A 72,089-nucleotide genomic window follows, 5' to 3' on the forward strand; every position below is an offset into this window, starting at 1 on the left:
TTGGTCTGATGAGTCAAAATTTTAGATTTTTTCGTTCCAACTGCCATCTCCTTGTGGGGATCAGAAAGTTGAACGGATGCTTTCTACATGTGTGATTCCTACCATGAAGCATGGAGGAGGAGTTGTGATGGTGTGGAGTTGCTTTGCAGGTGACACTCTTGGTGATCCAGAATTGAAGGCACACTTAACCAGCATGACCTACCACGGCATTCTGCAGTGACATGCCATCCTATCTGGTCTGCGCTTAGTGGGACCATCATTTGTGTTTCAACTGGACAATGACCCCAAACACACCTCCAGGCTATGTAAGGGTCATTTGGCCAAGATGGAACTTGAAAGAGTGCTGCATCAGATGGCATGGCCTCCACAATTACCTGACCTTGACCAAGTTGAGATGGTTTGGGATGAATTGGACCACATACTGCAGCCAACAAGTTCTCAGCACTAGAGTTGAGCGAACCCGAACTGTAAAGTTCGGGTTCGTACCGAACTTTTGGTTTTTCGGCACCCGGACCCGAACCAGAATATTTATATAAAAGTTCGGGTTCGGTGTTCGGCGATTTTTATGGCGCTTTTTGGAAGGCTGCAAAGCAGCCAATCAACAAGCATCATACTACTTGCCCCAAAAGGCCATCACAGCCTTGCCTACTATTGGCATGGCTGTGATTGGCCAACTGCAGCATGTGACCCAGCCTCTATTTAAGCTGGAGTCACGTAGCGCCGCCCGTCACTCTGCTCGGATAGGCTGCAGCTGCTGTAAAGGGAGAGATCAGGGAGGAATCTTATGAGGAACTGCTTCTTTACTCAGTGATCTACAGCAAATGTGTTTTGTGTGTGCAGTGCACAGTTGTTTTAAGGCTGCCCTGAGCCAACTACTACTGAAAATGAGCTTTTTTTCCTTCAGTTAGTCAATATCAATACATAATCGGCAGGATATCTGCATGTCTGCAAGTCCAGAAATACTGCTTTGAGACACTGGGGTTAAAAAAAAACCCTTTTTTCATATAGTGCACATCTAGGATTATCGCTGCATAAGTGACTGTGAAATTTAGGCCAGAAATACGGTTTTCTCATACTGGGGCATACTGGGGTGAAAAAAAACCCATCTGTTTCATATAGTGCACATCTAGGATTATAGGTGCATAAGTGAGTGTCACATTTAGGCCAGAAATACAGCTTGGGCATACTGGGGCATACTGGGTGAAACAAACCCCTCTGTTTCATATAGTGCACATCTAGGATTATAGGTGCATAAGGCACTGTTCATTTTAGACCACAAATACGGATTTTGCTTACTGGGGTTAAAAAACCCTCTGATATACTGCACATCTGGGATTAGACAGAGTTACTGTGAAATTTAGGCCACAAATACCGCTGTCATATAGAGTTAAAAAAAAAAAAACATTTAGTGCAATACCCTACATCAGGGTTTTTATTGGCGGTTAATTATTTTTAACAGACTTAACCACTTTTTACTTTGCTTGGTGAACGCTAACTATGAGGCAAACATCTAATAAGGGACGCAGTCATGGTCGTGGTGGTGGTGTTGGTGGAGCCTCTGATGCAGGGAGAGGACGTGGCCGTTCTGCCACAGCTACACGTCCTACTGAACCTACTACCTCAGGTCCCAGTAGCCGCCAGAATCTACAGTGATATTTGGTCGGGCCTAATGCCGTTCTAAGGAGGGTAAGGCCTGAGCAAGTACAGGCGCTAGTCGATTAGGTGGCTGACAGTGGATCCAGCAGGTTCACATTATCTCCCACCCAGTCTTCTGCAGAAAGCGCACAGGTGGCGCCTGAAACCCATGCCCATCAGTCTGTCACATCACCCCCGTACATATCGGGGAACCTGTCTGAGCCTCAAGTCATGCAGAAGTCTCTTTTGCTGTTTGAAGACTCTGCTGGCAGGGTTTCCCAAGGGCATCCACCTAGTCCTTCCCCAGGGGTGGAAGACATAGAATGCACTCACGCACAACCACTTATGTTTCCTGATGAGGACATGGGAATACCACCTCAGCACGTCTCTGATGATGACGAAACACAGGTGCCAACTGCTGCGTCTTTCTGCAGTGTGCAGACCGAAAAGGAGGTCAGGGAGGAAGACTGGGTGGAAGACGATGCAGGGGACGATGAAGTCCAAGACCCCACTGACTTTCAGAGTTTGGAGGAAGAGGCAGTGGTGAGACTGAGCCAATAGCGTAGCAAGCAGGGTGCAAAAGCATTGCAGCCGTCGCCAAAACAGTTCGCCTGCTACTGGCCACCGTCACCAGGGACTGAGCACCCCAAAGGCAGCTTCAAGGAGTTCCCTGGCATGGCACTTCTTCACACAATGTGCTGACGACAAGACCCGAGTGGTTTGCACGCTGTGCCATCAGAGCCTGAAGCGAGGCATTAACGTTCTGAACCTTAGCACAACCTGCATGACCAGGCATCTACATGCGAGACACGGGCTGCAGTGGAGTAAGCACCTTCAAAACCAAGAAAGGACTCAGGCCCCTCCTGCTCCCTCTTCTGCTGCTGCCTCGGCCTCTTCCTCCGCCTCTGGAGGAACGTTGGCACTTGCCGCCCAGCAAACAGAGGATGTGCCACCAACAACACCACGTCCGTCACTAAGCTTCTCCACCATGTCACACGGAAGCGTTCAGCTCTCCATCTCACAAACCTTTGAGAGAAAGCGTAAATTCTCACCTAGCCACCCTCGATCCCTGAGCCTGAATGCCAGCATTTCTAAACTACTGGCCTTTGAAATGCTGTCATTCAGGCTGGTGGAGACGGACAGCTTCAAACAGCTCATGTCGCTTGCTGTCCCACAGTACGTCGTTCCCAGCCGCCACTACTTCTCCAGGAGAGCCGTGCCCTCCCTTGCCTGGTGCATGTGCTGAATTTGGTGGTGCAGAAATTCATTCACAACTACCCCGACATGTCAAAGCTGCTGCATAAAGTGCGGGCCGTCTGTGCGCGCTTCCGGCGTTCTCATCCTGCCGCTGCTCTACAGCGTAACTTCAGCCTTCCTGCTTACTGCCTCATATGCGATGTGCCCACCAGGTGGAACTCCACCTTGCACATGCTGGAGAGACTGTGCGAGCAGCAGCAGCAGGCGATAGTGGAGTTTCGGCTGCAGCACGCACGGGTCAGTCGCACTGAGGAACAGCACCACTTCACCACCAATGACTGGGCCTCCTTGCGAGACCTGCGTGCCCTGTTGCGCTGTTTCGAGTACTCCACCAACATGGCCAGTGGCGATGACGCCGTTATCAGCGTTACAATACCACTTCTATGTCTCATTGAGAAAACACTTAGGGCGATGATGGAAGAGGATGTGGCCCAGGACGAGGAGGAGGAAGAGGGGTCATCGCTAACACTTTCAAGCCAGTCTTTTAGAAGTGGCTCAGAGGGAGGTTTTTTGCAACAGCATAGGCCAGGTACAAATTTGGCCAGCCAAAGCCCACTACTGGAGGATGAGGAGGAGGATGGGGATGAAGCATGTTCACAGCGGGGTGGCATCCAACGCAGCTCGGGCCCATCACTGGTGCGTGGCTGGGGGGATACGGAGGACGCAGACGATACGCCTCCCACAGAGGACAGCTTGTCCTTACCTCTGGGCAGCCTGGCACATATGAGCGACTACATGCTGCAGTGCCTGCGCAATGACAGCAGAGTTGCCCACATTTTACCGTGTGCTGACTACTGGGTGGCCACCCTGCTGGATCCCCGTTACAAAGACAATGTGCCGTCCTTAATTCCCTCACTGGAGCGTGATCAGAAGATGCACGACTACAGGCGCACGCTGGTAGATGCGCTCCTGAGAGCATTCCCGACTGACGCCGGGGGAGAAGTGGAAGCACAAGGCGAAGGCAGGGGAGGAGGAAGAGGTCGCCAACGCAGCTGTGTCAGCGCCAGCACATCAGAAGGCAGGGTTAGCATGGCCGACATGTGGAAAAGCTTTGTCACCTAGCCGCAACAACCGGCCCCAACTGCTGATATGGAGCGTGTTAGCAGGAGGCAGCATTTGAACAACATGGTGGAACAGTATCTGTGCACACGACTACACGTACTGACTGATGGTTCTGCCCCATTCAACTTCTGGGTCTCCAAATTGTCCACATGGCCAGAGCTTGCCCTGTATGCCTTGGAGGTGCTGGCCTGCCCTGCAGCCAGTGTACTCTCTGAACGTGTATTTAGCAAGGCAGGATGCGTCATTACAGACAGAGGCAGCCGCCTGTCCACAGCCAACGTGGACAAGCTCACGTGCATTAAAATGAACCAGGCTTGGATCCCACAAGACTTGTCTGTACCTTGTGCAGAATAGACAGTTCTAACAGCCTCAACCATCCATCCTTGTACTCAAGTGCACTTATTCCTTTTTATTTTTATTTTATATGTCCCAATATTTTGGGGGATACCCCTATGTAAAAATGCAAAATAACACACATCTGTGTTGGCTACCTATTCCTCCTTCGCCGCCGCTTCTACCAAGACCACCACGTGAGCCTACACGGCCACATCCACCCATTCACCGCCTCCTCAACCTCTTCCTCCTACTTCATTCCTATTTTTTTAAGGTCTTTTTTTTTTTAATTCATTTCCCTATCCACATTTGTTTGCAGAGCATTTGCCATGCTCTTAAGCACATTTTGCTGCCTTTTGCAGCCCTCTAGCTCTTTCCAGGACTATTTTAGAGCCATTTTAGTGGCCAAAAGTTCGGGTCCCCATTGACTTCAATGGGGTTCGGGTTCAAGTTCGGGTCAAGTTCGGGTCCCGAACCCGAACTTTTTTTTCAGGTTCGGCCGAACCTGCCGAACCCGAACATCCAGGTGTCCGCTCAACTCTACTCAGCACCTCTGTGAACTTCTACAAGACTGTTGGAAAACCATTTCAGAACACTACCTCATGGAGCTGATTGAGAGAATGCCAAAAGCAGGAAAAGGTGTCATCAAAGCAAAGAAGGCTACTTAGCAGAATCTAAAATATAAAACAAATTCTGGTTTAACACTTTTTTATTTACTACTGAATTCCATAGCTGTTCCTTCATCATTTTAAAGTCTTTAATATGAACCTACATTGTAGAAAATGGAGAAAAATAACAAGAAAAGTTGTGTCCAAAACGTTTGGCTGGTACTGTTTAGGCTACTTTCACACTAGCGTTCGGAGCGGATCCATCTGCATTAAAACTTAGAAAATTTTCTAAGTGTGAAAGTTGTCTGAGCGGATCCGTTCAGACTTTACATTGAAAGTCAATGGGGAACGGATCCGCTTGAAGATTGAGCCATATTGTGTCATCTTCAAGCGGATCCGTCCCCATTGACTTACATTGTAAGTCTGGACGGATCCGCTCGCCTCCGCACGGCCAGGTGGACACCTTAACGCTGCAAGCAGCGTTCAGGTGTCCGCTCACTGAGCGGAGCGGAGGCTGAACGCTGGCAGGCGGATGCATTCTCAGTGGATCCGCCTCCACTGAGAATGCATTGGGGCCAGACGGATGCGTTCGGGGCCGCTCGTGAGCCCCTTCAAACGGAGCTCACGAGCGGACACCTGAACGCTAGTGTGAAAGTAGCCTTATAAAAGTGTTTTTCTTTTGAGTACCAAATCTTTATCTCACATCTAGTGGACCTGTTTAATTTTTGGCACATATCCACAGTCATTGCATCATCTCCTTGCACTGAACCATTAGTTACAAAATAGGGATTTACGAGCAGGATTCTGCCAAAGATTCGGCCAGGGTGGAATAATTTAAGGGATGGAAAGCATTTATGGCTGGGTTAGAAATGAGGCAGCACTAGCTTTCAACTTTTTATTGTTTTAGTTTATGGGGAAGTTGTGAGCAAACATCAAGCTGTTAATGAAAGCTAATTTACTAGTGTGTTGATAGGTAGATACAATATCATATTGCCAGGAGCGTTAGATGAGGTCTTCTGATGACAAATAAAAAAATATCTTAAATTGTTCAAAGTGACAGCGGACATAAAAAGCCCAAACTCTGATATGATATAATAAAGTAATATATCAAAATGTCTGACAAAACATAGAGTTCTAGAGGTTCATACAGGTGAAAAATGCAAAAAGGGTCCACTAGTAAAGATATTGGACCACCAATATGCCTTTTTATGACAGACACTAAGGGGCATTAGGCTAGGCCGCTGCCTTTTTATGGAGGCCTAGTCTAAGTGTTATATGGGTCTAAAACACAGAGAAGAGCGGGGGCTCAGCTTTAATGGCCTGGACCAGCAAAAAAGATTAACCCCTTACATGCCCCTATCAATAGCGATCATGACATCTAAGTGAGTTAGAGGGAGGAGCTCCCTCTATCTCCCATCGTCACCCCACAAATTAGATCAAGGAGTGCCGATGTTTTTGCATGGCAGTCTGGAATAGTCACCAGCAGTAGTGTTGAGCGAACTTCTGTTTTAAGTTCGGCGTCTAAAGTTCGGCTTCCGGTTAGCGGAGAATCCCGATATGGATTCCGAATTCCGTTGTGGTCCGTGGTAGCGGAATCAATAATGGGCGATTTTTGATTCCGCTACCACGGACCACAACGGAATTCGGAATCCATATCGGGATTCTCCGCTAACCGGAAGCCGAACTTTAGACGCCGAACTTAAAACAGAAGTTCGCTCAACACTAACCAGCAGGCTCTCTGGAGTGTATTATAGAAGTGATCAAAATCACCTGTTAAAGTCCACTTGTGAAACTAGTACATGGTTAAAAAAAGTTGTAAAACGTAACTTTTAAAAAATCCAAGTAAAAAAAAAATTACACCTGAATTGCTGTTCTTTGCCTATTGACCATAAAAAAACAAATTAAAAAACGGCCCAAAAGTGGTTTGTACCCCAAAAATATAAGTCATCCTAAAAAATGAAGACCTTACACAGCTCCGTAGAAATAAAAAGAAAAAAAGTTATGGGTCTTGGGATGCACTAATGTAAAAACATGTTTTTGTTAAAAAAAAAGGGTCTTTATTGTGCAAAAGTAGGAAAATTAAAAAAAAAAAAAAACTATATATAGTTGGTATCACTGTAATCATACCGACCTAGAGGGTAAAGTATTACGGTATGTACTGTATTGAGAATAATGAACAACGTAAAATTTATTTAACGCTGACACTAATAAGGGCACCGTAACTGTCATGACCACAGCTGGGGTTGTGGCAGGAGCATAATTATAGGCCCTTCTGCCTATAAGTGATAGTTGCGACCCTGTTGCAGATTTTACAGCGCATTTGGGCCCAAGGGTTTGATTCTCGGGCCTTTAAGGGCCATTTGTGCAGGCTGATAATGATGAAGGTGCGCTCATTACTGAATTTATTATCTCATAAATTGCTTCTTCTGCATTATAACAATTGCATTTTGTGTAGAAAATTATTGTTCATTCATTACATTTTTTTTCTTATTACCGCTCATTCACACTCGAGAAGTTGGATGTATCTGGAAAAAATTGTCCAGGAACCCCTTTTCATATGCCCAGTCAAGGGGCAGGGATTAGAAAAACATGGAGCCAACCAGTACTCTTGTTCCACCGCCGAGCTCCCTTCTTCTCCTCCTCCTCCTCCTCCTCCTCTGGTCCCTTCTGGACTGGAATTGTGACAAGATGTCTACATGCAAATCACCACTGCTGGACAATCAATGGCCTCAGTGGTGGCAGTGAACCCATTCCTGCACACCTCACCACTGAGGCCATAGTTTAGCCAACACCAGTGTCTTGTGTGTAGACGACACATCACACTTCCAAAGCAGTGGGGACCAGAAGTGGAAAAGAAGGGAGCTTGATGCAGGAACCGGAGCACCAGTAAGAAGAGCCTTTTTTTTAGTTCCTGCACCCTACTTGCCCATATCAAAAAGAATTCCTGGTCTGAGAACCCCTTTAAGGGTCCATTCACACATCCGGGTGTGTTTTGCAGATCCGCGGATCCGCAAAACACGGACACCGGCAATGTGCATTCTGCATTTTGCGGACCGCACTAATAGAGTAGGCCTATTCTTGTCTGCAATTGCGGACAAGAATAGGCATGTTATATTTTTTTCGGGAACGGAAATACGGACCGGAAGTGCGGCCCCATAGAAATAAATGGGTCCGCAATTACGTTCCGCAAATTGCGGAACGGAATTGCGGATGTGTGAATGGAGCCTAATAGGGAAATTTTTGACGATATTCTGGGCATGTGCCCACTAAAATCATGTATTCCTTCAATCACCTGTTATATCCTTTCCACTGTTCCTTTCCGTATTCCTCCAGTCCTTGAGTATTACTTTTACAATTTTATGCACTCCTGTGTTTCCCGCACTCATCACAATCTTTTCATTTTCCGCACATGATTTTTATGAATTGAGCTTTTCCTCGTGTAACAGTTAAGTGAAATATTCAGGTCTTTAAAGATAACATTATTTTGTGATGCTTAGAGCATTACCGCAGATTAGATTCAACGTGGAAAGTTATTGCTTTCTGAAGCATAAAAATGTTTTACTTCTCAGCCCGTCTCCTGTCTGAAGTGGAAGAACCTTCTGCAAGCCAGGCTGTGAAATCTGCAAAGCTGCACATCTCTTTCTACTCTATACACTCTCTACAATGAATCCTGTGGTCACCCCCCCCCCCCCATGCCGCCTGTTGCATCCCCACACTTCTCTGAGTATGGCTCTGCAGATCTTCCTCTCCTATAAATATTAGGGGTAGTTCTCTTCCTTTCCTCCATGTCAGGGCATCGATAACATGCCCTTGGCAATTGTCACGGTGGGGACAAGTGAGACACTGATATACCCCAACCATTGTCCCTACCTATTTGCATAATCCATCCTAGTTGACGGCCCACATCTGGTCGACTGTCCCTCCTTAATTAAGTGATGAGGTCTATACGGTAAGGTACAATGGGGACAAAATAATAAACTAGTGACAGAATGGCCAAAACTCGCCGGTCCTAGAATATTAAAAAGGGTTGTCTGAAGGAGGCCATTTATTAAAGGCGGTGTGACTTTGATACAAATGTAACAGATTTTGCTAATATATCACTTTCTCCAAATACTGCCATTTGTAGTGCCCTGGAGCAGGGATACTTTGAAGTCTGGACATTTGTGGACATTTGGCTGTTTCCCTTATGCAAAGTCATCAACTCCTTATCTATTTCATTTTAAATGGTTAACTTGCATTGAGTTACACTGTTTAATACTGTGTAACTGCATTTCATATGTTTAAGATATACAGTATATCCTGTTCATTTTCACTGTATTTGCACGACACTGTGGAAAGGGCTCATGAATACTGAGAGACTTTTGGGACTTTTAAGCTAATACTGAGAAGCTGGTAATTTTCCACGGTTAGCATATGAGATAAAGAAGAGTATATTTTGGAGGGAAAAGGCTAGACTTGTCTATCATGTAAAGTGTAACATTGTATTTGTTTGTGCTGAGTTTCTCCACTCCACCCCTCCCACTAGAAGGTTCTAGTTCAGCTACAAACTATATAAGAAGAGCAGTCAGAGCCCCTAGTGTTCTGTATTTAGGGACCAGTGCTTAGAAGAGGAGACTCTGCCAGACTACTTGAGTGACTAGAAGAAGATGCTGAGATGGGAATACGCTGCCACAGACCCTGAATCACCAGCCTTGGATAAGGGTACCAGCCTTCTGAGAGAGAAAGGGACAGCTAGCTCAGGCCTTTCCTCAGCATCAAGCCCTTCTTCTGCCAAGGAGGAGACTGGAGAAGCCAGACCTATGCCTTGCCTGTATTGTTTTGGACTTGAATTCCTCCAGTAAAGAAGCAGACTAGTTTACTGCAGAATCTGACTCTCTTGACTTATTTCCCATTGATGTGCACCATACTTTACCATCCCTTCTGAAAGCAGGAAAATGTAATAAGACCTTGACGATATCCGGGGGATCCAGTGTAGCATTCGGGCCACTCCAAACCCAGACACTGCACATTTATTAAAGTTGCCTTATTCTAAAATTATTAGTCTACCATTGCACCCTGTAGAAAATCCGTTCTGATACTCAGTTGCTGTAGGTTACGTCCTGCAGTCTAGCCTTGTAATGTAGGTCGTAGAAAGCGTGATTGGTAAGAACAAGGGGTGTGGTTAGTGTCACATGATCTGATGATGTCAGGACACATGACAAACCAGGAAGTAGGATTCAAGCATGGGGATAAGAAAAAATTACAAATGAGGTAAACTTAAAGGATAACTGTCATATTTTTTTTTATTTGCCAGTTTATTACAGCTAGGCATGTATACCTGAGTTAGTCTGTCAATGACAAAAGATATGTAATTACCTTATAATAACAGCTTTCATTAATGTCCTCTGTCCCTTTCCACTGCTCCCTTAAAAGACCACTACTAGGGCTTGTCTGTCTCCAAACTTAATGTAAACGGAAGACAGAGGGGCGGTCCTTCACACTGTATGCTGCATTAGGCTTCAGAGTGAGGAGGCGTGTCTCTCAGTAATCCAAACTGATTGGCTGGCAGGAAGCTGCTGGCTACAGCAAGTGTGTATGCGACCTGAGGGAATGCAGTTTTGGCCTCAGAGAACTGGCAGAGGAGCCATCTTGAGAAGATCCTCATAATGTAGGATTTAAAACAGCCATAACTAAGGGGGAAACTCAAGGAAAACAGTGGTAAGTGAAGAAACTAAATATTGCTTTATGCATAATGCTGCTGCAACAGTAACATATGCTAAAATAGATTTTTTTAAATGAAAATATGACAGTTATTCTTTAAAAAATAAATAAAAAAACAAGTAGTAATGGGAGTTAGAACAACTGATGAAAATAAAATTTAGAGTGAAAAGTAGTTTATTACACAAACCCTTTAACTAGCAGATCTTACATGGAACCTGCTACACACAGTCCGCTCACATAAAGCAATAATATCCCCCAGGATTAAAAGGTAATTTCTAACATTGAATTATGTGAAATCCTTCAGGGAAGCCGGCACAATTATCTAGGACCCTTAATACCGCCACGTGTTATAGGATCCATTCATATCATTCTGTTTTTACAATTACCTACTTTTCTTTCCAGCATTTAGCTTTATTGAGAATGTATTTGATTGCACATTCTGACTCTATTAACCCCTTCCTGCACCGCACAATAAACAAACTGAACAGACAGCAGCAATTTAACATTTTAGCTGCGCCATTACCTGCAGTTGTGTCAGCTGTCAGTTACAAGTCATGCTGCGATGGCTGGAATTTTAGATAACTCTGACCCCCGTTATGTCTGTGTGCCTAAAGATAACTGATAAATTCAGATGTAGTAAAATTTAAAGCACCCCAGTGTACATCGGTAACTGGTAAACAATCTGCGCCATCCATAGGTTACCAACATGGGGGCTGCTGAATCCTCTACTGCACAGGTGTTGAAACTGTTCAGTGCAAGCATAGAGAAAGGATGTCCATAACTTTCCTAGAGGGTGACGGCACAATACTGTCAGCAGAATATCCTGTATCTTTACCTATGCAGAATACGGTCAAAGCCTGTGCAGTAGATTACATAGCTGCTATTTTGAGAACCTTTGAACGCTGTGCATTCAGTGATGTCCTCTTCAGGGAGCATATCCTTTCCACTGCAGCTCTCTCCCTATGACAGCTCAGGGTGCATGTCCCTTCTGCTGCAGTTCTCTGCCTAGCACAGTTTAGGGGGTGTGTACTACCTCTCAATACCACAGCTCAGAGGTTGTGTCCTTTCTCCTATAGCTCTCTCGTTATCACTTATCATGGGGGGGTGTCAGTTCTGCTGCAGGTCTCTCCCTATCACAGTTCAGGGAACGTTTCCTCTCTGCTGCAAGTCTCTCCCTATCACAGCTCAGAGGGCATGTCCTTTCTGCTGTAGCGCTCTCTGTATCACAGCTGAAGAGGAGTTTCCTTTCTCCTACAGCTCTCCTCCTGTAACTGTCACAGCTTCTAACAGTAATTTCAGCTGGTGTCAGGTCAAGGATAGAACTGAGCATGTGCGACCACCTCAGCCATGTTACTGAAGTGGACATAGAAATAAGGAAATGAATGAACAGCAGGTGGCGCTATGCAGATAGATTTTATTTAATAGCTCAATGGCTACACTAAATTTGAATTCATATGCCAATACGAAACTATTCAGATCTAGGCACTGGTTTAGAAAATATAGAATATTTTTGGCGGGACAAGCCCTCTAAGACAACGTTTGTAGGTGAATTGCTATTATTATTTATTTATTTATTTATTTATTTGAAAGCGCCATTAATTCCATGGCACTGTACATCAAGTGTGAGTTACACATATATAATATAAAAATACAAGAAACAAGAAACTATTAACAGACGGATACAAAGGGGGAGAGGACCCTGCCAGCGAGAGCAAACAATCTACATAACAATACAGCCCCCCCCCCCCCCAAAAAAAGTCCTCATTATGGTTAGATTGACAAAAACTGAAAAGATTTTGGGTAAAAAGGCAATTGTAAAAATAAAAACTCAAAAAATATGCATCCTGAAGGCTCGTAATAGGCTACGTCTTTGAGGGGGTTAAAGCCTAATATGCGCTAGTTCTTCGCTACTAAACTGAGAGGCTCCTGTCGACAGCACAGGGAGAGAATAATGATGCTAATGTTTGAGAATCATTTCAGTCATAACCATAGGCAAACTAGAGCTGTTCATCACTGCCTCAGATAGGTATGTACCTGGAGTGACATTTCCATAATGGAAAGTGCCTCATAAACTTACATAGAATGTCACGGCACGAGAAAATGTAATAGAAAAGGTGACTAGTGAAGAAAAATAAAAATACACTAATTTATCTAACATCCATCCTAAGTGAGAAACTGACAGATATTTGTTGGAATTTGGTTTACGTCTGGACTCACATGTCGTCTAGGATAATACAGCTCTGTGGCATGCCTACTAAAGAGACAGGTCAGATCACTGCTGTGGGCCCCGTGGTGGTAGCGGGCCCAGCAATGAACTGCTACTGTTGTGTGTCTTTATACTTAAAATTATGTTTACTTGTAGGGACCACTAGGGGGAGCTTACTGCATACAGATGTGTACAGCCTTATGCAAAGCTCTTGCACGGCCTGCCTCGTTCTACTGGAGCCAGGACTTGCCTAAAGAAACTGGACTTGGCCTGTATCTCCGGATGGTGCTGGTGGACAGGTATTTCTTTTTTTATGTGAGTGGTACTAATCAGGGGCATTATGTGGGACACTATAAAAATACAAAACATAGGGCAATATACAAGGGCACTATGTGGGAGCACTATATAGGGGCAATATACAAGGGCACTATGTGGGAGCACTATATAGGGGCAATATACAAGGGCACTATGTGGGAGCACTATATAGGGGCAATATATAAGGACACTATGTGGAGGCACTCTATAAGGGCAATACATAAGGACACTATGTGGAGGCACTATATAGGAGCAATATACAAGGGCACAATGTGGAGGCACTCTATAGGGGCAATATACAGTATAAGGGCACTATGTGGGGTAACTATATGGGGCAATATACAAGGGCACTTTGTGGGGGCACTATATAGGGGCAATATACATAGACACTATGTGGGGGCACTATATAAGATCAATATACAACAGTACTATGTGAGGACACTATATAAAGGCAATATACAAGGGCACGATGTGGGGGAACTATATAGGGGCAATATGCAAGGGCACTTTGTGGGGGCACTATATAGGGGCAATATACAAGGGCACTTTGTGGGGGCACTATATAGAGGTAATATACAAGGGCACTATGTGGGGGCATTATATAGAGGCAATAGACAAGGACACTATATAAAGGCAATACACTAGGGCAGTATGTGGGGGAACTATATAGGGGCAATATACAAGAGCACTATGTGGGGTCATTATAGGGGGCAATATACAAGGGCACTATGTGAGTGCACTACATAATGGGGATATACAAGGGCACTATGTCGGGGCACTATTGTCTTTCAATGGTTTTATGAACTCTGAGTCCTTTACCAAAACAGACAACCCCTTTAAAGGCAACGGACACCTTTGAGGGAAGTTTTTTTGAATTATTGCATTCTACTGATTTTGGGCTAAAAAAACATTGTTTTTTCAAATGATCTTAAATTTAAAAAATGACTATAGAAATAAATGGAAAAAAATTGGGGATATTGTAATCGTTTATTTTATCACTAACCTAGAGATACTGTATTCTTCATATTATAGACAATAAATATTCTGAGATCTTCAACAATTCTGTATAATTAACGGATTGAAGATGGAGGGAGAAGGTTTAGTACAATAGACAGCGTCAAACACCAGATAGAAAATAAAATACATGTGCCATAATAGTACTGACTGGCGCGGATAGCCTCCTCTAGGAAATCTGGAGTTCATTGGCTGGAGTAACAAACACTCCCTACCATTACAAGAGGTTCTACAGCATTTCAGGCTGCTTTAAAAAATAAATAAAAAAATAAATAAACAGTGACACACCTGTCCGCAGGCTGCAAATGGTATTGCAGCTCAGCCCCATTCACTTCAATAAATTTCCTTTTCAGTTCCAGAGGCAACACAGGGACAGATGTGGCATTTTTTTTTAAGAAGATAGCAGACATGTTTTCCTAATCCCATACACCCCTTTTAAGTCTCCTCTGAGCCCTGCTTCCAAAGGCATCCAGGGTGGCTCTCGAGTGGTACGTAGGCTTGCTTAATCACACTGTCAATTTAAAGCAAAGACTCAGCTACAAACCAGCAATTTCCCACTAAACACAATTTCGGCAGAATGTGTTGGTATGCAGTTTGAGTCTATTACAGTATTTTTTTTTCTCCATACACACTTGATGGGCTGCAATATTGATCTGTACCAGCTGTCTACAGTTAACTGAAGAAATAGATCTTCAAAGACAACGTTGCTACATCGAATGCATTCGGCGATCCCCTTGCTGTCTTCTGAAATGCCACGGACGTTTCTTTTTGAAACTAAGAAGCGTTTTTCAAAGTTTATTTTTCAAAGCATTTTTTTTTTTTTACTCCAGTAATTCTCTTAAGCCAAAAAAATTATACTATTATTATTATTATTATTATTATTATTATTATTAATTATATGATTAGTAGTATTTTATTGGTATCATCATTTTTATATTTTGCAACAATTTGTTTATAAATAAAGCAAAATTCTACATATACCTCATTGAAAATTTCCTACCATTTTGTGCCTCAGCAGAATTATGTGTCACTGTTGTTACAGAGTACATCCTCTTAGTCAGACCTCTTTATCTCTGTCCCCTTCTTCTTGCAAATGTACAGTGAATATGAGAATGTTTGCACGATCAGACTACAGAGTTTGTTTGTTGTTTGTAGCCATGGAAACACATTGGTCTGCGCAGGAGTTGTGGACACAAAAGTAGGATCATTTAAATTAAGATTATTTTCAAAGTTGCTCAATTTTTTTTCCAGAGTGAATGCACCAGTTAAAGGGTGTAGACATTGGGTGAAACAATAAAAAAAAACAAAAAACATTAAAAATGGTTAAATGTGTATATCGTACTTCAAAGTAAAATTATCATATAGACGCCTAGCATTTTGTTGCAAAATTTGGAGTACGCTCTGAGAACATGTGATAAATGCCCCCCCCCTTCATATACACCATATAGCAAGGTATGATCTGTGTCTTAAAGGGATTGTCTCATCTCAGACATGGATGATCTATCACTATGATATGCCATCAATGTCAGATAGGTGCAGGAAGGTCCCACCTCTGGGACATGCTCCTATCTCCACAACGAGGACCTCAAAGTGAAGGAGAGCGCACTGCAAATGAACGACCACCGTCCATTCACCACTGTGGGAGTTCCAAAAATTTCAAAGCAAGCTCCCACAGCAGAGAATGGAGAACGCAACACACAAATGCACCGGAATAAGACTGACAGAAATGGCTGAGGTCACTCGCTCAGTTATTTTCAGAACTCATAGCCCAATCGAGAGTGGCTGCGCATGCACGGCTGTTCTCTGATCACTTTGAGAGCCTCATTCTAGAGATAGGAGAGGGTCCCAGAGGTGGCATCCATACCTATCTGATATTGATGGAATATCAACCCTCTTTAGGCTGTTATACCCTACTGCTCTGCATCCTTGACCCTTGTCCCAGGTCCTACTTGCTTGCAAACATACAGTTCCTCTGGAGAGGGAAGTTCTGCCCAAGTTTTCCCAACCTAATAGTAAAAGAGATGGGAACACCCAGGGATGTTTCCCTCCCCTCAAAATAAACCACATGTCCCCTAGCACAGGAAATAATACATTCTTTACTATCATTATATGTCATCAATTATTTTATTCAGTATATATGAAACGAGTGTCCAGTAAAATTAAATACAGTTGCAAGAAAAAGTATGCGAACCCTTTGGAATGACATGGATTTCTGCACAAATTGGTCAAAAAATGTGATCTGATCTTCATTTAAGTCACAACAATAGACAATCACAGTCTGCTTAAACTAATAACACACAAAGAATTAAATGTTACCATGTTTTTATTGAACACACCATGTAAACATTCACAGTGCAGGTGGAAAAAGTATGTGAACCCCTAGACTAATGACATCTCCAAGAGCTAATTGGAGTGAGGTGTCAGCCAACTGGAGTCCAATCAATGAGTTGAGATTGGAGGTGTTGGTTACAGCTGCCCTGCCCTATAAAAAACACACCAGTTCTGGGTTTGCTTTTCACAAGAAGCATTGCCTGATGTGAATGATGCCTCGCACAAAAGAGCTCTCAGAAGACCTACGATTAAGAATTGTTGAATTGCATAAAGCTGGAAAGGGTTATAAAAGTAACTCCAAAAGCCATGCTGTTCATCAGTCCACGGTAAGACAAATTGTCTATAAATGGAGAAAGTTCAGCACTGCTGCTACTCTCCCTAGGAGTGGCCATCCTGTGAAGATAACTGCAAGAGCACAGCGCAGACTGCTCAATGAGGTGAGGAAGACTCCTAGAGTGTCAGCTAAAGACTTACAAAAATCTCTGGCATATGCTAACATCCCTGATACGTAAAACACTGAACAAGAATGGATTTCATGGGAGGATACAACAGAGGAAGCCACTGCTGTCCAAAAAAAACATTACTGCACATTTACAGTTTGTACAAGATCACCTGGATGTTCCACAACAGTACTGGCAAAATATTCTGTGGACAGATGAAACCAAAGTTGAGTTGTTTGGAAGAAACACACAACACTATGTGTGGAGAAAAAGAGGCACAGGACACCAACATCAAAACCTCATCCCAACTGTGAAGTATGGTGGTGGGGGCATCATGGTTTGGGGCTGCTTTGTTGCGTCAGGGCCTGGACGGATTGCTATCATCGAAGGAAAAATTAATTCCCAAGTTTATCAAGACATTTTGAAGGAGAACTTAAGGCCATCTGTCCACCAGCTGAAGCTCAACAGAAGATGGGTGTTGCAACAGGACAATGACCCAAAGCATAGAAGCAAATCAACAACAGAATGGCTTAAACAGAAGAAAATACGCCTTCTGGAGTGGCCCAGTCAGAGTCCTGACCTCAACCCGATTGAGATGCTGTGGAATGACCTCAAGAAAGCGATTCACACCAGACATCCCAAGAATATTGCTGAACTGAAACAGTTCTGTAAAGAGGAATGGTCAAGAATTACTCCTGACCGTTGTGCACGTCTGATCTGCAACTACAGGAAACGTTTGGTTGAAGTTATTGCTGCCAAAGGAGGTTCAACCAGTTATTAAATCCAAGGTTTCACATACTTTTTCCACCTGCACTGTGAATGTTTACATGGTGTGTTCAATAAAAACATGGTAACATTTAATTCTCTGTGTGTTATTAGTTTAAGCAGACTGTGATTGTCTATTGTTGTGACTTAGATGAAGATCAGATCACATTTTATGACCAATTTGTGCAGAAATCCATATCATTCCAAAGGGTTCACATACTTTTTCTTGCAATTGTATATGGATCCGTATGGGTTAACGGAACAAAAAAGCATTACTCACCTCACCGATCCTCTGCTGCTTCTGTTCCGATGCTTACCAGGTCCCTACTAGACTCCACTTCCTGGTCTGGCTCGATGCACAGAAAATTGAAGGAGATGAATGCTCAGCCAATCAATGGCTGCAGCAGTGACCCCTCTCAGCCAGTGATTTGCTGAGCAGGCATTTTCTGTATCTCAAACTGGAACCCAAAAGTGGAGAACAGCAGGGAAACTGTTAGCAGTGGGATGGCAGTGGCGGAGAATAAGTGAGGTGAGCAATGCTTCTTTTTTTAACCTGTTCTTCTCCATATATATATATAGAAAAATATTTTTTCTCTCCTTTGCAGATTTTGTTCCACGGCAAAGTCAGCACTGTTTCTTCCTTGATTGGCGGGTTTTGGATGTGATAACGAGACATTGTACCCCGCAATTAATGGACATATGATGTAGACACCTGAAAAAGCAATTCAGCCTCATTCACATTTTGATGGTGCCCTCACTGATGAGTGAGCTGAACGTGAAGTCTCTGGAGCACACTTAGCAATCTGTCTTGCTCTGCTCTCTCCTGGCTTAAATTTATTACAATGCATCACAAATGAGTTCATGAGATTTGATCTTTTCACATTGGACTTTTAAGATCAGAGGACGATGGTACAACGAAGTCAGTCCAAGAACGAAGTTTAAAGGCAACGTGTCATCAGAAAATGACCTATTACTTAAAGGGGGTTATGCCATCATTGATGTAAAAAAATAAAGACATCATATAGTACAAGACAATACCTTTCTAACAAAGCTAGAACCAGCCCTGTATCTCACATGGATCCAGAGATCTCCCCATTCAGTGCTCCAATGGCTCTGCTAGATTATCTTCAGTCTGGCAGGGGGTGTGTCCTTTCTGCTGCAGCTCTCTCTGTAACTGCCACAGCTTCTAACAGAACACATGGCTGGTGGCAGTTGAAGATTTAAACTGAGCACGTGCGACCAGCTCTGGGAGAGGAATAGTTCTGGCCCCATCCACTGTAGAAGTGACGCCCCATCCATATCCCAGGCCGGAAACCTGTCAAAAGACATGATGTTGGCGGAAGCTGGATTTTCAGAAGAGGAGCGTCATATCACCGGGTTCCCAGGATGCCCATCCATGCATCTTAGGAACGGTAAATATATTACAAAATGACTCTCCTACAGGCGAGTTAAGCATCATTTAGGTGGCTTTGTGGAAACCTACTGGGTCCCAGAAACCGCTTTAAACTAAGACAATTCCCAGAAGTTGAGAAGTAATAGGCCTTGGGTTAACTAGTAAAGTCATTTGAGGAGCAACAGTTACACATTAAAGGGATTATCTAGAATTAGTAAAATGAGTCTGCTTTCTTTTTCAGAAATAGCGCCACACTTGTCCACAGGTCATGTCTGGAATTGCAGCTCAATCCCATTCAAGTTAATATTGAAATATCAGACTAATCCCAAGGAAAAAAGTTGTGATGTTTCTGAAAATATATGTATGTCACATGAACAGGAAGCCGTCTTTCTAGTAATCATGTCTGCACCAAATCTTAAAGGGGTTCTCCCATGATTAATAGCTCCTTAAGGACCCTGCCATTTTTCACCTTAAGGACCAGAACATTTTAGCAAATCTGACATGTGTCATTTTATGTGGTAATAACTTTAAAACGCTTTTACTTATCCAGGCCATTCTGAGATTGTTTTCTCGTCACATATTGTACTTCATGACAGTGGTAAAATTGAGTAAAAAAATGTCATTAATATTTATAAAAAAATACCAAATTTACAAAAATTTGGGAAAAATTTGCTAATTTGCAAATTTCTATTTCTCTACTTTTATAATAGATAGTGATACCTCCAAAAATACTTCATGTTTGGATCATTTTGTGAATGCCATTTTATTTTTTGGGGACGTTAGAAGGCTTAGAAGTTTAAAAGCAAATCTTGAAATTTTTCTGAAAATTTCCAAAACCCAATTTTTAAGGACTAGTGTTGATCGAGCATCAAAGTGCTCGTGTGCTCAGGTGCTCTGGCCGAACGCATCGGGAGTATAATGGAAGTCAATGGGAGAACCCGAGCATTAAACCAGCTCTGAAGAGGGGAGGGTGTCTGGTTCATAGGAAAAGGTCAGAAATTGATGGAAACCCCATTCAAATGGTTTGAGAACAGAATGGGGAGGATGTCTGGATGCATCTTGGAATCCCAGGTGGCTGCTAGGATTGATGTTGTCCGAGTAGTAAGCCACTTTTACAGACTGACAATAATACGCACAAAACCGAAGATAAAAATCGATTTTAAAGGAAAAATTGTTAGGAAACATTCTTTCCTGTATATTTACTTGTATATAAAGTGCAAGTGCTGCCAAAAATTACAAGGCGAACTGAGGGTGGTCTGGCAATCACCCTGTGTAATGTCTTCCCCCATTTCCACCTCTTCCACATGCAAAGCATCGTCCTTAATTGTGAGCAGCGAGCGTTTGAGTAGACACAAAAGTGAGATGGTTACGCTGATAATAGCGTTATCGCCGCTCACCATCTTTGTTGATTCCTCAAAGTTTCTTAACACCTCACAGAGGTCAGACATTCATGCCCACTCCTCGCTTGTGAGTAGCGGAAGCTGACTGGAAAGGCGACGACCATGCTGCAGCTAGAATTCCACTACTGCCCTCTGCTGCTCACAAAGCCTGGCCAACATGTGTAACGTGGAGTTCCAGCGTGTGCTCACGTCGCACAACAGCCGGTGAGCTGGCAATTTCCAGCGCTGCTGCAGCATTGACAGACCGGCGGCAGCTGTAGGTGACTTGCGGAAATGGGCGCACCTTCACCAGTAGCTCAGAAAATTTGGGTAGGTTTTGAGAAACCGCTGAACCACTAAGTTTAAGACATGGGCTAGGTATGGGATGTGTCTGAGCTTGCCGAGTTCCAAAACCACCACGGCCATTATCAGACACAACTATGCCTGGTTCTAGGTTCAGTGGCAAGAGCCACAGCTCAGTCTGGTCTCTTATCCCCTGCCACAGCTCTGTGGCAGTGTGCTGTTTGTCCCCTAAGCATATCAACTTCAGCACGGACTGTTGCCGCTTCCCCACTGCAATGCTACACTGCTTCCAGCTACCGACGGATGGCTGACTGGTGCTGCACACGGATAATTCGGAGGTGGAAGTGGAGGAGTAGGCGGAGGAGGAAAAGTGGCGGTTGGAGCCACTAACGTAGGTGCTGGCGGAAACCCTGATCGATGTAGGGCCCGCAATCCTTGGCGTCGGTAGCACCTGTGCCAGGGTACGACTCGCTCCCGGCCTCCACAACGTTCACCCAGTGTGCCGTCAGGGAAATGTAGCGTCCCTGGCCGAATGCACTTGTCCATGTGTCTGTGGTTAAGTGGACCTTCCCAGTAACTGCGTTGGTCAGGGCACGTGTGATGTTACGGTACACATGTTGGTGTAAGGCGGGTACGGCACACCTTGAAAATAGTGGTGGCTGGGGACGCATAAAGCGGGACGGCCGCCGATATCAGGCTGCGGAAGGCCTCAGTGTCCACAAGAATAAATGGCAACATTTCCAGGGCCAGTAATTTGGAAAGTTGCGCATTTAGTGCTATGGCCTGTGGGTGGGTGGCTAGGCATTTGCGCTTGCGTTCAAATGCCTAGGGTAAGGACATTTGTACGCTGTGCTGGCACACGGAAGTGGATGTGGTCGCTGATGGTGCTTGCGAAGGTCCAGGTGCAGGGCGCGAGGCATCCGGGCCTGCGTCTTGGACAGGGGATTGGCCAGCATGTAACACAGGGGAAGAGGAGGCAGTGGTGTCACCCGCAGACAGAAATTGTGGACCCTGGTGTTCGGCCCACCTATTAGGGTGCTTTGATGCCATGTGGCGGATCATGCTGGTGTTGGTAAGGTTGCCAGTGTTCACGCCCCTGCTCATTTTTGTATGGCACAGGTTGCAAATTACAATTCTTTTGTCGTACGCACTTTCCTCAAAAAAGCACCAGACTGCGGAAGACCTCCCCCCTGGCAAGGGAGATTTCCGCAAGGGTGTGCTCCGGGGAACAGTTGCGGGCCTGTTTGGTGTGGCGCGCCTTCTCCCTTTTGCCACCCCACTGCCTCTTCCAGCCTGTTGCGGTGTAGCAGATCCCTCCCCCTCTGTACTGCTGTCCTCGCTCAGCTTTCCACCTTCCCAAGTTGGGTCAGTGACTTCATCGTCCACCACCTCCTCTTCCACTTCCTCACTCTGCTCATCCTCCTGACTTGTTGACCTATCCACTACCTCAGTGATTGACAACTGTGTTTCATCCTCTTCATTAACCTCTTGGGACAGCTATTGCCATTGAGTTATTGGCAACTGTGTATCATCATCATTCACCTCATTAAACATTAATTGCCGTTTCCCACCGTCATCTTCTTGTGATTGTGGATGCTCAAGAGTTTTGGAATCAGGGCACAAGATCTGTCCCTCTTCAAGCGTGCTTGGCGAGAGGGCCAAATCAAGCAATGGCGCTGAAAAGAGCTCCTCGGAATATCCGAGTGTGGGATCACTTGTTTGCCCAGACTCTCCATGGTGGGAGGAAGGAGGATCAGGGTGAGGATTGTGTTGACCAGACTCTTGGCCACTGCCCCGTCCCTTACTGCTCGCCTTCTTCATATTAAATTTGATATATAATTAAAAGTTTGTCACACGTACAGTAGTGTAGGATTTGGAAGTGTATGCGCAAACAAATTTAAAAAGGTATTTGGGATGTGGAAATACATATCTCACACATGAGATATAACGCAGATAATGCCAATGCTGTCACCAGTGGCTAAAGAAAAATTACAGTGATTGTCACAGGTATTTGGGATGAAGAAACGTTATACAGGAGAGGTACCACCGGTAATATCACTGTCCGCAGCGTCTACGCAAAAAAGTACACTGTATGTCACAGATAAATTTTTGAAGCGCACACAAGTTACACTTTAGATGTGCCCCTGGTAATGTCACTGTCGGAAGCGGACACCGTCTATTGAAAAAGTACAATGTATGTCACAGATAAATTTTGAAGCGCACACGTTACACTGCAGATGTGGCGCTGGTAATGTTACTGTCCGCAGTGGACACCGTCTACGGAAAAAGTACAATGTATGTCACAAATACATTTTTTCAGCGCACACGTTACACTGCAGATGTGGCACTGGTAAAGTCACTGTCCGCAGCAGACACCATCTACGGAAAAAGTACACTGGATGTCACAGATTTTTTTGGGATGCGCACACTTTACACAGGAGATGTGGCGCAGATAATGTAGCTGTCTGCAGCGTCCTAACTATTGTACGCTATTTAGCGCAGGATGCTCTAAAAATAGATATTGCTGCCACACACAGTAGTCCTGAGAAGAACTTTTGGGTCTGTAAAGTTTTAGCAATTTAGCGCAGGTTGCACTAAAAATATATATTGCTGCTGCCACACACAACAATAGTCCTTAAAATGATTTTTGGGTCTCTGAAAAGTTTTGGTGGCAATAATATTCTTAAATCACTCCCTACACTGTCTGTCCCTTCCTCAGCACAGCTCTCCCTGACTAAGAATGAGCCGAACATGCGTCATCGGGTGCTATATAGCACCCGATGACACGATCCGGCCAGCCAATCACTATAATGCCAGCAGCCAACATGGCTGCAGCATTACAGTGAGGTCAGTACTTACCTGCACGTTTATTGGCTGCGTAGCAGCCAGGAAACGTGCGGGGTGGAGACTCGAGCAGGTGTTCGGCCTAGCATGCTCGATCATCACTATTAGGGGCCAGTTTAGGTCTGAAGTCACTTTGTGAGGCTTACATAATAGAAACCACCCAAAAATGACCCCATTTTAGAAACTACACCCCTCGAGGTATTCAAAACTGATTTTACAAACTTTGTTAACCCTTTAGGTGTTCCACAAGAATTAATGGAAAATGGAGGTTAAATTTCAGAATTTCACTTTTTTGCTGATTTTCCATTTTAATAAAAAAAATTCCGCTAACAAAGCAAGGGTTCACAGCCAAACAAAACTCAATAATTATTGCCCTGATTCTGTAGTTTACAGAAACACCCCATATGTGGTCGTAAACTGTTGTATGGGCACACGGCAGGGCGCAGAAGGAAAGGAGCACCATATGGTTTTTGGAGGGCAGATTTCACTAGGATAATTTTAAGCTGCCATGTCACACTTGAAGACCTCCCTGATACACCCCTAAAGTATAAACTCCAAAAAAGTGACTCCATTTTGAAAACTACGGGACAAGGTGGCAGTTTTGTTGGTACTATTTTAGGGTACATATGATTTTCGTTTGCTCTATATTACACTTTTTGTGAGGCAAAGTAACAAAAAATAGCTGTTTTGGCACCGTTTTTATTTTTTGTTATTTACAATGTTTATCTGACAGGTTAAATCATGTGGTATTTTTATAGAGCAGGTTGTTGCGAACGCAAAAATACGGACGCAACAACCTTTTTTTGGTTGTTTGTTTCAGTTTTACATAATAAAGCATTTTTTTAGTATCTCCATTTTCTGAAAGCCATAGTTTTTTACATTATTTTGGCGAATGTCTTTTGTAAAAGCTCATTCTTTTCATTATGAGATGACGGTGTGATTGGTACTATTTTAGGGTGCATATGACTTTTTGATCGCTTGGTATTACGCTTTTTGTTATTTGTAAGGTGACAAAAAATTGCTTTTTTGACACCGTTTCTTTTTTTTTTTTTTTACGGTGTTCACCTGAGGGGTTAGGTCATGTGGTATTTTTATAGAGCAGGTTGTTACGGAAGCGGTGATACCTAATATGTATACTTTTTTACACAATAACAGCATTTTTAAAACAAAAATAAATCATGTTTTAGTGTCTCCATAGTCTGAGACATATATATTTTTTTTTTTTATGCGATTGTCTTAAGTAGGGTATCATTCTTGCGGGGTGAAATGACGGTTTGATTGGCACTATTTTGGGGTGCATATGACTTTTTGATCGCTTGCTATTTGTGATGTAAGGTGACAAAAATGGCTTTGCGATGGCCACCCCACACATGTCTGAAGCCCGCACTTGCCGCGGTCAGCACTGACCGCGGCCGTGCAGGGGTTAATGAACCGGCATCGGTGAGCTCCTGCAACCGCCTGATCACCATGACGTACATGTACTTCTCTGGTCCTTAAGTCACGTCCAGAGATGACGTAATTGTACGTCATGGGTCCTTAAGGGGTTAATGTGAGAAATGAAAATCAGACATCATATGGTACATGACAACCTCTTTCTAACAAAGCTAGAACCAGCCCTGTACCTCACATGGATCCAGAGATCTCCCCATTCATTGCTCTGCTGGATTTATATCAAGCTGACAGCTCAAGGGGAGTGTCTTTTCTGCTGCAGCTCAGGGGGTGTGTCCATGCTCCTCCTATCACAGCTCAGGAGGCAGGTAAAGAATGAAACTGAGCATGTGCGGCCTTCTCAGTGAGCAGGTCAAAGAAATAAGAAAAAGAACAAACAGCAGGTGGTGCTATACAGATACATTTTATTGAATATTTCAGTGGCTATGCCAAATTTTTAATTACATACAATTACAAAAGTATTCAGATCCAGGTGCTGGTTAGACAATTTTTGTGGGACAACCCCTTTAAACTATACTTCAGAGATATTTATGAAGTCCCTTAAAATAAAAATTTGGATTATTCCAAAAGTGTTAAAATGTGGACTTTGGTCTGTGCCTTCAGCTCCAGGAATATAAGTTTTATCAACCACAAACTGCTCCCGGTAACCACATATTTGGCTATATTTGACAATTAGAAGGATCTAATACCCCTTCAGAATCTTCAGAATTACTGAAAATAGTGGAAAGAGGCCACAAGAGCAGCTCTGTAGATCCCAGTATTCTTGCGCATTATATGGATGGATTTTAATGGGATCTGTGTAATACTTCACTCCTCCTGTGGAGGCACTGCAGGGGATTTGAACACCTGCTATTAGGTTTCACCACAAACTGAAGATGATTCTGAGGTCCCTTCAAACATTGTGCATTAAAGGTTATGTACACCTTCAGGGGCAATATTTATGATTGCACTTTACTCATTTGGGCAAAATTTTTTTTTTACTGATCTTTATTAAAAATGTTCAGCCGTTTCTGAGATAAAAGAGTTAAAAATCAGTCTGTTTGCAAGCTGTTGGTTTCTGTTTTCTTTGAATCCCTTCAGCTGACAGCTCATATGGTGCTCTTATCTCTGATCTTCTGACCTCGTAAACACTTACCTAGAGGCCCCTTTCCACTGCTTGATATTTCGGTAGATTATCGTTATGCATTCTTACGACTGCTTGTTAGCTATAATCAGTAGTGATGAGCGAGCATGCTCGGCCGAACTGCTGTTTGGCTCGAGCATTGCTATGCTCGGCAGATACGAGTGCTCGGCCGAATAATTCAGATGCTCGAATACAATTTAATGCAATGGAAGTCAATGGGAGAACCCCAGGCACCTCCTGCTTGGAAGAGAAGAGAGTGTCTGGTTCATAAAAAAAAGGTTAGAAATTGATGGAAACCCAATCAAAATGGTTTGGCAACAGCATTAAGAGGATAGCTAGATGAGTCTTAGACTCCTATTATGTATGACATACAATAGACAACCACACAAAGGCTATATGCCAAAAGCAAGGTATGTACAAGCCATCTATCTATCTATCTATCTATCTATCTATCTATGAGACAGATAACAGCCAGCATACCTTACAATGGCAGCCTTGTGCACTATGAGATATTCCAAACCAGCTCTCATCTGACTGATAACTGGTAAACCTCAAAGTTATTTTGTATCTGTTGGATGGCTTGGGTGGAACTGCACACCTAGATCAATATCATTAGGGCGAAAAAAAGTTTTTGATTGTCCTAACATAATATTCAATAAGCTTTTGTCACGTAAAAACTAATTTGCATAAACATGGGCATATGGGAAAGACATGCAAATGAGCAGAATCTCTCATGAACAGCGCCCTCTATTAGTTACATAGTGTTATGACAAGACTATTCACTTACAACAGCGAATAGTCTTGTCATAACACTATGCAACTAACAGAGGGTGCTGTTCATAAGTCACGATTCATGAGTCATGATTACAGCGCCCTCTATTAGTTGCATAGAGAAAAAAGACAATGCAACAGCACTCTGCAGAGGGCTGTTGCATTGTCTTTTTTTCTCTATGTTTCTAGCCATGGCAGCGTGCTCCTGCGCATTGGAATGTGCTGACTAACCCCCTTTTCTTTGCAGCTCAATTAGTTGCATAGTGTTATGACAAGACTATTCACTCACAACAGCGAATAGTTTTGTCATAACACTATGTAACTAATAGAGGGCGCTGTTCATGAGTCATGAGTCATGATTACAGCGCCATCTATTAGTTGCATAGTGTTATGACAAGACTATTCGCTGAGATCATATTTGTAATATTCTAAAAAACAAATATATAGCGAATATTATGTAATAATTATGTAGTAAGTCAGTGATAATATCTGACACTGGAAAAGCTGGGTAATAACTCAGTGTAGATCGCGACTTATTACCCAGCTTTCCCAGTGTCAGATTTTATCACTGAGTTATTACCCAGCTTTCCCAGTATCAGATTTTATCACTGAGTTATTACCCAGCTTTCCCAGTGTCAGATATCATCCTAGTGTAGATAGCAAATATTCTAATTGCAAATTTTTATTGCGAAATTTCCATGGAAAAGGCTACACTAATAAGCTTTTCACAAGACTTAGTCTAATATTCTTGTCAGAAAACTATTAAACCAATAGATGGCGCTATTGAGTTATGAACAGCGCCATCTATTGGTTTCATAGTCTTCTGACAAGAATATTAGACTTGTCATAAGACTGTGAAACCAATAGAGGGTGCTGTTCATAACTCAATAGCGCCATCTATTGGTTTTCATAGTCTTATGACAGTTGAAAAATAAGGCAGACTCTGCTCATTTGCATGTCTTTCCCATATGCCCATGTTTATGCAAATGAGTTTTTACATGACAAAACTGTATAGAAAGGTTATTGAATATTATGTTAGGACAATCAGAAAACTTTTTGTCGCCCTAATGATATTGATCTAGGTGTGCAGTTCCACCCAAGCCATCCAACAGATGCTAAATAACTGAGGTTTACTGGTTCTCAGTCAGATGAGAGCAGGTTTAGAATATCTCATGGTGCCTAAGACTGCCATTGCAAGGTATGCTGGCTGTTATCTGTCTCATGGATAGATTGATGGCTTGCACATACCTGGCTTTTGGCATATAATGTTTGTGTGGTTGTCTATTGTATGTTGTACATAATAGGAGTCTATGATGCATTCGGCTATCCTCTTAATGCTGTTTCCAAACCATTTTGATGGGGTTTCCATCCATTTCTAACCTTTTTTTATGAACCAGATACTCTCTTCTCTTCCGAGCAGGGGGTGCCTGGTTGTCTCCCATTGACTTCCATTATACTCGGGTGCTTGGTCATCATTAATAATCAGTCTGTTTAAAGGTGCTGCTAATTACCTGATGAACAATAATTTCTCTGGTTGGTGTGGTCACCTATATCATTGTTTTTGGGAAGCAGATTGTGCTGCCGAAATATCACTCGGTTGCCTATAAGCAATGATTCTGTATGGGGATGGCATTAGCCATACTGTGGAGGTGTAAGCTGCATGTAAATAGAGAGGTCACCTCCACTGACAAGCAGATGATTTTCGGAAAGGAACACTTTCTTCCTGATAATCGTCTGCTTTATCAAGCAGTATAAAAGGTCCTTCAACCATATTCTTATCAGCTTGATAAGAATTGCGCTATCATGAGTGTTTATGAGGTCAGGAGATCAGAGATCTACACATGACCCGTCAACTGACAGGATACAAAGAAAACACAAACTGACAGCTTGCAAACAGACTGATTTTTAACCCTTGTATCTCAGAAACATTTTTAATAAAGATCACTTGAAAAAAAGATTTTTAGGCCAAAATAAGTAAAATGTAATCATAAAAAAGATCCCTAATGGTGTTCATAGCTTTAAGGATCGCCCTTTAAACACCAAAAACCTTCATTTCCACTATTAAACAAAAAAAATCTTCTTACCTTGGTAATGTATTTTTTCACCCCATAAGACGCATTTTTTTTCACCAAAAGTGGGAGGAAAATGCCCCTGCATCTTACGGGGCAAATACTAATGAACACTTCCATTATGGAAGAGCTCATTAGTACCAGAGGACCGGGAAGCGGTGAATGCAGCATTTCCTGGGCTCTGTACTCACCGATTCCTGGTCCTCGGATTTTGGTTGTAGTGTGGCTGCGCACATCGTGAGGGCGCTCTGTGACCTCACACTGTGCGCGCCAGTTCACAGCATAGCCGACAGCAGGAAGATGAAGATCGCAGGCAGTGAGGTTCCCCTACCTACGGCTCTGCGGCTGGCTGTCAGGGCATGCTGGGAGTTGTAGTTTTAAGCCACAAATTGAAAACCAATGCTCTGGAATATCATTTTAACCCTTAGAACATATCGTCCTGTCGGGCATTCAGATCTTATCTAGATCTTATCCGTGCCGCCGAGTCTGTCATTCCTTGAGCATCAGCAGAGCTCTGCGTCTGGGGAGCGCAGCACAATCGTTGAACACGCATTTAATCAAAATTCATTAGTGTTAGTCTTTTAATTGACTGCTCCTCAGCACGCGGCGCAATCAATTTGTAGCCTAATAATTACCATTTTTGCATAATACCTCTGCGCGATGGTGGCCACTAGATGGGCCCAATGCTAAGAAGCAGTTTATGGAATTAGTAGAAGCACGCGCCACCCTGTACGTAAATTACAGAGATGATTGGAAGGAGGTTCTAAGCCGCTGCTTCCTATGTAGACCTTCCCGTTCACCATTACGTCCATGTAGGACAGTGTTAGGACGGCCTTAATGAGGATCTCACATACCTACAGCTCAAAGTGGTAATGAGCCTGCGGGGGAAGCAGCGCTAATTGGATCCTATAATTCTCTTGTTAGCCTTTGGAAATAAATTGGTGACATAAAAGATTTACTTTGATTAGAAAATACATTAAATGTGGTATTTCTATTTTTGTTGCTAAGGTTATTTTTTAATGTTTACACAAATTATACACTTTATAACTTTAAAGGGAATGTGTCATCAGCAGTGGCGGGCTGGGATGGGGGGCACGGAGGCAATTGCCCCCCAGGCCACCCAAAAAAACGGCTGCTGGGCCGTCTTTAACCACCTCCGGACCGCCTAACGCAGGATCGCGTTCCGGAGGTGGCAGCCCTGCGCAGAGTCACGCATATATGCGTCATCTCGCGATGGCCGAGATTTCCTGTGAACGCGCGCACACAGGCACGCGCGCTCACAGGAACGGAAGGTAAGAGAGTTGATCTCCAGCCTGCCAGCGGCGATCGTTCGCTGGCAGGCTGGAGATGTGTTTTTTTTAACCCCTAACAGGTATATTAGACGCTGTTTTGATAACAGCGTCTAATATACCTGCTACCTGGTCCTCTGGTGGTCCCCTTTGTTTGGATCGACCACCAGAGGACACAGGTAGCTCAGTAAAGTAGCACCAATCACCACTACACTACACTACACCCCCCCGTCACTTATTAACCCCTTATTAGCCCCTGATCACCCCTGATCACCCCATATAGACTCCCTGATCACCCCCCTGTCATTGATTAACCCCCTGTAAAGCTCCATTCAGATGTCCGCATGATTTTTACGGATCCACTGATAGATGGATCGGATCCGCAAAACGCATCCGGACGTCTGAATGAAGCCTTACAGGGGCGTGATCAATGACTGTGGTGATCACCCCATATAGACTCCCTGATCACCCCCCTGTAAAGCTCCATTCAGATGTCCGCATGATTTTTACGGATGCACTGATAGATGGATCCGATCCGCAAAACGCATCCGGACGTCTGAATGAAGCCTTACAGGGGCATGATCAATGACTGTGGTGATCACCCCCCTGTCATTGATTACCCCCCTGTAAAGCTCCATTCAGATGTCCGCATGATTTTTACGGATGCACTGATAGATGGATCGGATCCGCAAAACGCATCCGGACGTCTGAATGAAGCCTTACAGGGGCGTGATCAATGACTGTGGTGATCACCCCATATAGACTCCCTGATCACCCCCCTGTAAAGCTCCATTCAGATGTCCGCATGATTTTTACGGATGCACTGATAGATGGATCCGATCCGCAAAACGCATCCGGACGTCTGAATGAAGCCTTACAGGGGCATGATCAATGACTGTGGTGATCACCCCCCTGTCATTGATTACCCCCCTGTAAAGCTCCATTCAGATGTCCGCATGATTTTTACGGATGCACTGATAGATGGATCGGATCCGCAAAACGCATCCGGACGTCTGAATGAAGCCTTACAGGGGCATGATCAATGACTGTGGTGATCACCCCATATAGACTCCCTGATCACCCCCCTGTAAAGCTCCATTCAGATGTCCGCATGATTTTTACGGATGCACTGATAGATGGATCCGATCCGCAAAACGCATCCGGACGTCTGAATGAAGCCTTACAGGGGCGTGATCAATGACTGTGGTTATCACCCCATATAGACTCCCTGATCACCCACCTGTCATTGATTACACCCCTGTCATTGATCAACCCCCTGTAAAGCTCCATTCAGATGTCCGCATGATTTTTACGGATGCACTGATAGATGGATCCGATCCGCAAAACGCATCCGGACGTCTGAATGAAGCCTTACAGGGGCGTGATCAATGACTGTGGTTATCACCCCATATAGACTCCCTGATCACCACCCCTGTCATTGATCACCACCCCTGTCATTGATCACTCCCCCTGTCATTGATCACCCCCCTGTCATTGATCACCCTCTGTAAGGCTCCATTCAGACATTTTTTTGGCCCAAGTTAGCGGAATTATTTTTTTTTTTCTTACAAAGTCTCATATTCCACTAACTTGTGTCAAAAAATAAAATCTCACATGAACTCCCCATACCCCTCACGGAAACCAAATGCGTAAATTTTTTTAGACATTTATATTCCAGACTTCTTCTCACGCTTTAGGGCCCCTAGAATGCCAGGGCAGTATAAATACCCCACATGTGACCCCATTTCGGAAAGAAGACACCCCCAGGTATTCCGTGAGGGCCATATTGAGTCCATGAAAGATTGAAATTTTTGTCCCAAGTTAGTGGAACGGGAGACTTTGTGAGAAAAAAATTAAAAATATCAATTTCCGCTAACTTGTGCCAAAAAATTTTTTTTTCTATGAACTCGCCATGCCCCTCATTGAATACCTTGGGGTGTCTTCTTTCCAAAATGGGGTCACATGTGGGGTATTTATACTGCCCTGGCATTCTAGGGGCCCCAAAGCGTGAGAAGAAGTCTGGTATCCAAATGTCTAAAAATGCCCTCCTAAAAGGAATTTGGGCACCTTTGCGCATCTAGGCTGCAAAAAAGTGTCACACATCTGGTATCGCCGTACTCAGGAGAAGTTGGGGAATGTGTTTTGGGGTGTCATTTTACATATACCCATGCTGGGTGAGAGAAATATCTTGGTCAAATGCCAACTTTGTATAAAAAAATGGGAAAAGTTGTCTTTTGCCAAGATATTTCTCTCACCCAGCAAGGGTATATGTAAAATGACACCCCAAAACACATTCCCCAACTTCTCCTGAATACGGCGATACCACATGTGTGACACTTTTTTGCAGCCTAGGTGGGCAAAGGGGCCCATATTCCAAAGAGCACCTTTAGGATTTCACAGGTCATTTACCTACTTACCACACATTAGGGCCCCTGGAAAATGCCAGGGCAGTATAACTACCCCACAAGTGACCCCATTTTGGAAAGAAGACACCCCAAGGTATTCCGTGAGGGGCATGGCGAGTTCCTAGAATTTTTTATTTTTTGTCACAAGTTAGTGGAAAATGCTGATTTTTTTTTTTTTTTTTTTTCATACAAAGTCTCATATTCCACTAACTTGTGACAAAAAATAAAAACTTCCATGAACTCACTATGCCCATCAGCGAATACCTTGGGGTCTCTTCTTTCCAAAATGGGGTCACTTGTGGGGTAGTTATACTGCCCTGGCATTCTAGGGGCCCAAATGTGTGGTAAGGAGTTTGAAATCAAATTCTGTAAAAAATGACCAGTGAAATCCGAAAGGTGCTCTTTGGAATATGGGCCCCTTTGCCCACCTAGGCTGCAAAAAAGTGAAATATCTTGGCAAAAGACAACTTTTCCCATTTTTTTATACAAAGTTGGCATTTGACCAAGATATTTATCTCACCCAGCATGGGTATATGTAAAATGACACCCCAAAACACATTCCCCACCTTCTCCTGAGTACGGCAATACCAGATGTGTGACACTTTTTTGCAGCCTAGGTGGGCAAAGGGGCCCATATTCCAAAGAGCACCTTTCGGATTTCACAGGTCATTTTTTACAGAATTTGATTTCAAACTCCTTACCACACATTTGGGCCCCTAGAATGCCAGGGCAGTATAACTACCCCACAAGTGACCCCATTTTGGAAAGAAGAGACCCCAAGGTATTCGCTGATGGGCATAGTGAGTTCATGGAAGTTTTTATTTTTTGTCACAAGTTAGTGGAATATGAGACTTTGTATGAAAAAAATAAATAAAAAAAAAAATCATCATTTTCCACTAACTTGTGACAAAAAATAAAAAATTCTAGGAACTTGCCATGCCCCTCACGGAATACCTTGGGGTGTCTTCTTTCCAAAATGGGGTCACTTGTGGGGTAGTTATACTGCCCTGGCATTCTAGGGGCCCAAATGTGTGGTAGGGAGTTTGAAATCAAATTCTGTAAAAAATGACCTGTGAAATCCGAAAGGTGCTCTTTGGAATATGGGCCCCTTTGCCCACCTAGGCTGCAAAAAAGTGTCACACATCTGGTATTGCCGTACTCAGGAGAAGGTGGGGAATGTGTTTTGGGGTGTCATTTTACATATACCCATGCTGGGTGAGAGAAATATCTTGGCAAAAGACAACTTTTCCCATTTTTTTATACAAAGTTCGCATTTGACCAAGATATTTATCTCACCCAGCATGGGTATATGTAAAAAGACACCCCAAAACACATTCCCCACCTTCCCCTGAGTACGGAGATACCAGATGTGTGACACTTTTTTGCAGCCTAGGTGGGCAAAGGGGCCCATATTCCAAAGAGCACCTTTCGGATTTCACAGGTCATTTTTTACAGAATTTGATTTCAAACTCCTTACCACACATTTGGGCCCCTAAAATGCCAGGGCAGTATAACTACCCCACAAGTGACCCCATTTTGGAAAGAAGAGACCCCAAGGTATTCGCTGATGGGCATAGTGAGTTCATGGAAGTTTTTATTTTTTGTCACAAGTTAGTGGAATATGAGACTTTGTAAGAAAAAAAAAAAAAAATCATCATTTTCCGCTAACTTGTGACAAAAAATAAAAAGTTCTATGAACTCACTATGCCCATCAGCGAATACCTTAGGGTGTGTACTTTCCGAAATGGGGTCATTTGTGGGGTGTTTGTACTGTCTGGCCATTGTAGAACCTCAGGAAACATGACAGGTGCTCAGAAAGTCAGATCTGCTTCAAAAAGCGGAAATTCACATTTTTGGACCATAGTTTGTAAATGCTATAACTTTTACCCAAACCATTTTTTTTTTTACCCAAACATTTTTTTTTTATCAAAGACATGTAGAACAATAAATTTAGAGCAAAATTTCTATATGGATCTCGTTTTTTTTGCAAAATTTTACAACTGAAAGTGAAAAATGTCATTTTTTTGCAAATAAATCGTTAAATTTCGATTAATAACAAAAAAAGTAAGAATGTCAGCAGCAATGAAATACCACCAAATGAAAGCTCTATTAGTGAGAAGAAAAGGAGGTAAAATTCATTTGGGTGGTAAGTTGCATGACCGAGCAATAAACGGTGAAAGTAGTGTAGGTCAGAAGTGTAAAAAGTGGCCTGGTCTTTCAGGGTGTTTAAGCACTGGGGGCTGAAGTGGTTAACAAATATTTTTTTATTTTATTTTTAATTCCTCAGGGCCGCACCGCCAATCATGACAGGCGGCGCGGCCCTGGATGTAATTGCGGCGGAGGTGGTGGCGGCGGGCAGTAGGAGATGAGCACTTCCATTGTGGAAGCGCTCATCTCCATATTCATCTGTATCGCAGTCCTCAGAACACCGATACAGATGCCTGTGCTGCAGCAGGGCCGGGGAGGGAGAGGCATCTCCCTTCCCTGTTCTTCTGATAGGCCGCAGGCACTAATACCTGCAGCCTATCAGAGGCCGGCTCAGGCAGCACGATGACGTCGTTATGATCGCACCGCCTGAGCCGGGCAGCACACAGCGAGGGACACAGGCCGGAAGAGGCCTGCATCGCATCGCTGCTGATGTATTAGTGTTTTTGGTTTTTTTTTCTTTGCGGGGGGAGCTGGCACTATGGTGAGAGATGGCATTTCTTACAGCCCCATTTTTTTTGGGGTGGCATTCTGGGGGCATTTATTTTTTGCCCATTTTGGGGGGGCACTATGGGGGCATTTCATACTGGCACATTATGGGGGGCACCATGGGGGAGAGGGGCACTATGGGGGCATCTGGTGGCACTAAGGGGGCATTTTTTACTGGCACATTATGGGAGGCATTATAGGGGAGAGCGGCACTATAGGGCATTATTTGGGGGCACTATGGGGGAGTGGAGCACTATTGGGGCATCTGGTGGCACTAAGAAGGGGCATTTTTTACTGGCACATTATGGGGGAGAGGAGCACTATAGGTGCATCTGCTGGGGGCACTAAGAAGGGGCATTTTTTTACTGGCATAATATGGGGGCCTCTATGGGGAAGGGGGAGAGGAGCAGTATGAGGGCATTTACTGGGGCACTATATAGGGGTATTTTATACTGCCATACATTATGAGGACATTAGCTCAACTGCGGGCACTAAACGAGGGTATTTCATGTACTGTCATATTATAGGGAGAATTATTACTACTAGGAGGTATTATGGGGAGCTTTACTACTACTGGGGGGCTATGAGGAACCTGATTACTAGTATGGGCACTATAGGGGCTCTGGCAGAGAATTATTTCAATTGGTGGGATTTTGGGGAGCACTGTTACTTTGGGGGGCACCCTGGCACAGTATCAGCTTAGCACAATTATTTTTGGGGGGCATTATCTTTATACTATTAGTGTCTGGGCGCAGTTATTTTTTAGAGCACTGTGTGCCAATAATTGTTAAAAGGGGCACTATCTGTGTGGTAGTAGTATATTCAGGGGGACTGTTTCTGCAGTATAGTATTGGGAGCACAGCGGGCACAGTATTGGGGGCACTATCTGTGTGGTAGTAGTATTCCCAGGGGGACTGTTTCTGCAGTATAGTATTGGGGGTGGCAGGAAAGGGTGTTCAGAAGATGTGAAGATGATGGAAATGTGGGAAACTAATGTCTGTTTGTTAATCTCTGCAGAGACTGGAGATGGCTGAAAAATCATCATGGCGGTCTGGTCTGAATGGAGAAGATGAGGAAAGAGAACGTCTACAACAAAGGTGACATCACTAGATGTAAGAGGTATGGGGCGCTATGTAGGAGAGGAGATGCTCCGGCTCCTCTCCCTGCCATTTGCAGAAGGAGGATTCAGAGCTGGGTGAGGACGGCCAAAGGGGGCAGCAGGCCACGGGCGGGTGGCAGATGGTGGGGGGAACCACAGGCCTTGAGCAGGATCAGGGGAGGGAGGAGAGCGGAGGAGATTCCTGGCTGTAGCTTGTTGTATAAGCAGGCAGTGCAGCCAGGACAGACCCCCCCCTCTCCGTATAATGTGTGGAGACAGGCCCAAACTATAGAATGTCAGCTGTACAGTGTTTGTTGGGAGTGGCCTATTATATGTAGGAGGGGCTTTTAATAATGGGTGGGGCTAAAATGGGCCACTTGACTGGATTTGCCCCCCAGGACTAAAGCTGCCTCGTCATCAGACAATGACCTATTTTTTACATGACGTTTCTAGGTTTAAAATATTTGAAATCATTTTTGATGATGTTATTTTTAATGTTCTGTCTCAATATCTATATATAAATAAAAAAACATAAAATCCTGCAGTTTTTGCTCTGGTCACTAAGCCTAATAATAGGCGCCACTTCTTGGTCTGTAATGATCACTAGGGTCGAGTGAAGCGAGCTTCGGATTCTAGATCCAAAAACGCGTAGCTCAAAACTTCGTTTTAAAGCTGTACAGATGCGAAATGAGTTATCACCGAAGTCTCACGAGCATTTCATTATTAAACTTGAAAACCATTTTAAAACAAGCATCCAAAGTCGGCTTCTGTTCCGACTGGTACCTCAGTACCAAAGCTCACTTCGGAACCAAGTTGTTAATGGTTTTCAAGTTGTAAAATCAAATCCCAAAGTTATTCACCTATGAGCTCCAGCAAGGCAAATTCGTTATCACCCATGTCTTGCTGGACTTCGGTGGTAACAAATTTTCCTCGCCGGAGCTCATACATTTTAATGCAGTATGGAGACGAATCTCCATACAGCATTAAAACAAAGTTTTGAGCAAAGCAACTTCGGATCTAGGATCCGAAGCTCGCTTCTCTCATCTCTACAGATTATTTTGCTGCAGTTATCTGCTTATCTGTCGTTCTAATCCTGCCTGTAATGATATCACCTCTGATGGGATCCACAATTCACAAAGCTTATTAGAGTTAGAAAACTCTACCATAGAAGTCAATGAGGTTCCCTCCTGACCATTGTGCCGATCTCCCATGTGGCTGCCGTAAAGCAATTATCTTAATGCTTTCTAAATGCTGTTAAGAGCAGCTGAGGCAAGTTGGCCGCCCCCATAATCATGTTCAGGAAATAGAAAAAAAAAAAATCTGCAATCAGATTTGCAAACAAATTATCTGCAAATGGATTAGAAAAAAGTATATTAATTACTGTCTGGTTTTAACTGGCAGAAAAACATTTTGGGTGACAAATATCCTTTGTAGTGAAGCCCCCAACCTTGAATGGCATTTTTTATATAAATCAGTCCAACATTTGGTTCTGATTAATTTAATGGAGGGGTTTTCCAGGCTCCTGCTCAGGATAGGTCACTAATATCTGATCAGTGGGGGCCTGTCACCCTGCAATCCCACCGATCAACTCTTTCCTGCAGCCTCTGGACTGGAACTAGAGCTTTAAATGGTACAGGAAGAACAGCTCCTTTCAAAGTGTAGTGGCCGTGCCGGGTTACTGCAGCTCAGTGGCGACTCTAGGAACAATATATAGGGGGCGCACATAAGATACCACAGTCAAAAATGGGGGGCACTAATAATTTTCACCACTTAATCATACTACTGAAAAAAATGAAATAAGTATATATAAGTAAGATTACAAAATACGAGAGTATTGCGGTATGCAGGGATACCTTTTTATTGTATTAACCTAAAGCCTCATTCACACATCAGTGTTTCACGGACAGCGTCATTTTAATGTGTGTATTCAAACATCAGTGATTTAGCACGGTCCGTGGGTCAGTGTTTTTAGCACGGATGCATGCTCTATTTTGTCCGTGTTCACGGATCCATCACGTCCATTATAGTCTATGGGTCCGTGAAAACCACGGATGCAACACGGATGCCATCCGTGTTGCATCCGTGTTTCACGGATCATTAGGAAGAGATGCTTTGAAAATGATTTTTCAGCTGTTCAGTGTCAGTGAAACACGGATGCAACACGGACAGCAAAAAACAGACCCACGGACCCAACACGGATCTGTCACGGGAGAAAACACGGATTGAACGCGGTCGGTGTTACTACTGATCCAAAACTGACACAGACGTCTGCATGAGGCATAATACTTAAAGGGGTTATGCCATCACAATGATCACTGTTAAATCTGTTAATGATTTGACAGTGATCATTTTTCTAAATATATTTGATTAACCAATTCCCACCGTTTAGGAGAAAATTCCTCCCCACCTACCTCATTGTTGTCATTCGGTCTCCCCTTGTTACGGCCACCGGAATCCCAGTGGCCGCACTTGCCCAGAAGACTCCTTCTTTTCTCCCGGCTGGGCCGCTCGCTGTCCTGAACGAGCACGCTGCCGCGCAAGCGCGATGGTGACTTCTTCCTGGCCAGAATAGTACAGAGCCGCCAAAGCGCACGCCGGCTCTGTACTATACTGGCCAGGTATAAGTCAGCATGGCGCATGCGCGGCGGCATGTGCATTCAGTCCAGCGCGCGGCCTGGCCGGGAGAAGACTTCTGTCCAGCGCTAGCAGCAGGTAAGTATGAAAATGCAAAGTGGGATAACCCCTTTAAAAGACAAGCTTTCAAGAGTTTTCCTTTCTTCCTCGGTATTGCTCCAGACCTGAGAAAGAGAGAAACTCTCGAAAACTTTTCTTTATAGTTTAAAGCAGTTTCAGCAAACACCAGGGCTGTGTAAATAATCCCATATGTTAAACATGTCACTAAAGAAGACCAATGAACAGACGCTTACAGGCTTATTCACAAAAGGGTGAAGAGTTTAGAGAAGGGAACAATCTAGGAAGACATAACTGAATAGGAAAGTGAGCTGAATTGGAGACTTTTTTTCAAATCAGAAATGTTGTGTGGGGGGGCAAGGAATAAATTTCCCCTCCTTTCCACCCTGTAGCGACGCCTATGCTGCAGCTCATCTCCAAATCACTTCATTGGGAGCTGAACTGCAGTAACCAAGCACGGCCACTACACTTTGAACGGAGCTGTGCTTCCTCTTCTATTCAAAGTGCTAGTTCCAGGGCCAGAGGCTGCAGGAAACATCTGATTGGTCGGGAGATATTACATATCAATGCCCTATCCTTAGAACAGGTAAGCAATATCAGCAGGCTCGGACTGGCCCACAGGGATACAGGGTAATCCCCCGGTGGGCCCCTCAGCAAGGTGGGCCCCTAGTCTCCCACCCCCTGCACAAGTAACACATAACACATTAGACTTACTGTACTACATACATATATTCAATGTACAGCACCTCCACCAGACTATGTTCATATAAAAAACATTATTTAGCATATAAAAAACGTTATATTATTTATTATATTTGAATGTATCCGGACAGTGGGCCCCCATAATAAATTTTACTGGTGGGCCCTAGGTTCCCCAGTCCAACACTGAATATCAGTGACCTGGAAAATCATCTTTAAAATGGTCAGAAATGTGTTTGATACAGAACTCCAAATCCAGACACAAAATTATAGGGGTCGTTTCATCTCAGGTATTGATCGTTAGGATATGCCATCAATGTCAGATATGTGGAGGTCCCACCTCTGGGCCAAACTCCTATCTCCAGAACGGGGCCCCCCATGTGAATGGAGAGCATACACGGCCACCCTACATTCGCTCAGCTATTTTGGAACCCGGTGTTGCCCAGCAGGTTTGGGGTGCAGGGTTCAAAATGTAACCAAGATCAACATCTGCACGGGATTTGTATGTTCTCCCTGGGTTTGTATGAGTTTTCTTAAAGGGGTATTCTGATCTCACACATTGATATGCCACTTAAGTCAGATAAGTGCCAGTTCCACCTCTTGGACCGACTCCTATGTCCATAACAGGAACCCTAAAGTCAAGGAGAGCACTTCTTGCATGCATTGACTACCATTGTGACTTAACCTCTGCACTGCCTTACCACAAATTCTGCCAGCCACCTCGTTACTACATCCTGGTGTCTTTTGCTTAGCACACATCAGCTATAATAACTACTCCAAGGCATAGCAACCTGGACAGTGCAGTCCAGATCTTCTTAGAGAGCTTAAAAGAGGAATACCTTGGAAACCATTTTGCAGTGCCCCAGTGGAACACTGGAAGGGTTATTTTCATCTTACCAAGCTAAATGTTGTGATTTATTGGTAACGGACTCTTTTCTGTGCACTATGTATTCCAAATAGTTGATTATGGGCAGAAGACAGTTAAGTCTGGCAGTCTTGCAGTTAGTTGATAGGAGATGGTCTGGTCTCGCCTCCTGAGGAGCGTCTAGTCATCAGAGCTAGAGACAAGATGTGCAGGTGTGAGCTCCTACTGACTAGGCCAGAAGTGAAGCCTAGCCCAGGAAAACACTATTCCTGAGACTGAAAAGCTGACAGAGCACCCCTGAGACAAAGCACAGACAACCATAGAAAGTCAAGAACTATAAAGGCCATGCAGGATGAAGACAGTAAGGTACTGCTCATTTATGGCAAAATACTTTACTGCTATGGAAAGAGTATGTTGCTTTGGCGCCCACCACACTTTGAGATGGACTGGCCATCTGGATCCTAGATCTGTACCCCTGAGCCCAGGAAATGCAGAGAAAAGGATTGCATGACTGTGCTTATTGGAGAGACTGCAAAGTGTATGTAGTGAGCGAAAGAGAGGGAGTACTACTACCACCACTATAGTCACTGCCTATACACAGCTATTGGGGAAATCCTTCTCTGCAACACACATCAGAACTGTGCCTTTTGCTTTTTTATGAACTACTACTCCCATCATTAACACAGTAAAGAGACACTTTACTTATTGCAACCCAACAGGGCTAGTTATTACCTCCACCATCATCCCCTGGCCCATACCTACACCTAATCTCCTGCCTTGCACTCATCTACCTAACACCAACAGCACTTCAGTTAACACCAGGCAGGCATCCCAGAAGACCCAGGGTGTGCCACGAGGGAAGAAAGGGTGCGCCCTTCAATCACTGGATGACTTTGGGGAGCATTGGAGTGAGGACAGTCACCGTGGATCACCACTGCTCCTATGAGTGCCTTAACTTTCAGTCCCCTCCTCCCGGCTCTCCCCCTGAGGATCACTGCACTTACAATACACTATTGTGTTATGCCCAAAACCAAATATGTAATATCCTAGTGAATCCTACAGTAAGGTCCATGAAGAGACATTAAAATGTGTATCTGCAATCCTGGCCTCACATGTTCCTTGAGGTTTCCCCCCAAGTGGTCAAATTAGAGCACTGCTGTTCTCTGTTATGGTATGAACAATGCTCATCATCATCACTCTCACCTTAACTGCCCCAGTGGTCACTTCTGCAGTAGCCAGAGTTTGCTTCCTGTACTGTTTGTTAGGGTGTGCACGGGCGTGTCTCTGCTCCCTTGTGTGGCAGCACGTACACGCCCTCTATCTCCCCAGTCTATGGCTGGATTGAAGGAAGTATTTAAAGGCGCTTTCAGCCGCAGGAAGGCGCCTGAGCAATCTTGGTAACTAGCTTGTCTAGTTCCTAGTGTGAAGGCTTTTTGGAAGTTTCTGACCTTGGACTTCTTTTACGGACTTTGCTTGATCACTGCCTGCCCTAACTTCGGACTTCCTGACCATGTCCTTCCCCACCGCTATCTCTGACCCCCTGGTCAGCTGCCACTGACTCGGGGACTGCTCTGGGGTGGCACTTGGTAACTACCTGGCCCAAGCCTATCATCACCATCAGAGTCTCTAGTGTAGACCAGGTAGTTACTTAGTCACGGCCCTCCAGGGTATAGCCCATCATTGCACAGTGGGTCCACACCCGCTTGCATAACACACAGCATGCCCCTTCTGCATCCTGAGTGGTCACATCATCCAAAGCAGAGTAACTCTTTGATCTGGGGACCCCCTCTCTATGGCCTTCAAGTACCAAAAGAAAATAGAGACAACCCCTTTAACCACTGGTTATAATCCCTATGTTCCTAAAGCCTCATTCCCCAGACTCAGGTTTCTACAAGGTCACAAGTCATCTTTCTAGTCCTTCATCCTCAGTCTATTTTTCTGGCACTCGCTCCTTCATATCATAACCTTTTATTTTTCTTCTCATTTATTATAGTTTTCACATCTCCTTGTAATCACTCTTTTCAATTCTTGTCTATAAAAAGTGCATTATACTTCAATAGAAGAGAAAGGGAAAAAAAAGGTTACATTTCTTGACCTATCCATCAGTCTCCGATGAAAGCAATTTCTTAACTTATGGGAAGGTACAGGTTGGATACTCTTCGAGGTACTTAAACAAAAATTGATTTTCTTATTTCAATATCTTCAAGTGTTCCTCTTGTTGGATGGTGCGAAGGAAAGCCGGGCTCATTCATTTCTTCAGATTACATCTACCTACCTTAGAAAAATAACAGAGATGGCGCTACGTTCTCCTCTGAAATAACCACAGGTCACAGGGCTCCAAATGCCAGTCGCCTCCCCAAGAGGGTACGCCACGCATCTTTAAACAAAATGTAATATGGCATCTTGAAGCTGGCAGGTCACACACAAATTGTTGCTTAATTAGACCCATACAGAGCAAGATATGATCTGTGCTAAAAACAGATGGCATCCGCCACCAAACTGCCCTTTAGCAGCAGGAATCCTTCCAATGTTTGCTGAAGAAATAACATTTTATGTATTGTTCCTTATGATTTGCATCATTGTTTTATCCGTCACATTTAGAGGGAAATTGCTTCTCTGCAGACAAGCAGCCATATCAATCTGCAAACCACTTGTGTCATAGCCAGAAAATATAGTCCGCTCCTCTATGGTTTTTAGAATTTTGCGTTACGTTCGGGCGTAGAACGCCAGATAAAGAAAATAAGCACAGTCAAACGCTTTTAAAAGGGTTGTCCTATCTTGAAATCCAGAACAGAGACACTAACGAGTAGCATTGGTTGAGTCATCCATGCAATACCACAGTTGCCCTGCAGTGGCCGCTGTAGGGGAAATGAGCAGCTAGCAGTATAATCCCTAATTTGATTAGTTGATCGATGATGATGGACTATAAGTAGAAGACTGAGCAGAAATACAAAAAGATGCAAGCTGATTCTAGAAACATGATGGCTCAGTACAACCTGTTAGGCTGGTGGCATTGGCAGGCCACTGTCCTGCTGTTCCGGGCAAGCACGGGCTTTGCTCCACTTTTCCTGTGTGTATTGGGACTAATGCTCAGTGAACTTCCTGTCAGCACTGCTATAGTTAAAGGGGTTGTGAAGGCTGTATATATTGATGAGCTATTCTGAGCATAGGTCTTCAATATCTCATCGACGGAGGTCCGACTCCCACCGATCAGCTATTTGAAGAGGAGGAGGCGCCTCATGCAAGAGCTGCTTCCTCTTTATTACACTGCCAGTCCTCTCGGAAGTCTTGGCATTTTAATTACAAGTACTCACTCCATTCATTACACTATGGCGCCACTGCAAGGGAGACGAGGGGCAGTGTATTGAAGAGGAAGCAGAGCTCTTGTATAGAAGAGGAAACAGCTTATCTGCAGGGGTGCCGGGGTTCAGACCCATGCCGATCAGATATTGATGACCTATCCTGAGTCTAGGTCATCAATATAAACAGGCTGCACAACCCCTTTAATCCTTCCCTTTTGATCCCTGTCCAGCTTCTGACTAAGGTTCTGATTAAAGTCTCCCTATTTAGCTGGCCTGTGAATCTACCCCCTTGCCTGAACTATGAGATTATCTAGTTCCTAGTAACCAGCGAAGGTGTAATCTCTTGTCTGACTACCCGTGTACTGTACCTTGCCTGTCTGCCGATTTAGCGCCTCGTCACCTGCCCCGACCTTGAAACTGCTACCTGGACTACGCATGTACACAGCCTGCCACGACCTTGACATTGCAATCTGGAGTACACACGTTCTCCACCTGCCCTGACCTTGGACTGTTTTCAGACTCCGCCTTTTGCCTCACCCTGTGGGTCAGCTGTCAACTACACCAGGACTACTCCAGGAGGTAGCAGCCTGATTGGTTCCCTGTAGCAAAATCCAGATCACTGTATAGGGTTTAAAAGGTGAATACCAGGGAACCGTCAAGACAACGCCCTTAGGTTTAGCCCAAAGTCAAACTGGCTAGGGTGGCATACTCCAGGAGGTAGCAGCCTAGTTGGTTCCCTGTAGTGAAGTCCAGATCCCTGTACAGGGTTTAAAGGGTAAATACCAGGGAACTGCCAGGAAAGGCCCTTAGGTTTAGCCCAAAGTCAAACTGGTTAGCTGGCATAGTGGGTCCACACCCACTTTCTGTTACACAACCTCTGCATTTAGAAATCTGTGAGATCCACACTGTTCCTCCCTGCTAAGTGACATGTTACATCAGTCGCTCTATTATGGGGATAAAAGCTAAAGTTGAGGTTCACTTCTTTCAAGGTGTTGAATATTTGTTGGGTTTTGTCTGTTTTGGACAATTGCTTTTTCAAAGAGGGGGCCTTAACAAAATTATAAAAACACTATGTCCTGCTACTGGGACCCCTATCAAATCGCTAGTAGAAACTGATAGAATGTGTTCCGTTCTACTGCAGTGCCACCACTGGAGAAATGAAGCATTACATAACACCATGGAAATCAACATGTTGTCTGAATAATGCACTGACGTGTTGGGTCCTCCAAAGCGAGAGGTCCTCTTTGTAGCCACACTGAGATTAATTGACAAGGGTTCTTGTGGTACCCCTTGAGCAATTTTCTAAAAAGGTTATGAGGAAACAGGTTTTCTCAGACAACCTTTTTTTTAATACATGATAAAATGGAAAAATAAATATTTTTTTGAGTCATTTTGTCATTTTGAGTGACATAAATACAATTTTCATTTTCCCTTCGAGAACCCATCAATCTCTAAGACACTTCTTAGGAAAACATTGCAGGATAATGTTCCTCTGATGGCCGATCGTTGCAGCTAGAGGGTTCCGTAAACAGCTTGGCCGCAGAGAAACTTGGCTCGTAGCATTGTAGATTTGTGTCAGTCTCCTCAATTAACCAATCGCATCGCTCGAATTCATATCGAGAAAGCATCTGTTGTATAATTCCATTAGCAATTTCTTCTTCCCTAATCTTGTTATCCCAAAGCAGGAGTCGGCTTTTCACTGCTTAATTTCTGCATTAAGGGCCATTCAGAGTAAATCTGTCTTCTGTGGCGAGGCTATGATTAAAATAGGAAACGAAGGAGAAATCATTGTGTGAACCGACCAACAAGAGAATTAGTTCAAGTGTCTGATTTATGAAACCAAACATCTGCTCGACTTATGAGGGGAATGTGAAATTTTTTTCAGATGCATTTTGGAACACCCTAATATAGTCATGACCCCCTAACCTGTTCCCATGTTTTTATGGCTGTATGGTTTATTGCACATCCCTTAAAGGGGTTATCCTATGAGTAATGCAAAAAACGAAAACCAGATATCTTATAGATATTCAGGAGACTCATTCATTGCTGCAATTGTTTACAGTTTGGACTTTACTGACCCATTTTCATCATGTAAACCAATCATTCTGGTTAGTTTCCATCCTGTATGCTTTCATCTAGCACTGAGCCTGTTGACGTCACCGGCACGAATGGGTGGTCCTTAGCGCTGCCCTAGCCTGTAAAACAGCCTACAGCAGCGCTAAAGCCCGCCATTGACATCACCAGGAACACTGCTAGGCGGAAGCCTCCACCCAGCTTACCCATGGAGAGTCCAGTACGTCACCGGGTCTCCAGAAAAAGCCCTTGCTCTGCGCGATTCAATGCAAGGCAAGGGAGAGCATCGCAGCAATTCTCTGATGCTCAACTCAGAGGGGCTGGAGGGAAAAAGAACGGGTTATGTCCAGGTTCAGCTCTGAACCTGGACAATCCCTTTAAAGGGGTTTTCCAAGACTGAGGAACCCGTGTTTATAGAGATAGGCAAGGTGCAGAAGGTTAAATAAAAAATATTTAAAAGACTCTCCTGTCATGGTGCTCCAGTTCCAGCACTGAGTACCTTTCTCCTCCACTTCTGGTCCCTGCAGGACCGAAAGTGTAACATGCCATCTACAATGGGTTCAACGATGACAGTGGTCACAGGCTTAAATAATCACCAATAAGACCATTTACGGAAGTGGAGGAGAGGGGAGCTCAGGAACAGGTGAGTCATTTTTTTCATCTGCTCCCTGCCTGGTCTTGCAGAACCCATTGAGCACTATGGAGAAATAATGATATTAAAGGAATACACTTAGAGGCTGATTGGCATACCTACCAACATTTCAAAATCGGGACAATTAAAGGGGTTATTTCATGAATAATGTAAAAAATGAAAATCAGACATCATATAGGACATGACAATTTCTTTCTAACAAAGCTAGAACCAGCCCTGTACCTCACATGGATCCAGAGATCTCCTCAAGTTGTATTTTTGAGGATTAATTTTATTATTGAACAACAACCATGTTCTCAATGAACCCAAAAAGTAGTTTTTAGTTTGTTTTTAGTTTTAGCTATTTTAGGGGGATATCTGTGTGTGCAGGTGACTATTACTGTGCATAATTATTAGGCAACTTAACAAAAAACAAATATATACCCATTTCAATTATTTATTTTTACCAGTAAAACCAATATAACATCTCAACATTCACAAATATACATTTCTGACATTCAAAAACAAAACAAAAACAAATCAGTGACCAATATAGCCACCTTTCTTTGCAAGGACACTCAAAAGCCTGCCATCCATGGATTCTGTCAGTGTTTTGATCTGTTCACCATCAACATTGCGTGCAGCAGCAACCACAGCCTCCCAGACACTGTTCAGAGAGGTATACTGTTTTCCCTCCTTGTAAATCTCACATTTGATGATGGACCACAGGTTCTCAATGGGGTTCAGATCAGGTGAACAAGGAGGCCATGTCATTAGATTTTCTTCTTTTATACCCTTTCTTGCCAGCCACGCTGTGGAGTACTTGGACGCGTGTGATGGAGCATTGTCCTGCATGAAAATCATGTTTTTCTTGAAGGATGCAGACTTCTTCCTGTACCACTGCTTGAAGAAGGTGTCTTCCAGAAACTGGCAGTAGGACTGGGAGTTGAGCTTGACTCCATCCTCAACCCGAAAAGGCCCCACAAGCTCATCTTTGATGATACCAGCCCAAACCAGTACTCCACCTCCACCTTGCTGGCGTCTGAGTCGGACTGGAGCTCTCTGCCCTTTACCAATCCAGCCACGGGCCCATCCATCTGGCCCATCAAGACTCACTCTCATTTCATCAGTCCATAAAACCTTAGAAAAATCAGTCTTGACGTTTCAGCTTGTGTGTCTTGTTCAGTGGTGGTCGTCTTTCAGCCTTTCTTACCTTGGCCATGTCTCTGAGTATTGCCAACCTTGTGCTTTTGGGCACTCCAGTGATGTTGCAGCTCTGAAATATGGCCAAACTGGTGGCAAGTGGCATCTTGGCAGCTGCACGCTTGACTTTTCTCAGTCCATGGGCAGTTATTTTGCGCCTTGGTTTTTCCACACGCTTCTTGCGACCCTGTTGACTATTTTGAATAAAACGCTTGATTGTTCGATGATCACGCTTCAGAAGCTTTGCAATTTTAAGAGTGCTGCATCCCTCTGCAAGATATCTCACTATTTTTGACTTTTCTGAGCCTGTCAACTCCTTCTTTTGACCCATTTTGCCAAAGGAAAGGAAGTTGCCTAATAATTATGCACACCTAATATAGGGTGTTGATGTCATTAGACCACACCCCTTCTCATAACAGAGATGCACATCACCTAATATGCTTAATTGGTAGTAGGCTTTCGAGCCGATACAGCTTGGAGTAAGACAACATGCATAAAGAGGATGATGTGGTCAAAATACTAATTTGCCTAATAATTCTGCACGCAGTGTATATCAACCTGACAGCTCAAGGGGAGTGTATTTTCTGCTGCAGCTAAGGGGGCGTGTCCATGCTCTCCCTATCACAACTCAGGGGGCGTATCTCAGCTCTCCCTATCACAATTCAGAAGGCAGTTAAAGGATAAAACTGAGCATGTGCGGCCATGTCAGTGAGCAGGACAAATAAATAATAAAAGAAAACTAACAGCAGGTGGCGCTATACAGGTACATTTTACTGAATAACTCAGTGGCTATGCTAAATTTTTAATTACGTGCAATTACAAATAATTCAAATCCAGGTGCTGGTTTGAAAACTGTAGAATTTATTTAGTGGGACAGCCCCTTTAAGTTGAAGCCTTAAGCTGTAACCAAAGTGAGTAATCAGGGCCGGTGCAAGGATTTTTGCCGCCCTAGGCAAAATAAAAATTGCCGCCCCCTCCACCTTATCAGATGATCTGCCCATATCATGACATCACATATGTTCCACCCCTTTCTCAGCTTTTAAATTAAAAGAACTGCTATGTTTCCCTTAGGGTTAATCAAGCTTCTTGTAGCTGTCTCTTTTTGCGGAACGGAATTGCGGACCGCACGGAATTGCGGACCCGGAACTTATATAACCAACGTTTTTTGTTTTTTTTTTAAACCGCAACGGGCGCCCCCTGCTAAATGGCATCCTAGGCGACTGCCTAGGTCGCCTTACTGGTGGCGCCGGCCCTGGGAGTAATGATCCCTTTAAGTAATAGCCCAGCATATCAAATGTTACAATCTCGGGGTCTGATGGGGATTTCTAATATGAAATAGTCCACCTGTAACACTTGGACTCATGGATCTAAGTGACTGAGTAATGATTGAAGAACCCATCCTGTAGGCACACATACTGTACACACTAATTGCCACACGCTGATTTCCTAAACGTAATTCCCCGTAGATTGATAGCGGCAAGCTCAGGCTTGTTTTGTGTGTTCCTTTCAGAATCGCGAGACTAATTAGTTTAGGATTGTTCACACCTTTAGGAAATGAAGTCACTGGAGATATTACAGTTTTCCTGCTTTCTTCGGTTGACGTTGGGTTAGCAAGGCTCCTCTACACAAGGTGGCAGAAAGACTTTAACTAGGCATAAAATACCTAAAACTGTTAAATAACTGGAATAGGAATAAACTGTGCATGGTGCAGGCCTGTTCCAGGTAAAGTAGCACTTCAGTTAAAATGATCATCTCCTAGGGAAGATCGTAGAAGCTAACAGTTCCCAATTTGCTGGGATTATCCCAAATCTTCTGAGATAATGCCATCAAATTCCCAAATTTAGAAAATTCAAAAATCACTAAGTGTGATTAAATATACAATAACACAAACAAATCACATAACGAATAATAAAAAGTAATAAACATCACTAGCCTAAATTGGGTGAAGGCTCCGTTGATCATGCTATAACCCATGGCTGTCTACCACGTTATAACACATGACCGACATAACGGGGTGTACAAGAGATAGGGCAAATCATACTTACATCCTACCTATGATGAAGTCTTCAATGAAGTCTCCTGAGGGAATGTGTGTCACAAAGTTTAAACCTGTTAGCACCTCCTCCAGTGTGCAGCACACATGTCTCTGAGATCACTCAGAAATGTGGTCTTATCAACACAATGGGAGATGGGTACTATCTCTAACCTACTAGTGTTGATCGAGCATGCTCGGCACATGGCGGTATTCGGCAGAATACCGCATGTGCTCGAGCGCAATGCTCGAGTCTCCTCCCGTGCAAGTAAGTATTGCCCTTTACTGTAATGCCGTAGCCATGTTGGTTACTGGCATTATAGTGATTGACTGGCTGGAACGCATCATAGCACCCGATGACACGTGTTCGACTCAGTGTTAATCAGGGAGAGCTGTGCTGAAGAAGGGAAAGATAGAGACCGAAAGATTAATTGCCAAAGAGAGAAAAACTAACCCTAAAATGTTCTTCAATTATATAAATGTTAAAAAGTATAAATCTGAAGGTGTCGGCCCTTTAAAGAGTAATCAGAGGGGAGTCGCAGAGTCGCATCTCAACGGAAATAAGCAACTAACGCCATATCAGCATGGCTTCGTGAGGGATCGGTCATGCCAAACTAATTTAATCAGTTTCTATGAGGAGGTAAGTTCTAGACTTGACAGCGGCGAATCAATGGATGTCGTGTATCTGGACTTCTCCAAAGCATTCGACACTGTACCGCATAAAAGGTTAGTATATAAAATGAGAATGCTCGGACTGGGAGAAAACATCTGTATGTGGGTAAGTAACTGGCTGAGTGATAGAAAACAGAGGGTGGTTATTAACGGTACACACTCAGATTGGGTCACTGTCACTAGTGGGGTACCTCAGGGGTCAGTATTGGGCCCTATTCTCTTCAATATATTTATTAATGATCTTGTAGAAGGCTTGCACAGTAAGGCCCCTTTCACACGGGCGAGTATTCCGTGCGGATGCGATGCGTGAGGTGAACGCATTGCATCACTTGTGCGTTGCGTGAAAATCGCAGCATGCTCTATATTCTGCGTTTTTCACGCAACGCAGGCCCCATAGAAGTGAATGGGGTTGCGTGAAAATCGCAAGCATCCGCAAGCAAGTGCGGATGCGTTGCAATTTTCACGCATGGTTGCTAGGAGACGATCGGGATGGAGACCCGATCATTATTATTTTCCCTTATAACATGGTAATAAGAGAAAATAATAGCATTCTGAATACAGCATGCTCAGATCAGCAGGCTCTCGCCCCTAATGTTTTAGAGAGTCAGCTCTGCAGCAGGCCTTCGCCCGTAATGTTTTAGAGGGTCAGCTCACCTGTAGGCCCTCACCTACAATCTTTTAGAGGGTCAGTTCACCTGCAGGCCCTCGCATATAATGTTTTTGAGGGTCATCTCACCAGCAGGCCCTCGCCCATAATTTTTTCAATGGTCAGCTCAGCAGCAGGCACTCGCCCCTAATGTTTTAGAGAGTCAGCTTTCCAGCAGACCGTCACCCCTAATGTTTTAGATGGTCAGCTCAGCAGCAGACCCTAATGTTTTAGATGGTCAGATCAGCAGGCCCTTGCTCCTAATGTTTTTGAGGGTCACCAGCAGGCCATCAATCATAATTTTTCAAGGCTGTGTATAATGCCCTTTTATATGTGTAATAAAGGGTGTATTGGAGTGCCGGCTCCTTGTAATTTTTGGCAGCCCTTTCACTTAGTGCATCGGCTTTATGAGTGTAGGAGTCCCACTGCCTGAACAATTGTACCACAATGTGAATGAGGCCCTCCTTTATGTGATATACAGGTTGTATCGGAGTGCCTCTTCCTTGTAATTTTTGGCAGCACTTGCACTTTATATACAAGTAAATATACAGGAAAGAATATTTCCTATACATTTTTCCTCTAAAATCTATTTTATCTTCGGTTTTGTGCGTATTATTGTCAGTCTGTAAAAGTGGCGAACTACTCGGACAACATCATTCCTAGCAGCGACCTGGGAGTCCAAGATGCATCCAGACATCCTCCCCATGAAGTTCGCGAACCATTTCGGTGGTGTTTCCATCAATTGCTGACCTTTTCCTATGAACCAGACACCCTCCCCTCTTCAGAGCAGGGGGTGCCTGGTTTAATGCTCGGGTTCTCCCATTGACTTCCATTGTGACATTCCCGAGGTGTTCGACCCGAGCAACCGAACACCCGAGGACTTTGGTGCTCGATCAACACTATAACCTTCTTCATTACAAGGGAAACTTATAAACTATTATAGTATTATACAGAATTAAAGGGGACAGAACCAATCAGTACTTAAAAATACCTATACAATACAATGATGCCTTTTTTTTCTGATTAGTCCAAAATGTAAAGACTTCTGGATGCCTCCAAATCAAACCAGGGGCGTACAAAGAGCTAATACATTATGACTGACCTATTACAGCTTTGTACAATCTGGAGGATGCATTGAGTCATAATACAGCCAGACGCATGAGGTCTGAGTTCACACATGGCAGCTTTGACAATGTTCCTGCAGGGTAAAAGTGACTGTAAACAATGTAACACCAAGAACAATAGCAAAATAGTTATAAAAATGCAACATGTGAACGTGGAAATGTACACGCTACATTCTGAGACCAGCCTTGAACTTGAATGTGTGAATAAAATAATTGTGTTCTGAAAATAATTGAACAGAATGAAAAAAGAAAATTAGTTTTTATTTATTTGGAAAAGATATCAAAAACATGTTAATTCTCCAAATGAAACCTCAATAGATTCCCAAATGGGAAGCTAATCTGCGATATAAAGGATAAACGAGGCCATCAAGGGAGATTTGTAATAGAAATTACACTCCGTACATATATCACACAAATCGAGTTATTATTATTATGATGGCTGCATATTGAAGATAGATCATGTGCAATTAAAGGGGTATTCCGAGGACAGGCATTTATTTTCGAGCTACAGGATACAGAATGTCTAATAGATTGGGAAACAGAGGTCTATGAGACAGGAGAGACAGTAGAGAGATGTTCGACATCTGGCCATCACTATTGGGTAGGTCCACACAGGATGGATACAGTATGCTATGGATTTGCCACCAAGGATGTAAGTGCTGCAAATCCGCAGTGTTATACACTACCAGCAATGTGGATGAGATTTTTCTAAATATCATCCAAACACTACAGCAAAAAAAATAATTCATGCCATAAATTGACCTGCATTGTGGATTTTAAATCTGAAGCCTGTTGGCGAGCCTCTTTCCTGTACTGGCCCTGTGCAGGGTACTTCAAGCGCATGGCAAAAAAGAGAACTGCTGGCGAGCCCCTGACTTTTACTGCACCTGCGCAGGTACTGGAGCGCAAAGCAAAGGCACCCGACTTTAGGAGTAGTCAGGGCAAGGCGTGACAACGTTAACACTGCCCCTGTAGATCAAAGTGCAGAGGTTGCAGCAGTTGCATAGAGAAAGGAGCCTCTAGGTGTAACGGCAACGTCCCCGTTGCTCCTAGAGGCTCATTTACATATATTAAAAGTTCATTTTTTTCTGAAACGCAGACACAGATGAGGATGAGGACAAGACAGATACGTGTAACTTCTGCTGACCAGCACACGTCTCAGGTCAGCTTGTTTTACTGTTATAAATCTGCTGACGGAAGCCCTTTAAAGGGGTATTCCCATCTGAGACAATGGGGGAATTTCGCTAGTGCAGTGACCGGGTCCGCAAGGCCAACACATGAGGCACAGTGGGCCGGTGGGGGGTAGTAGTTCATTTACTCACGGTTAGGAGAGCCTCCCCTGGGCCGGTGTGCAGTGATGGGGAGGACAGCACTAAATCCTCCGGGGCACTCTCTATTGCAGGGAATACCAGCCAGATGGAAGTTGAGGTCCCCTTGATAGTAATAGGTATACTTAGGGTGCTTTGGTAGCTGGGCTCCTATGTTCGTGACGCCAGCACCGTTAGGTGCAAATGAAGTTGGTAAGAAGAACGAAGAGTCAATTGTAGTAAACAACAGAACTTTTACTAAATCACTTGTCTTCAGGTAATCAGTACAGTTCAAGTATATGGCAAAGCAATAAATCAAAATATTGGTTCAGCTGTATTCCTTATAGCAGGCTTGGTAATTGTAAGTTGAGGAGTTTTCCTTCCATCTATATATTTCTATTCTATGTCCACACTCAGGTACTGAATATAATAAACTTCTTCCTTTATGTTGAGCAATCCAATAAGGGCGTTCTCCCTCGTGGCAGGCAAACTCTCTGCTACATTATTTATGCAGGATGCTCTCTGGAAAGGTTCAGGTCCACTATGTCCATAGAGGCATGTGGTAAAGGATAATTCTGCGCACTGTGTCCAGGTACCTTTAAGTTCCTCCCGGTCACTGGTGCTTGTGAAGTCCTAGTTTTAGCTCTAATCTCACTAGACTTTCTCCATATTCAGACATAGACTTACTTGTCTGTGCTGTGCTGCTGTAAATACTTTGTTTGTCCTCTCTAGGCTTGATCAGGACCCACAGGGTGAAATGGCAGCTACATTGTGGGCTGCTCTTGTTTACCTCCTCCATCAACTTCCTTCTTTCTCTAACTTTTAACCTTTTTTTTTTCACTTTATTAGCAATTTATGAGTGATGCCAGCACCACCGCGGGGCGAATAAATGTAATAACACTCCTAACAGCCTGATAATAGGAATTACAGATTGATTCCACAAGACATTAAATATGATAGTTCAAAAGTTTAAAGTGCCCACATATATCACATAGTGGGACAGTGCACTGGAACATGCCCCCATTGTCTGATAGGTGTGTACGGGTCCCACAGGTACCTACACCGAGAAAAGCGCAGGGAAGGTGGTGGCTGGAGGACCCTGGGATTCTCCGGATCCGGACACCACCATTAAGCGATTTCCCCATAGTAGTGAATGGGAGCGCACCGCACTTGTGCGGCCACCTCTCCTATTCATTTCTATGGAGCAGACAGAAATAGACGAGCCAGTGCTCGGCTATTTTCGTGGCCCCATAGAAATAAATAGAGGTTGGCCGCACATACGCAGTGCACCCTCCACAACTTTCAGAGCTCCATTCCTGATATAGGTGCGGATCCCAGAGGTAGAACCCGCACCTACCAGACAATGGGGGAGTATGCTAGCAATATGCCCCCATTGTCTGAGATGGGAAAACCCCTTTAAGCATGCCCTCTACTGTTTGTCTGCCTCTGTGAGCTCCTCTAGGGCTGTTCAGTTCAGTTTCCCTGAAGCATCTTACAGACGGTCTCATTTAAAGTGCAACCTCCATGATGACAGGTTCCCTTTGAACAAAGTAGTACAGCAAAGACCTACTTGTGCGCTGACCCTTTAAGATCCCTATTTCAAAGAGCCTACATTAGAATAGGGGGAACGTGCTCGATAAGCAGCCACTTTTCTTTTCGACTCCCGTATCTTAGGAGCATTCCGGATAATTGCACAATTGTGACATTTGTTCTAAGCAAGGCTACATATTTCATTTAGTAATCTGCATATTTCACAGCAGGCTGAACACAAATAATTCCTCGTCAAAGCCCAGGACGCAGTTTTTACTTGACATTTAATGTAAGATAGTGGTGCTCATTAATGAATAATTACAGCTTTTTCTCTTTTCGCTAGTATATGTTGCACTGAGCTTGTTAGTTGCTTTTGTGATTGGTTTTAAATACACATTAGCCAATTTCTACAGACTTAATTGCCTATAAAATTGCTTTCTATGGAAACCCCTTATTAGCTGTTCTGATTCATTGCCTCTCCCAGACCCACTGAGGTTTACCTGCCATCTCATTTACAGAAAATCATAAACACAATGGCTGCGCATAGAGAACCGCATACCTAAAGATGCATAGGATGCAACGATCTGTAGATACAACACCGTAAAAATGTCCTTGAGGGAGTTCTGGTCCATTAAAAAAATTATCCGTATTAATTTTTTGGCGCCAATTCAGTGTGGAGGAAGTTATAATGAAGTCCTTCGATTTGTAAAAGTCTGTTTCCTAGTGGCAGGTCCTAATGCTACTTTTTATATATATTTGCTTATACTATTGTAGAAGAAGGGTTTTATTGTAAATTCCCTGGTGGCTCATTTTTCATTCCCTGGTGGTTGTCACGTGCCGGAGACCAGGCAAGCCTCGGGATGTCAGGCATGACCAAAATACAAAAAACAAAGACAAGAACATGAGAGCCCAATGTACTGCACTGCGCAGCGGGTCCGAACCCACTGTGCCACTGACTAGCAATACTCTGGAGGGGCGTAACTAAGCAACTACCTGGATTTCACTAGAGCCTTAGATGGTGAGGATAGGCTTGACCGTCGGCAGTCACCAGGGGCGACTCCAGAGCATACACCAGCCAGTGGCAGCAGGAACCGGGAACCAGAAGGTACCAACAATGGTACCAGCAGTACATTGAGCAAGCAGGCAAGGCATAACAAGGCATGGCAAGACAGGAGGCGATTCCCCCTCCGGGGAACGCAGGGACCCCCTTCTGGAGATAGAACGGACATAACAGAACAGACATGAATGGAATACAAGGAGCAGTAAAAACTGCCACAGACAAAAGCAGAACAGGCAGGGACAGACAGGAACATGAACAGACGCAGATACGCTCTGATAGGAGCTTGGACAAGCAAGGAAATACCACACAGACCTATGGACAGACATGAACATGGATCAGACGCAGATACGCTCTGCTAGGCGCTCAGACGCAGATATGCTCTGCTAGGCGCAGGACCGATACAGGTACAGACATGAACAAGCATAAAGGACCCCAAGAGTCAGTAGCAAAGGGCAAAGAACAGAAACAGGCATGGCAAAACAAGGCAAAGCATGGCAAGACATGACATAGTAAACAAACCAAGGTAGACTGACCATGAGGCTCCACGCTCACAGGCTGAAATAACGAGCGCACCTGCCAGGAACACTCCCACAGAGCAACACAGGGGAATTAACTCTCACAGGTCTAAACAGGAGGTTCACAGGCAGGCCAGGGGTAAACAGAAACTGCAGCAACAAATGCCACTAGCAACCATCCAGAAATACCCGCAGGGAGCCCTCTCTGCAATTCCTGCTTCCTCTTTCCCTCTCCTTAGACTTCAATGGAATGATGCCATCTGAGCCTTCAGTGAACATGCAGCCTGTCTCAGTCTCATACATTTCAGAGAGGAAGTTAGTTTAGAAGACAGGTAGCTGACAATTGGAAAACAAGGCATTTCATAAGATATATTACACCGTTTCTTATAGTCACAAATTAAAAAAATATAGTGACCATTTCAAGGGGTTGTCGAGTGTTTAAAACTGATGACCCATCCTCAGGATATGTCAACAGTATGTGATGGATGGTAGTCTGCCTCCTGGCACCACAGTTCATCACCTGTTTAAAGAGGCTGCAGCATTATGGGCTCTTTCTAGGCCAGTGATGTCACATTCATTGGTCGTATTGCCTAGGCGCAGCTCAGTTTCTTTCAAGTGAATGGGGCTGAGCTGCAATATCAAGCTTCAAATAACTGATCGGTGGAGGTTCTGGACATCGGAACCCAACAAATGAGATACTGATGACCTATCCTGAGGATGGGTCATCTGTTTTAAACACTCGTAACCCCTTTAATGTTTTTAATGTTCACCATTCAGGTCTATCATTAGTTATATTAAGTCAAGGTATCGCGCACACAATGGTGGCAAAATGGGGAGGGTGGAATGGAAGAAATGTTTGTAAAAGATGAACATTCCCTTTAAATCTTCTATATTTCATGGATCATCTCTATGATCTTTGAGACACTTTTCTTTCTCCTCTTGGCATGTCTTTTCATCTGTAACTTAACTAAAGGGTAACCTCTATATCGCCAGCACTAAAAGTTTCTTATTAAACTCCCTCATTACATCCCATTCGGTTTTATTTGGCTACAGTAACAGAGTGTGACAGAGGCTTCGTCTGGGTCAATTTCTGTTTCTTTCTACTCGTGCCCCTGGGCTACCAGCGCGCGGCATTTGTTTAACGCGCATTGATTTGCCTCCTTCCACCCGCTGTGATTTGTGGACAGTTCATTCTCTGTTTAAACTTGGGAAGATATTGTTCAAGGACGTAGCCTGATGTTTCTCCGAGTGACAGCTTTATAGAGCAATAGATGTTGATATGATGTATGTTTTCTGATAATAAGACCTTTCTATACGGTGTTTGTTCTCATAAAAATGATTGGTTTTAAGCTGTTATTGTAATATTGCTATGACTGTAACACTGAATGCAACTTTCGAGAGCCAGATGGCTATCAAAAACTGATTAATGGAATTCAGTGCATTTTCGCGGCCCGGCTCCCTCTGTCTGTAATCACATACTCTTTCAGGAATCATAAACCTGAAAATATATCTGTATTTAAATTTCTTCTAGTAACATTGAATGATTCTCGCCTGAATCGGTTTAAATAAGGCCCAGCTTTCCTGCCGTACAAGCATGAGGTTGAAGGACAGAAGCTAAAGGGGCATTTCCACATAAGAAGACACCAGGATAATAAACTTCAAATGACTCTGCAACAATATATGCCAATTGCATTTTTCAATCTGCATATCCAATGAAATTCTTTGTGGCAAGCAATAGATGTTGTACCCCTATCTATAGTCTGCCACTTACAATGCTGTTCATTTCTTAGCTCTATTGTTTGTATCTATAACAGTGTGCAGCCATTTTGTTTTTTCTAATTTGAGCTTTTGCCACAAGCCATTTTGTGACCAAATCTGCGACTTTTCCCCGAATTTGCCGACAGGTCTAAAAAAGTGGGCATGGTGTGGGCGGTAAAGAGTGTGGGCTAACAGGCCTATTTCATTCATCATTTTGTATGCCAATTTTTTGACATACAAAATGACTTAAATCTATTCCAGCAAGGGAGCTGGAGTTAATTTTAGATTGCCGCATGTCCTGCTGGAAGAAGCAACAAAGTTATGTAGAGGTCTGGCACCTCCACATAACTTTGGTGCTTCGTCCAGCAGTGCAGAGACAATTAAGACCGGCATTAAAATCGCCGGTCTTAATAAATGTGCCCCTGAGTACACAGAAGGCCAACCCGAACCACTTCCTGCGCTCTTGCTCCTCCTGCTTCCTCTACCAGCTCTGCCCTCTCCATCTTGATTGACAGGGCCAAGTGAGATGACTATGCAGGAACCTGGTCCTGTCAATCAAGAAGGAGAGGTAGGGTGTCACAGAGAAAACAGGAGGTGCAAGGGGGCACAGAGTGGCTTGAACCCGCCCCCAGTGCATTTAACTGCTCATTTGCATATGAATACTGAGTACCTTTTCTCCAAAATTAAGCAACAGATCGCTAAGTGAAAGGTATCATTACATTCAGCTGAGCTAGCCCTACAGGGCCTTTTGACTCCCATGAATGGGGTTGTCCAAACACTGAAGTTTTTTTACCAGAAGCTTACAACTCTACAAAGTAACAAATAGAGTAATAATTTACCAGTCCCCCACTGCTTCTGTGCCACTGTTTCCTAAGTCAATTGCAGCTGACTGCCGTGGACACCTTGGAGGACACTTGTGAGGTCACCAATGATTGACTGTAGTAGTCACATGTTGTATCAGCAGGTCATTGCTGGAGCCCACTGTGCAGAGTTCATAGAAGGGGTAAGGAAGTGGCAGCATGGAAGCAGTGGAGGATTAGTAAGGTGAGTATTATTCATTTAATATTTTTTTATATTATTTTAAGCTTTTTTTATTGCCACATTTCAAGGAGCTGGACAAACCCTATGAATGCTAAAATTCTGGATGCTAATAGTCACCTCTAGTTGGAGCTTAGGAGTTTACTGAATACTGTTTTATTATTGAGTTCAATGTATAAACAGTATGCAGTCAGCTCTTGAGCTCCCCCTAGTGGTGGCTCACGGCACCTTAAATTATCATTTACTGCTCTGATTATTCAGGGGATGTGCAGCTCTGAGTCTTATAATAAAGAGCTTTGATCCCCTATAAATAAATGAATCAGCACAGAATTGATGATTCATTTAGATTATAAAATAGGATTCAAGAAGAGTAAACATTCGGTTTCAATCAATTTAGAAACTGGTTTTTATTCCACAATATGTATTTTATAGAGAAAATCACTAATAAAATTATTCCATTGTAGTAACATATTATCTAGACAGCAAAAAAAAAAATGTCAAGTCGACCATGGTTGTCTAACAAAATACGTATTTATTTGACAAAGACTTGTAACTTTGAGTTCATTTTTATCTTTACTTTAGCAGTAAAGAGATAAATTGTAGTTATAACTATGGAGACAAATTGGTTCTTTTATATAAAAAAAAAAAATTCATAACCATGGAAACCAGCGAGGGAAAAGATTTATTATTTTACTGAAAACATTGTTCTTGTAGTCTGGAGTTTTAGTCATAGTTATAGGAGCAGCACAATGCTTAAAATACTTTCCTATAGAAAGAAACTTAAAAGTACACGACTTTACCAAGACACATCAGAAAATATAACCTGTTGTGTGGAAAACATGCAAAAGGCTTTATTTTACCTATATCTTTATGTAATTTCTAGATCCTCAACTGTTAGACTTTTTAGATTCATGAGGGCCACTATGTACTATGAATGGACAAGGTCAGGCTACCCGTACATAGGATTTGTGAAAGTAATTAGGATTTAGCTACATGTGCCGTATTAAAATGTCTCGTTCTTTGCTTTTCTTTGCCTGACTGCTCCTTCCATTGAAATAAATGGAATTCTTAAAGGAGTTGAACACCATTTAGTTTTTTTTTGGCTATTCTCCCCCCAGTCCCCCCCATCCTCAGCAGACCTGGAAAGGGAAGCATACTTACTGTACCTGCTCCCCATTATTGAGTCTTTTGCTCACTTGCCTTGGCTGCCTCGCTCGGGTCTCCCACTGTTAACATCTACTTTGACCCTGCTGCAGCCAAATACTGCTGGTGTGTCAATTGGCCATATGACACAAGGGGAGCAGGTCACTGCTGAGGCCAGCGATTGGCTGCAGCGGCATCAAAGTGGATGTTGGCAATGGGGACCCAGCGAGGCAGCAGAGGGCGAGAAAGTGAAGGGGCCGGATCCAGCATCAGGGATTATTTGCCGAAACCCCTTCAAAAAGTGGCCAAACCCTTTAAGGCTAGGTCTCTCCCTACTGGAACTTTTCATTACTTATGAGTTGCTGTAAAATTGTGGATTCCTGGTGAATAATAATTTTCTATCCAAGATTCTTCATAGCGTTACAGCCTAAAGGTGTCCATACAAATAAAAGTAAATTAGGCAGAACCCACAGATTTCGTTGAGACTGGACGATGTTACCTCCATGGCGGTGTGCCAACTGATGTCATGAGGGGACAAGAAGGACGAAGCATGTTGAATTTCAAGGTCCAATTCTTTTGTTATCAAAGCAGATAATATCTGGCAGAGGCATACTGTCCTCTCCTCACAGAAAACACATGCACACTCAGCCAAGCTCAGAGTGCGTGTATATAGGAGAGGTAGGGAGGAAGAGCTGTTGGCCAAATGAGCATTGGACTGACAGCTATTGAAGGTGAAGAGCACCTTAAAAGAAGGATGTTGGACTCTTAACTCCCAAAGTGCATATGATCTTAAAAAGGGTTTTGCAAATCCACCTTAATTACACATAACTCGTCCGTAAAAGAAAGTGTGTAATATGCTTACCATTCCGTGGTTACATGGATCAGCCTCCACGTGGTGCTCCTTTTCTGAAAATCTTGCTTCCTCCAATGACATCATATCCTTTCACCAGAACTATCCCTCTTCCTGGCACTTACAGAGATGAGATGTATTCAGAAGTTTGCACATGTGCCAAGGAGAGGAACAGTTCTTGTCCTATCCATAATGGAAGTGGTGTCTTCAGGGGAGGATTGGCCATAGACCCTACTGAGAAATTTCCCGCTGGGCCGATGCCCCAGGGGCCACCCAGGTCCTCCTCTCTGCCGCTGACCGGGTAAATAATGAGCTCTCAACAGTAATTAATGCTGTGAGAATCAGGTACTCAGCCAGCGACTGCAAATGTTCTTCTGAATTCAGCTGCTGTGGCCGCATTTCACCTCCTAAGCCCCCTGATCCATAGACAACTGGAGGAGGAGGACAGAAGATGGTAGCTATTGATGGCCACCACAGAGGGCCTGCTTTTAAAGGCAGTATATTGTGCTTCGCTGTGTTATTTGGTTCCGCTGGGATGGTATTTTGCACTATGGTATTGTTGACCTTTAATATCTAAAGTGGATAAGCCCTTTGTTGGGGTTGTCAGAGTGTTTAATATTGATGACCTATCAGTATAGGTCATCAATATCAGATTGGTGGCGGTTCTACACCCAGCACCCCCGCTGATCAGCTGATTAAGCGCTGCAGCCTTCTCGCAGCTTATAACGCCGTCTATTCCATAGTCACTGTACTTGGTATTGCAGCTCAGTCCTCTTCATTAGAATGGGACTGAGCTGCGTCTAGGCCATGTAACCGATAAATATAATGTGTTACTGGCCTAGGCAGTGACTGCAGTGCTCCAGTAGGGCAACTGAAAAGGGTTAATTAATGCCAAAGAGTTAATACAATGTTATTGAGTTAAATATTGTGATTTTTTTTAAGTGATGTTCCCAGTAGCAATGTATAAGGCAACCAAAGGGTAACACAGCGGCAGCAGAATGTTTAGGTTACCAGTGTGATAGACCTGGTCCACCCCCTGGATAGTTAGTACTGTGTGTATATCTAGCAGAACAAGGGAGAAGATCTACATTTACAAGCTCCTGAGAGCTATGCACAAGTTCAGAGAACCTCTGTCTCCGAGACTTCACCTACTGAGGAAGAAATTCTATTACCAAAGGACCCCTGGGAGAAAGAGATTATTTTAGAAGGTCTAAAATCTAGAACAGGTCATGCAAGCTTCAGACAGCAAGGTATTTTCTTATTTATGGTAGAAAGGCTTTGCAGCTGTGGGATGGATTACTGCGGCCAACACCTACCACACTGTGATACAGACTGATCACCCGTATCTAAAATTTCTGCACCCCTCAGTCCGGGAATGGCAGAAGGAGTTAATAAGGACAGGATAGCGCACCTGTGGTCATGGGAAGATCGTCAGATTCACAGAGTACTACAACTACCATCATTTTTTTTTTTTTGTCTCTACACTGCTACTCCGAGAAACTAGCACTGTCATATAATTATGAACTGGGTTTTTGCTGCTCTATGTACTACTACTCCTAGCATCAACTCAGTAAAGAGATTGTTACTGAATTCACCATCCGCCGGCCACTTCATCCGCTGTCCTGTCTTGCACCCATCCAAATACCCTCCATCAAGAATGCCCCAGCTACCATCAGACAGGAGCCCCAAAACCAGGGAGTGCACAGTGGGAAGAATGAGGAGCATTCTAGGGAGCGCAAGAGAGAGGACTGCCACCATGAACTGTGAGTACTACTACCCCTCTCAGGGCCACTCCCATCCTCTCTGCGACCTGCTGCATGAGCGCTGTGGTCTCTTCAATCAGCTGATCAGCAAGGTTGACAAGACTTAGACCCCCACCGATCTGATATTGATCGCCTATCCTCAATATAATAATCTCGGACAACGTGATGAATGCAGACATGCGTACTTGAAATCCTTATCTATGTCTTTTTGTAATTTTTAGATCAGCACACAGTACTGAGAACTACAGTGAATTATGAGATAAGAACCACAGCTAATGCTCCACGGCTTTTATATACAGCCAATTACCGGGGAAATAATATGGCATTTTGAAAGATAATACCAGTCATTTACTAAGTACGTGTTTAAATAACTGGCGCGGTTCGCTTCCCAAATACATACATGAGTTGCGGTAATGATGTACTAATGTCCTGCACTGCAAACCAGGCTGAATGATGGGTAAGTGAAGCTGCAACAGCAGCTGAACAAGGCATTATCAGACCTGTATATCTGTTACGTGTCCAAATAGCGGCATAAGGTGGTGACCTGTACGTGGTCAGTTACAAGGCAACTTTTGCCCACAACATAAATACTACACACAATACTACATGGAGATTAGGGAAAGTAAAGAGGGTTGCATTTGCAATGGGCCACCCCCAAGGGCTGATCGTGTCTCAGGTTTTTAGGAATGCCAAGTGGCGATGCAGCCTATTAGTTTCAGTGTGTATCATGGTGCTCCTACCTGGATACTGTCAATCCCCAGGGTTAGGTTCCGGAGCATTAACGAGGAGAGCTGTAGGAGGTGAAGAATAAGTCGAGTCCAGACTTGGTGAAAGTTCATCAGCTTTAGGCCTCATGCACACGACCATAGTTCTGGTCCGCATCCGAGCCGCAGTTTTTGCGGCTCGGATGGGGACCCATTCACTTCAGAGTGCATCTGTTGCTCCGTTCCGTGGCCCCGCAAAAAAAATATAACATGTCCTATTCTTGTCCATTTTGCGGACAAGAATAGGCATTTCGACAATGGGCCGCCCGTTCCGCAAATTGCAGAAGGCACACGGCGGCTTCCGTTTTTTGCAGATCCGCGGTTTGAGGACCGCAAAAAATGGCACGGTCGTGTGCATATAGCTTTACTTGAATAAACTTCATCCAGACAATATTCGGTTTTTCTCTTGGTTCCAGCAGGTTTTGGGATAAACTGTCAGGCAAACCTGGATATTCTGCTTTTTACTTCTGCTGTGCTAATCGCTAGCTTTGGTCTGATTACTGGATTCTGTAGCAGTTCTGGTACCTTTGGAGTTGGACTGTTGACTACCTCGTGGTACTGTCTCTTAATCTGGAAGGAGTCAAAGTGCTCAAGGAGCTGCTTCCCTTGGGAGACTCCTACTGCAGGAGGGGGGCCTTCCCCTCACTGCTCCATCTTGACTCGGCTGCTTCCAACACTAAACTAGAACCTCCTGTAACCTTTCTCTTGGTAGGAAGCAGGACTAGCTCACTTCTGCCCAAAAGGGGGAGAATAGAATGGTAAGTTCCATTCTATCTGAAGGACTCTCTTTACCAGATACACGGCCACCAGCTGGCGAACCTGGCACATTACATGAATGTAACAGTTTCATATCAATATTCTGAATGCACAGTGTGGAAGGACCTGGAATAAATACACAGATGGCATTAGTGTTTGCCTATTAGAGACAGTAGCAGGGTGTAGGAATGGTAGTGCGCGCTCTGGGGTACTACACATTGTGATCCCCATAGTTTTTTTTTTGTACTATCAGTTCTCGGTTTCGGCTCATTCCCTTTCCTGCTTTTCAGGCTACACTGTGATCTTTGTTAGCGCGAAGTGCTATGGCCAATGTCACCATGCAGCCCTAGCCTAGAAGGTCTATACCAGTGTTACTCTTGGCCAAGGCTAGTATTGCAGCTTATTGAATGCTGGAATACCAAACAAAGTGGTGGGGTCAAAGATCGATCCCCAACATGGCTGGACCTGTCGTCGGAAGAATGCTTACCTGTTCCCCACCACTGGGTTCCGGCTCCTCAGCTCCCCTGCTGCAACTTCCTGGTCACCATGTGTCAATATCTGGTTTGACACTGCTGCAGCCAATCATTGCCCACAGCAGGGACGCGTCCCCCTTGCATCACGTTGATGGTTATCGTGATGCAAGGGGGAAGAGAGCAGGTAAGTATGCTGCATTCCGCAGGTCTTGCCATATGGTGGGTATTCTGTCTGAAAAGCTCCCAAAAATGGAAACCCACTTTAATGTTTTGGGCTAGCTCCAGCACCAGAAGTCGGCTCCGTCCATTGTGCGTAGTGGACGGAGCTGATTACTGCAGCGCTGCTCCCATTGACATAATTGGCAATCGTTTCTGACCACTACACAATGGATGGAGCTGTGTAGTTCTGGCACTGAAGGTACCCCAAAACAGCTGATCAGCAGGAGTGTGTGGCGTCGGACCCCAGCCAATTAGATATTGGTGGCCTATATTCTGAAGATAGGCCATCAATTGTAAAATCCTGGACAACCCCTTTAAGGCCAAAACTGGATGCATCCATAAAAGCATTGTTCCATAAAGACCACTCATTCCTTATCCGCAAGATAGCCGGTAAGGGCTTGATCTGCGGGGTCCCAAGCTCCCCATTTGAATAGAGCTACAAACACATGCTCGCTCCTCACCACATTCAACTCTACAAGCACTTAGCAATCTCTGGCAGCCCCATAGAGCTGAAAGAAGGGTCAGCGTGCATGTATGACCGCCACTCCATTCAAACAGGGGAGCCTGGGCCCCCCGTCCTCGTCATTGGTGGGTCTCCAGCAGTCGGACTCCCACCAATGAGACACATCTCCTATCCTGTGGGTAAGGGAGAAGTTGTCTTACAGGGGTTGTCTCACTTCATCAAATGACATTTATCTTGTAGAGAAAGTTAATACAAGCCACTTACTAATGTATTGTGATTGTCCATATTGCTTCCTTTGCTGGCTAGATTTTTCCATCACATTATAAACGGCTCATTACCATGGTTACGACCACCCTGTAATCCATGAGCGGTGGTCGTGCTTGCACACTATAGGAAAAAGCACGAGCCGTGTATAATGGGATGGAAAAATGAATCAAGCCAGCAAAGGAAGCAATATGGACAATCACAATACATTAGTAAGTGCCTTGTGTTAACTTTCTCTACATGATAAATGCTACTTGCTGAAGAGAGACAACCCCTTTAATGGGTTAATAGGTTATTTGACTAGCAAAACCAACGCGCAAGGAAGAGAAGTAGAAGAAGCAGCAGGTGCCTATCCCCTAAATACTATTATATTATTAAGGCTTGCATTGAATTAGGATTAGCACTTACTACTTTCATTAATCCGCAGGCCCACATCACCTCTGATAAAGCACCGTCAGCGCAAAAAACAATAAAATTATTTAAAACCGTTAGCTGGAAATTAAGGCTGATTACTAAAGCAGCGTTCACTGGAAATGTTCCTATTCTTCATTCTTCCGAAGTTTTTTTCTTAGTCGTTCAACTTCCCTATTCTACGCAGTGTTTTATTTGCATGACAACATGATAACATAATTGAACCCTCCATCAATGTTGTTGAATATTTCGATATTTTTCACAGGTAAAAAATGTCATGTAGCTATTAAATGTACTTGGAAAAACAACCGTGTTCCTTCATATCTGAGCTACTTCAGAACATTCATTGCACCAGATGATGGAAATTCAGTTTTAGGCGGAAATGAAAAGAACACCCACCCACTCAAGTTTTGTTGAAGTGAAGTCTGTGGGGGGCTCGATCAGCTGAGAAGTTGACTCCTGCTGCCTTAGGGTGCACTCCCAAGTGGTGGAATTTTCCGCCAGAAAATTCGCAACATCAAGACTTTCCCCCATGTTTTCCTACAGGGGACGATAATTGTCTATCCCTGCTCTGTGTTAAGAAAATCCGAAACACAACATTATTTAAGTAAATTCCGCAGCGTAAATAATGTTGTGTTGAGGATTTTCTTATGAGAATCTTTCCTTTCAAATCAATGGGAAACTGATCCTGCGGTGGAAAACGCTGCCGAAAATTCTGTGCGGATTTTGCAGCGGATTTTTCCGCAGTGTTTTCCACCGCAGGATCAGTTTGCCATTGAATTGAATGAAGAGCTTCTCAAGCAGGAAATCTGCTAGAAAGTCAGCACCATAATTCACAACAAAAAAGATCCGCAACTTTGTAAAAATTTGCACCTGCGGATTTTCTGGTGGAAAATCCCGTCACGTGTGAGTGCACCCTTATGGTACGGCCATGCGTTCAGGTTTCAAGATGCAGTTTTGGAAGTCAAAATCAGGAGTGGATCATAAAAGGAGAGAAAATATAAAGCACAGAGACGACTTTGTCTCTTTCCTGAATTCACTACAGGTTTTGGCTTCCAAGACTGCATGCAGAAACCTGACCATGTGGATGTACCCTTACAGTTTTCCCTTTTGCAATCACAGAGACTGAAGCTGCCTCTCAAAACCTTCAGTCACTAATTACATCTGGGAACAATGGTACCAAAGTCAGCAGAGGTAGAATGTAGCATATCCTAATATACAGTATGAATTCATACATTTAGTTAAAATCTGTTGGAAGAAGGAAACCATCAGCAAGTAGAGTTGAGCGAACCCGAACAGTAAACTTCGGGTTCGTACCGAACTTTAGGGTTTTCGGCACCCGGATTCGAACCCCAACTTTTAAGTAAAAGTTCGGGTTCGGTGCTTTTTGAAAGCAGCCAATCAACAAGCGTCATACTACTTGCCCCAAAAGGCCATCATAGCCATGCCTACTATTGGCATGGCTGTGATTGGCCAACTGCAGCATGTGACCCAGCCTTTATTTAAGCTGGAGTCACGTAGCGCCGCCCGTCACTCTGCTCGGATTAGTGTAGGGAGAGGCTGCAGCTGCTGTGAGGGAGAGATCAGGGAGAAATCTTATCAAGAACTGGTTTATGTACTCAGCGATCTACAGAAAAAGTGTTTTGTGGGTGCAGTGCACAATTTTTTTAAGCCTGCCCTGAGCCAACTACTGCTAAAAACGAACTTTTTTTTCTTCAGTTAGTCAATATAAATACATAATCGGCAGCCATTTTATGCAACGATAGTGCACCAGCATAGGCTATCTGCAAGTCCAGAAATACAGCTTTGGCATACTGAGGTGAAAAAACCCTCTAATATACTGCACATCTGGGATTAGACAAGCATAAGTGACTGTCACATTTAGGCCACAAATACATCTTTTTGCTTACTGGGGTGAAAAACCCCTCTAATATACTGCACATCTGGGATAAGACGTGCATAAGCGACTGTCACATTTAGGACAGAAATACCGCTGTCATATAGAGTTAAAAAAAAAAAATTGAGTGCAATACCCTACATCAGGGTTTATATTGGCGGTTAATTATTTTTAACATTCTTAACCACTTTTTACTTTGCTTTGTGAACGCTAACTATAAGGCAAACATCTAATAAGGGACGCGGTCATTGTCGTGGTGGTGGTGTTGGTGGAGCCTCTGGTGCAAGGAGAGGACGTGGCCGTTCTGCCACAGCTACATGTCCTACTGAACCTACTACCTCAGGTCCCAGTAGCCGCCAGAATCTACAGCGATATTTGGTCGGGCCTAATGCCGTTCTAATGATGGTAAGGCCTGAGCAAGTACAGGAGCTAGTCAATTGTGAGGCCGAAAGTGGATCCAGCACATTCACATTATCTCCCACCCAGTCTTCTGCAGAAAGCGCACAAGTGGCGCCTGAAACCCATGCCCATCACTCTGTCACATCACCCCCCGTGCATATCGGGGAACCTGTCTGAGCCTCAAGTTATGCAGCAGTCTCTTATGCGGTTTGAACACTCTGCTGGCAGGGTTTCCCAAGGGCATCCACCTAGCCCTTCCCCAGGGGTGGAACACATAGAATGCACTGACGCACAACCACTTATGTTTCCTGATGAGGACATGGGAATACCACCTCAGCACGTCTCTGATGATGACGAAACACAGGTGCCAACTGCTGCGTCTTTCTGCAGTGTGCAGACCGAAAAGGAGGTCAGGGAGGAAGACGATTCAGGGGACGATGAGGTCCTAGACCCCACATGGAATGAAGGTCGTGCCACTGATTTTCAGAGTTTGAAGGAAGAGGCAGTGGTGAGACCGAGCCAACAGTGTTGCGGGAGCAGGGTGCAAAAGCAGAGCAGCCGTCACCAAAACAGTTCGCCTGCTACTGGCCACCGTCACCAGGGACCGAGCACACCAAAGGCAGCTTCAAGGAGTTCCCTGGCATGGCACTTCTTCACACAATGTGCTGACGACAAGACCCGAGTTGTTGGCACGCTGTGCCATCAGAGCCTGAAGCGAGGCATTAACGTTCTGAACCTTAGCACAACCTGCATGACCAGGCACCTGCATGTGAGACACGGGCTGCAGTGAAGTAAGCACCTTCAAAACCAAGAAAGGACTCAGGCCCCTCCTGCTCTCTCTTCTGCTGCTGCCTCGGCCTCTTCCTCCGCCTCTGGAGGAACGTTGGCACCTGCCGCCCAGCAAACAGAGGATGTGCCACCAACAACACCACCTCCGTCACCAAGCATCTCCACCATGTCACACGGAAGCGTTCAGCTCTCCATCTCACAAACCTTTGAGAGAAAGCGTAAATTCCCACCTAGCCACCCTCGATCCCTGGCCCTGAATGCCAGCATTTCTAAACTGCTGGCCTTTGAAATGCTGTCATTCAGGCTGGTGGAGACGAACAGCTTCAAACAGCTCATGTTGCTTGCTGTCCCACCGTACGTCGTTCCCAGCCGCCACTACTTCTCCAGGAGAGCCTTGCCCTCCCTGCACAACCAAGTATCGGATAAAATCAAGTGTGCACTGCGCAACGCCATCTGTGGCAAGGTCCACCTAACCACAGATACGTGGACCAGTAAGCACGGCCAGGGACGCTATATCTCCCTCACTGCACATTGGGTAAATGTAGTGGCGGCTGAGCCCCAGGCGGAGAGCTGTTTGACGCACGTCCGCCGCCAAGGATCGCAGGGCATCATTCTTTGCCTCCTGTTGCCTCCTCTTCCTACTAGGCTTCCTCCTCCTCTTCTACCACCTCCTCATCCGGTCAGCGACAGACCTTCACCACCAACTTCAGCACAGCCAGGGGTAAACGTCAGCAGGCCGTTCTGAAACTGATGTGTTTGGGGGACAGGCCCCACACCGCGCAGGAGTTGTGGCGGGGTATAGAACAACAGACCGACGAGTAATTGCTGCCAGTGAGCCTCAAGCCCGGCCTGGTGGTGTGCGATAATGGGCGAAATCTCGTTGCAGCTCTGGGACTAGCCGGTTTGACGCACATCCTGGTGGCTACCCGACTGTTTAGGGAGGGTAGACAGGGACTGGGGGTCCCCCTTCGCCCCCCCCCCCTTTCTAGTTTCCTTGTAGGGCACTTACTGGACCTGGTTCTGAGTTTAGGGGGTTAAGGAGTTAGGTAGGGGTTAAAATGAATGCGGCAGGAAGAGGAGGCGGGCAGCAGGAGGGTATTTAGGGGCTAGTCCCACCTATGCTCTCCCTCTTTATCGGAAGCGCGGTGCCCCTCCCTCCCTTTTGGTTGTTATATTTGAAGGTTTCATGTTATTTTCTGTATTTATGTTTGGCAGTGTGTTATGCCCTCAAGTGGGGCAGTATGCAGGCGTTGGCAAGGTCCTGAGAATGAGAAGTTGTTAATGAAGGGTTTGGCGGAACTGCCCGTTGGGAGTCCAGCGGCTGGCAGATCGCACGGTTTCATATGGTTGCCGTTTTCTGAATAAAATATAGCTGTGGCCGACTACCACCCAGCAATAAAGAAGTTAAAAGAAAGTACGTGGTCAGTGTCCTTATTTGGGGAGATGGTTTGTAAGTACGGGCCAGTGTGGGTAGGGGGTGCCCCCTTTCCTTCCCCATCCCTTTGTTATTACCAACAGTCCTTGCCTGGTGCATGTGCTGAATTTGGTGGTGCAGAAATTCATTCACAACTACCCCGACATGTCAGAGCAGCTGCATAAAGTGCGGGCCGTCTGTGCGCGCTTCCAGCGTTCTCATCCTGCCGTCGCTCTGCTGTCTGCACTACAGCGTAACTTCGGCCTTCCCGCTCACCGCCTCATATGCGACGTGCCCACCAGGTGGAACTCCACCTTGCACATGCTGGAGAGACTGTGCGAGCAGCAGCAGGCCATAGTGGAGTTTCAGCTGCAGCACGCACGGGTGGGTCGCACTGCGGAACAGCACCACTTCACCACCAATGACTGGGCCTCCATGCGAGACCTGTGAGCCCTTTTGTGCTGTTTCGAGTACTCCACCAACATGGCCAGTGGCGATGACGCCGTTATCAGCGTTACAATACCACTTCTATGTCTCCTTGAGAAAACACTTAGGGCGATGATGGAAGAGGAGGTGGACGAGGAGGAGGAAGAGGGGTCATCTCTAACACTTTCAGGCCAGTCTTTAAGAAGTGGCTCAGAAAGAGGATTTTTGCAACAGCAGAGGCCAGGTACAAATTTGGCCAACCAGGGCCCACTACTGGAGGACGAGGAGGATGAGGAGGAGGATGGGGATGAAGCATGTTCACAGCGGGGTGGCATCCAACGCAGCTCGGGCCCATCACTGGTGCGTGGCTAGGGGGATACTGAGGATGCAGACGATACGCCTCCCACAGAGGACAGCTTGTCCTTACC

Source organism: Bufo bufo, chromosome 7 (genome assembly GCF_905171765.1).
Source record: "Bufo bufo chromosome 7, aBufBuf1.1, whole genome shotgun sequence".
Taxonomy (NCBI): domain Eukaryota; kingdom Metazoa; phylum Chordata; class Amphibia; order Anura; family Bufonidae; genus Bufo; species Bufo bufo.